This window comes from Phoca vitulina, unplaced genomic scaffold (genome assembly GCF_004348235.1).
Source record: "Phoca vitulina isolate PV1807 unplaced genomic scaffold, GSC_HSeal_1.0 scaffold16, whole genome shotgun sequence".
Lineage (NCBI taxonomy): Eukaryota > Metazoa > Chordata > Mammalia > Carnivora > Phocidae > Phoca > Phoca vitulina.
The window spans coordinates 34,667,277-34,735,830 of record NW_022589719.1 but is presented as its reverse complement, the minus strand read 5'-3'; the positions used below and the strand labels follow the sequence as shown (position 1 = coordinate 34,735,830).

Below are 68,554 nucleotides of genomic sequence, written 5' to 3'. Positions count from 1 at the left end.
TATAAATTTATGTTAAAGTACGTATAATGTGTCATATTTAACGTTTAGTGTTATAATTTATCATATTTATATATGAGTATATGCTCGATGTGTATATTAATGTGATGCATACTTTATGTAAGTATGAATTTACACGGATAAGCACGTACTTTATATGTAACTACACACGGATACATAGGACCAATCATGTGGACCCAAGTGGGAGTATGTAGCTCAAATGCTCACTGGTGGCCAGCCTCTCTGCCACTTCTGGTGGCGCCACCCCAGGGGGCTCCCACTGGTGCTTACGGCCACCCCTTTTCTCCCTAGCCTCAGTACTCTGCCGGAGACTGTGCTTTCGAGGAGGAGATCCGCCCCGACGGCTACAGTGTGTACCGGTCTAAGAAGCACCGTCTCCCCGTCTCCCTGAGCAGTGCCAAACAGAGGCAGCTGTACAAGGACAGAGGCTTTCTGCCCCTGTCCCACTTCCTGCCCATGCTGCCCGGGGGCCCCGCAGAGCCAGGGGACCTCCAGGACCACGTGGAGTCTGATGGGTCTTCTGCCCCCCTAGAAACAGACAGCATGGACCCTTTTGGGATCGCCACCAAAATGGGACTAGTGAAGAGTCCCAGCTTCCAAAAATAAGTGGGGCTGTGGCCTCCCCTCCGCCGCCCTTAGAGGCCAGGACCCCCGACCTGTGGTGCTTGCAAAGGGGGTTCTGGCTATGCTTCTACAGGTACAATCCTGGGCTCGTGCTCCGGGTAGCTTTAGGAAGAAACATCTAGAACTTGTACATATACAGAGTTGTACATTGGCTGTGCCAGTCCCTAGCGGATAGACATGTATGATCTTGAAATCGTAAGCCCTCCACCCCGCACCTTTGCCATTGCTGGACAACTTGCTGTGCTGCCCTGATTCCGCTTGAATACCTCCACTGACCGGGAACTCACTACCTTTGGGGAAGTTCTTAGGCCAAGCTGAAACGTTCTGCAGTTCTCTCTCCCGTCATTTCCAGTAGGGGCAGCCAGAAGAAAAGCGGTCATTTTAAACTCACGTACAGGGGATCAGCTTTGTGAAACCTTAGGTAAATTTGACTCTACCACATGAGAATTGATCGAGGTCTCCACTCCAAAGAGGATCGTTGGTTCTCCCCCAGCCCCTCCAGGACAGAACTGATCGGGCACAGGCATGGCCCACCAGGCTTTGGGAACAGGGAGAGCCCAGAGGCCTCCTCCAGCCTGGGTAAACCTTAAGAACTCCCCGCTACGGCTGCTTCTGGGACAGATGACCTTCACCGGACTACTTGGCAGTCTGCCCAGGGTCCATCGGGAATTCACTTGCCCCTCCCCTTGACCTCCAGCGCCCTGTACATAGCCAACACTTACCAGGGCTCACTGGTTCCCCTAAGTGAACGACCACCTGCTTGGGGGGGACTGGACGTGAGGACAGCCTCAGTAGCCCTCCTTCCCCGGGATCCCATCTGCTCTGGGCATGTGGGTTTCACACTTGAGGGCCCCTCTGGACAGAACCCCGCGGGCCCCCCCTTCCGGGTCTCCCGCACAGCGCTGCGGCCCTGGCGCGCTCCCTCCTTTCTCCAGCGCCGTGGGTACGGACCAGAGAGGAGCAGACATGCCTTCTGGGGCTGTTTCCATGTTCCCAGCCCTTTGCGGGGCAGCGGGACTTGGCAGCCTCTCGCCTTAGGTAGACCTGCTCATCGCGTTCAAAAGCCAGGAGAGGTTAGATTGGGAAGCCCCCGGTCTTGCCAGTAACTTGCAGAAGCAGCGGGGAGAGGAGCCCTTCCCAGCACTTAGTTGCCAACGTGGTATTTATGCGTAATTTATTTTGTTGGATATGTACATCTCTCTATTTTCTTACTTTATTTATACCCCCCCCAAGTTGTATTTATGATGTACGTGAGTTTTGTTTTCTACATTAAAGCACAATTTGTACCAAAAGTGGCGTTTCGTTACCCAGCTGGATGCCTGTGAGGGGGAGCGGGAAGGGAGGTAGACCCCGGCGCTGAGCGCAGAGGAGACGCTTCAGGTGTTTGCTGCATTTAAAATTGAACTTTCTACCGAAGCTCCTGGAAGCTCCTGGTCGTTGCAACCAGCCCCTAAGCTGAGGCTCAGATGGGTCGAATACTAGATGAGGTTAACCCAGTGGTGGAGGCTGCTTGGGCCTGGGTGCCGGCCTCCTCCTACCACCCCTGCTAGGAAGGAGTCTGTGTGGTGAGGGCAGCCACGGCGTGGGTGTGTGTCCGTGCAGGAAACAGACTCCAACTAGTAGTGTCCCCCTCTGCATATTGACATAGCTCTTTGCTGGGGGCAGGTGTTCCTGAGTGAGCTGGGATGATGAACAGCGACCCCGGCCTCTCCTCCGGCTAGATGCCGGTGGTAACCAGTCATTACGGCTACTAAAATTGAGAAAGAAGTTGCTGCATGTCTTAGGGCAAAATTCTCCAACCAGCTGTTCATTCTGGAGCAAATCATCCACTTCTCTGAGCCCCTGTGTCCTCACCTGTAAAACGGGGACAAGGATGGAGAGAGCAACAAGGAGTGGAGCCGCCATCCCATGCCTGGCACAGACTCCATCAGCGGGGAGTTACTGGGCACTCGTGTCGGCAGGTGGTCCACCGAAGATCAAAGTTAAAGTCTCCCGAGGCCATTTCTTGGGGCGCCTCCTGTGCCCCCTGCAAGTGCTCCCCGCTCCAAACTGGCATGCACCCCACACTGCGGACAAGCCCAGAGTTGACCCTCCACCGCTTGCTCATCATGACGCTGCCTCACTCGAATGCCTCCCCCCCACCGCCCCAGGTGGCAAAGCCGAGTGGGTGACACCTGCTGACCACATCCTCTACCCCTTGTTCTACAGGTGAGGGAGTACAGGACCACAGAGGGAAGGCACGAGCCCAAAGCTGCGTAGCCCGGAAGCAGCATGGCGGAAGGGCTGTGGGGTCAGGCCACGAATCCACCCCCCCACGCCTGTTAACTGTGTCACCTTGAGTGAGTCAAGTCACCCCATGATTCTGCGTCCTCGTGTGGACGGTGAGATGAACAAGGTGTGCATTGCAGGACTGTTGGGAGAATCGCATGGAATTCTGTCTGCGAGATGCCTGGTACAGAGCGGGCTGCCAGACAGCAGCCCTCACCGGGACTAGAACTCGTGGCCCAGAACAGTTATTTCCACTGGTTCTTAAATTCGGTTGCACGGTGGAATCACCTAGGGAAAAATCCAGTCGCTAGGCCACGTCCCCAGAGATCAGGTCTAATTGGAATGGGTATGGCCTGGACATTTAAGATTTTGTGAAGATCCCCGGTGATTCAAATGTGGAGCCCAGGTTGACAGCCACAGGAAAACCGTTTACATGTGATCTTCTGTGTCCTGGAGACAAACACTTCAGGGGAAAATGAAGTGGAGTGTCCTCCCCACAGCACAGCTGACAATAATGAGTAAATGCACATCTTTGTGAACTAATTCACACTAGAGTGTTGATGGTTAATACATTTTCACTCTGGGTCACGTTTTCACTTGACCTGGCAGCCAAAAAGCTGTGATGACCGTTTCTCTGGCTGACGTGGGCGCTCTGGCAGGAGAGGGGGAAGATTATTCTTCAAGGCTGCACCTTGCATTCACCCCCCTGACCTGCCTCTGCTCCTCATAGGAAGGTGGCCTTGCCCTCTTGTGGCACCTCCCTTCCCTGCCCTAGAGAGTTGTCAAGTCTAGCAAATAAAAACACGGCATGCCCAGTTAAATTTGAATTTCGGATAAGCAACACACTTTTTAGTAGAAGTCTGTCCCATGCAATATGAGACATACTTATGCTCAGAAATTATTCATTGTTCATCTGAAATTCAAACTTAACCAGGTGTCCTGTATTTTGTCTGGCAGCCCTACCTTTAGATCCACAGCACTGACGTGGGGTCAAATAACGAGAAAGTAAGTACCAGGGGCAGAAAGTGGCTCAATTGGATAAGCCAGTCCAGTGGTGAGATCCCAGAAGCAGAATGCAAAAGAATTCTTTCTTTGGGCTGTTTCTCCACCTGTGATGTGAGAATCCTTACCCTGCCTCAAGGCTGTTATCCTGGGGGGTGGTGCACCTTCCTGAAAGGCCGGGCGTGCCTGGCTTCGGGCATGCTGTGGGAATGGGGGTGGCTGGACAGCACCAGCGTCTCTCTGTCTCTTTGCATCTTCTCCCCTCGAAATGACAGGTGGTCCAGCAGCTGCAGCTTCTCTTCCATCCTCCTGCAGCCTCAGCAGGGGTGACAGACGGTCCTTTCCCACCAAAGGCTCCTACAAGGGTCCCAGAACCCTTCTCCTGTCCCATGTTAATTCCCCACGCGATTCCGGCAGCCGGGGGGGGGCCGGAATGCTCTGATTGGCCAGGCCTGGGTCACCCCCTCCATGCTGGGAGGGGTCAGCCTGGGACAGCTCAGGGATTGAGAGCGGGGTGCTTCCCCAGAGGAAAACCCCAGAGGGGACAGAATTCTCCCAAAATGCCTACATTTGTTGATTCACCATCCAGCGCGCTAAATTGGGTGAGCTTCCATCTTCTGGATCAGGAAACACCACCTAGAAATGATCCAAAAGACAGAGAAGTGTAAGGGTCGGTGGGCATAAGGCCTCCCTGGACCCAGAAATTGGTCATCCAGTTAGAGAGGGCAGGAGAACAGCAGCCCCTGCCTTGGGTTCAGGGCACTATCAAGGTCATGAGAAGGGAGTCTCAATTAGGGGATGGGGAGAGGAGAGAAGGGGTATCTTTTGCAACTAGGAGCAGAGGGAGAAAGACAGACAGACAGACAGACAAGAGATATATTAAGCACCCCATCACATATTGTTACAATTTTTGCCTCAACTGTCAAATATGATTTTAAAACGCTCAAGGATCATCTAAAGGTTTACTCCCGGTTTTCCCAGTCCGATGCTCTGTTCCTTCCTGAAGTTCCAAGCCCTTTTCTGTTACAATTTCTTTGTCTTCAGAGAACTTCCTTTTGCCACTCTTGAGAGGCAGGGTGGCTTTTGGCAACACGTTCTCCTCGCGCTCCCTCGGCCCGAGAATGGCTGTATTTCTCCATCCTTCCTGCTCGTCTGGTCTGCGGAGGGAGACAGAACTCAACCACTTTCTTCCTCCCCTTCCCTTCCTTCATCCCCCAGCGCCCCAGAACGTGACCGTCTTTGGAGATGGGGCCTTTAAAGGGGTGATTAAGGTAACATGAGGTCACCATGACGGGTGTCCTCATAAGAAGGGAGGAAGGACCAGGACGCACAGGGAGAAGACCCATCTTCTGCAAGCCAAGGAGGGAAGCCTCCCTCCGGAGCAGCCAAACAGCAGACTTCCAGCCTGCAGACCTAGGACGACAGATAAGTGTTGGGATTCTGGCACGGCGCGCTCAGCAAACTCCTGTCTGTCTCCGGATGGTCTGTTAGTGGCCAGACAGAGAAGGTGCACCTCATTCCGAGGGCCACGGGGGGCCACGGGGGTTACTCAGCCCTGGGCTGCAGGTCCCTGGGAAGCTCCACCTGCCGCAGGGTGTAGCACAGAATGGGGGAAAGGGGGAGCCTGGGAGGAGTCCTCGCCTGCCACAACTCTCACACCAGAGGCAGGACCCCTTGCCCTTTTGGGGGCCTCCACCTTCCAGCCTGTTGAATGGGGAGGGGGTCCTTGGATTCTGTGTGAGTTTCCTTTCAAAGGGGTGTGTATTTAATCACACTAATGCCAATGTGAGAGTATTCTCCTTGTGAAAAAGCCACAAGAGATGAAGTCCCTCCTAGTCTACCCTGTCCCCGTCCCCATCCCCATCGGCTGTGTGTGTGTTGCCACATACTTGAGAGCCTCTGTGGTTCCAGGCGCCGCATACGCCCCTCTGCACCCCTCTGCCCTTGCTGCCCTCACCCCTGCCTCCCTGTCTACCTTCCGGCTTCCGCTCCGCTCTCTGGCCTCTTCACGGCTTCTCCGCGCTGACCACTCACCGTGGGCTCTTTAGTCTCCGCAGCCTGGACCCATCCTGTCCGTCTCTTTGATCCAGTCTTTCCCAGCCACACCAGCTAAGCTAGCCCGCCTGGCCTGGCACAGGATCCCATGCGCAGAGGACAGCGCTCAGCACCTCGGCCCGTCCTGTCCGAGGTCCTGGGTTGCCGCTCTGTCGCCTCTTCCCAGCAGCACTCCCCAAACATCCTGTGTTCATTTCCTAGGGCTCCCATCACAAATTACAAAGAACCAGGAAGCTTAAAACAAGAAAAATTAATTCTCTCTGTCTGGAGTCCAGAAGTCCAAAATCAAGGTGTAGGTAGGGCCTCACTCCCTCTGGAGCCATTAGGGGAGGATCCTTCCTACCTCCTCCAACTTCTGGGGGGGGGGGGGCCCAGGCATCCCTGGGCTATGGCTGCACCCCTCCAGCATCTGCCTCTGTCTTCATGTGACCCCTCTGTGTGTCTGCTTTTCTGTGTTATAACATGACACCTGTCACTGGATGTAGGGCCCAGGCAGGTAATCCGGGATGATCTCGTCACAAAAGCCTTACTTCTGCAAAGCTACTTTTCCCAACTAAGGTCACATTCTCTAGTTCTAGGGGTTAAGACTTGGACACATCTTCTTGGGGCCATCATTCGACCCATGACAGATGGAAAGACATGAGTGGTGTTACTTTCTTGGAAAGGGTATGCACGTTACAAATCTTTCCAGAGGCTGCCGGATTACACAGTCAATTTATCCAGAGGCAACTTTAATGCACACTAAGGCACAGTCAGTCCTCACAACCACCTCAACTGAATTTACCCGTAGGGAAGACTGAGAGCTGATGGGGAGGGTGCCAGGTCAGGGGTTTCACCCTCCACTGACACCAGCCGGGGTCTGCTAGGGCCCTGGCAGCTGGGCTCGGGAGAGCCCCAAGGCTCCTTCCTTGTCAGCTGCCTTGCCCTGTGGTTCCTGGGCCCCAGGTGGAGTGCCTGCTGCCCAGGTAGTGGGGGGGAGCCCAGGCCCAGGTGAAGCCTGGATTCAACACCAGCCCTCGGGAGCTGGGCAGCGGGGCCCAGACCAAAGCAGGCTGATGGGGGAAAGCTCCAGAGCCTCTGTGCTCTTCCTGGGAGACCTGGGACGAAGTCTCCACGATCATGTTCCCCCATCAGAGCTGGGTAATGTCAGTTGGCCCGAGCGTGCATCCTCTATATGTGATCCGAGGGCTCAGAGCTGGACACGGGCGGTGGGCCAGGACCTGCTCTAATGGGGGCTGGGTAGGTAGAGGCTGGGGCAGGTGGTGATGGAGGGCCATGTGGTCTGCCCCTTAGAAGCCAAGTAGCGCCCCCCCCAACGCCCCCCACCCTGGCCCAGCCTCAGTGTCCACCACGAGTAACTCTGATAAAATCCCTCTTCAAGGCACGTTTTTAAGAATTAGAAATGATAACCTAAGAAAGGGTCTGACACACAGATAAGTGGGTCCTTACCATCGTTATTGCAGCCTGGCTGGGGCAATGGAAGTTCGGGATAAGAACGTTCCAGCCCGGTCGAAGGGCCGCGGGGAGGGATTTCCGAGCCCGGGCGGCAGGTGGCCAGAGCCGCGCTGGGAGGAGCGGCCGGAAGCGCAACGGCGCCCCCCAGTGGCGGGTGCCCTGGCACGGTCTCAGCCCTCCCGCGGGCTTGCGCGGTGGAGACGAACCTCGGACGCTGGACCCCAGGAGTGCTGCGAAGGGAGAGGAAGGCTCCTTCCCTTCTGCGCCCCAACATCAGATATACACCAGGAAGTTACCATGTTGCTAAGAGTCATTAATATATTTATTGCATCTCTTGCATGCCAGACACTCATTCTCTTATCAACCCTGCAAGAGGGTACTGCTGTATTCCTCCCATTTTACAGCTGAGCAAACTGAGGCCCGGGGGGGAGGTGAATTCCCCTAATGCCCAGCTGTGAGACTGCACTTCAGATCCCCAGAAAAGCTGGTTTCCTGGAATAGCACTACACACTGAGCAGAGGAGGAAGTGGAAAAAGGGGTTCCCATACTGGGTGTCTCCCCCCACCCCCCAAGGCTTACAGGGACCCCCAGCCTTGCCTTCCGATGTCACCGCCCTGTTGGGAGGGGGATAGTCAGGCCAGGAGAAGGAAGTGGCAAAGCTGGCCCCACAGCAATCCGGGCTGTGGACAGAGCCCAAGCAGGAATGCCTGTTCCACAGAGGCAGGAAAGGAGGGAGCTCTCCCAGGCGGGGGAGGGATGGGGGAAGCCAGGAGGGGCAGCAGGGAGGGAAAGCCCAGAGAGGGGTGCTGGGGCCAGAAGGGGTCACAGCCCTGGGAAGTCAGACACTGGAGGACCAGAGCTGAGGCCCTCTGAAGAAAGGAAGGGTGTCACAACGCAGAGACCCTCTACAGCCTCCGCTAGGGGTTTGTGAGCCCTCATGCCTCCTCTCCAGGAACAGCAGGTTGGGGCTGGGGAGCAGGGCTGGGTCCTGCCTTCACAGCCCCATGCAGCCTCAACAGGCCCCTCTCTGAGGGGCCGCGGTGGAAGGCCACCCTCTACGGGGATGACCCTGCACTCCATGGTCAAACATGCCAGGCAAACAGCCCTGCTGGCCTCTGGCCCCTCCTCCCTCCCCTGGCCCAGGGGGGCCTTCCCAGCCACCTGCCAGCTGAGTTCTTTCACTTACTCACTTAACACCATCTGCAGAGCATCCACTCTGTCAAAGACCCTTTGCAAAGGAAGCTTCGCAAGTTTGGCATCTGCTAATATTCAAACATTCATATGTTCTTTTAGAACTGTATTTACTTTGAAAATCACAGTTTTGGAGACACCTCCGCCCAGCCCATACTGGAGTCTGTGTAAGCAGGAATGAGCCCTTCCTGGCAGAAACCACGGAGACGTCAAGGTGTGTGTTTGGGACTGCGGCACAGCCAAGCCTAAGCAAACGCAAGGGTGCATGGGAGAAGTTGGCGCCCTCTCAGTGAAAGGGCCGAAAACAGATCTTTGTGCTACTCTCCCCCAAATAGTCTCTGCTTCTCCATAAGCATATGACTCCCCTGAGACCAACCGAGCACTACAGAACTCTGGTGGGGCCTACTTGCCCAGACTCACCTTTTCTCCTTCTTGCATTTGGAAGCACTGATTAGGTCCCTGTGGGTCCCAGGGCAGTCAGGACCATGGAGTGATTAGGAGCTTGGGGGCGCTGGGGTCACAGGCTCTGGCCCAAATCTCAGAGCTTGTCCTAGGGGTGGAGGTTGACCCCTGCTGGCTGGGGCCCTTATGTGGGTGTGAGTGCTCCAAGAAGCCTCGTGGTCACCGGTCACAGCACCAGACCCTCAGTCCCCCCACAGGTCTCCTACCGTTTGGCTGCAAGAGATTCCTGAGCAGGCGGGTAGAAAATGACCCTCCTAGGAAGGCACACTGGTCCAGCCACCGTGGACAACAGGATGGAGGTTCCTCCTCAAAAAGTTACAAATACAGCTACCTTGTTATCTAGTAATCCCACTACTGGGTGTTTACCCCCAAAATACAAAAACACCAATTCAAAGGGATACATGCACCCCGATGTTTATAGCAGCATTATCTACAATAGCCAAATTATGGAAGCAGCCCAAGTGTCCATTGATTGATGAATGGATAAAGAAGAGGTGGTATATATACACAATGGAATATTCCTCAGCCTTCGGAAAGAATGAAATCTTGCCATTTGCAGGGCGCCTGGGTGGCTCAGTTGGTTAAGTGTCTGCCTTCGGCTCAGGTCATGATCCCAGGGTCCTGATGGAGCCCCACATCGGGCTCCCTGCTCAGCAAGGGAGCCTGCTTCTCCCTCTCCTCCCGGCTTGTGCTCTCTCGCTATCTCTGTCACTATCTCTCTCTCTCAAATAAATAAATAAAATCTTAAAAAAAAAAGATTTTGAAATCACTTCTTTTTTTTTCTTCTGATTACAAAAGGCACTTTTGCTCCATGACTAAAAGAAAAATCAAACACAGAAACACCTACAGGAGAAGAGAAAGATTACTTATAATCTCATCAGTCCATTAGCCAGAAATGAGCACTCCAGCTCCGTAGCTAAGGACAGAATTAATCTGCAACAGGATAGGGCTCCTACCCTTGCAGATTATTTTTAAACATATATCAAAACTGGTTGAGAGACCCGCAGTTTTCTTCTTTAACCACCATGGGAACAAATGACACTTTTTTTTTTTTTTTTTTTAAGATTTTGTTTATTTATTTGACACAGAGAAATAGCGAGAGAGGAAACACAAGCAGGGGGAGCGGGAGAGGGAGAAGCAGGCTTCCCACTGAGCAGGGAGCCCGATGCGGGGCTTGATTCCAGGACCCTGGGATCATGACCTGAGCCAAAGGCAGACGCTTAATGACTGAGCCACCCAGGCGCCCCGACACATTTTGTTTTTAACTCACTAATACAATGGATGTGATTCCGGATTAGCAGTATAGATCTACATGTTCAGGTTTGGTTTGGTTAGTTTTGCAGGCTGCCGAGTATTTTGTGGCAGGTACATGTAGAATGTAAAAAAAGATCAATTCCAGTAAATGAATACTTTCCAATGAACTTTGAGGAATTTCATTTTTCACTTTAGTGATATCGATTTGGTTCTCTTTGAACTTGAACAAGAATATGTGAAACATTACAATTTTTCGAAGTGTATTCTATTTCATACGGTAGATTCCTAGGAGTTGATTATATCATCCCCTTTATACCTTTTGTTATAAATTAAGTATTTAATAATAGTGTATTGAAGTCATTAGAATAAATACAATCAAGGCAGCTTTCAGAGATCCTAAATATGGAAGCTCTATACCTTTGAAAACCTTTTTAGTTTTCGTTGTACCTATCCAAATTTATCATTTCTTTTTTTTTTTTTAAGATTTTATTTATTTATTTATTTTGACAGAAAGAGAGGGAACACAAGCAGGGGGAGTGGGAGACAGAGAAGCATGCTTCCCGCTGAGCAGAGCCCGACGTGGGGCTCCATCCCAGGACCTGGATCATGACTGAGCCGAAGGCAGACGCTTAACAACTGAGCCACCCAGGTGCCCCCAAATTTATCATTTCTTATTCCATTCAATTAAATGCAGAAATTTCAGTTCCTAAGATCTCTGCATAAGCAAATATCAGAATGTTTTCTCAAAAAACTAAGATAACAAGGAGAAATACTAATTCAGAGTTTTTCTACCTACTTTTTAATGAATTCAGTTGCTAAAAAGGACACTGAATTTGAAACTTATTTAAGGATTTTGAAATAAATTATATTTGTATGTTCAAATTCCCTTTCTCTACCCTGGAGGCTCTCTTTTTAAAGTCTGATTCCCTATTTGAAAATGAAGCAATTTGTGAACAAGTATTACAGATCCAAGGTAACACAACCAATCTTTTATCCTTTAATGTTAAAACAATCTGGGTTCAAGACAGTATTTTAGGAACATAACCATGGAACATATGGGGGAAAGATCTCTCCAAAGCTTTATTTTCAAAACAATAGTTTGAATGAATAGTGTTGATTTTTGTTACACATGTAATCTTTCAAAATTTTGCACAATTATTGAAAGTTTGAAATTAAAACTCATACTCTCTTATATACATCTTTATTTTTATTTTTTTTTAAAGATTTTATTTATTTATTTGAGACAGTGAGAGCACAAGTGGGAGGGAGGAGCAGACTCCCCGCTGAGCAGGGAGCCAGAGGACGATGCAGGGCTCATCCCAGGACCCGGGGATCATGACCTGAGCTGAAGGCAGACACTTAACTGACTGAGCCACCCAGACACCCCTGTATATGTCTTTATATCCATGGGTTTTATCCTATACTGGTCTGTTTCTCCACCACATACTCTTTTCCCATGCCGAAAGATGTAGCTTGTTTCATTTTCTTTCAGCTGATGAGGTTTATGTCTAAAAAATCTATTTTATATATGTAATAATGAGAGAACCATTCCCTTATTTGGGACATTTTTGTAATACAATGTTAACTTTCATTAACTCATTAATAGGCGGGGATAACGGTATAACATTGTACATATATTATTATTTTTATGTGAAAATTCAAAGGGAAAAATGTAACAAAATTAGCAAAAATTAATTGGTGGCAGGGCTCCTGGGTGGTGCAGTTGGTTAAGCATCAGGCTCTTCTTTGTTTCAGTTCATGTCATGGTCTTGGGGTCCTGGGATGGAGCCCCTCATCTGCTCTGTGCTGAGCACTAAGTGGGTTTGGGATTCTCTCTCCCTCTCCCTCTGCCCCACCCCTGCACGCATGTGCTCTCTCACACACACTCTCTCTCTAATAAATACATACATTTTTTAAAGAAATATACCTGATCTTTAAAAAAAAATTAGTTGGTGGCCAGAGTGGTGGGAAAGCAGATTTGTTTGCTTGTTTTGCTCTTTTTCCTACATCCCAAAAGTTTTGTGATTTTATCTGCTGATGAAAAAAAAACCCACCTAAAAATGAAAAGATATTTAATGAACAAAATATACAAAGTCTATTTAATTTCATCTTCTAAAAAAAAAAAGTTTTATGGGGCTTTTTTATGCTCCTAACTAAAGTTCATTGTGCAAACATGGACTACTACTACTCAGAAAAAAATATAAAAGAGGACATTTAAAAATTAATGTAATTCCAAAATCTAGATCTAGTCACTGTGGACATTTTGGTGTATTTTTATTCTTTTTACAAGCGTAATCGTTTAATGTAGTTGGGCTTGGAGGATGCGTAGACTTTTTTTCCTTGAACATCAGGAGCATTTTCCATGATCTTACTTTCGCCTCAAACATGATTTTTGGCGGCTGCTGGAGTCCTCGGGGTGCACGCGCAGCGAACATCAGAGTAAGTCCTGGAGGTGAAGTTCCAAGGTCACGGGCACAGACACCCCCTTCTCCACTCTGCCTGCCTGACCGGTGAATCCCGCACTCAAGCCTTTGGCCCATCTCTTCGCCCCTGTTAGGATGCACTCATTGCTTATCCTTTTTGGTAAGTTCTTTATAAACCAGACACATGATTCCCTTAGTTGTAGTATTTAGGACAAACACACCTCCAGATTGCTCCTTGGCTTTTAATGTTATCACCACTTTGGGCATGCGCGAGTTTGCATTTTCACGTAGTAAAATACATTGGTTTTCCCTTCGAGATTTCCTCCAGGCTCTTCTTGTGGAAAAACTGCATCCGCACGCTCACCTGGATGTCCCACGTAGCCTTTTAAGCCTTTTTTTGGCAAAGATTAAGTCTCGACTTCGCCGACCCCGCCCCCGGCGCGCATGCGTCCGGGCCCCCGCGGCGCCGGCTGGGCCCTCGCGCGCGCCGTCCTTACCCGGCCTGCCCCGCGCCGCCGCCCCCGGAAGTGGCCTCGCCTCCGCAGACGCGGTGAGTGAGCGCTCGAGCCTCGCGGGTGGCGGTGGCCGTGCGGGGCGGCGGAGCCCGAAGGGCGGGGCGAGCCGGGCCGGGCGGGGAGCCGCCATGGCCGGGAGTCAAGACATGTTCGACGCCATCGTGATGGCGGACGAGAGGTGGGTGGTGGGGCCGGGCCAGCGTCTTCCCTCGGCTGCGGAGGCAGCGCGGGCCTGGTGAGCCGCGGGCGCGGGCGCGGGCGTCGGGTGGGGGGCGTCCTGGGCCAGCGACGGCCGCGGACGCGTGTGGGGCCGAGGTGCTGTGGCCGCTGCTTTACTTCTCGGCGGCGCGCCACGTGCCCAGCTGCTCCCCCAGACCCGCCTCCCGGTCCGGGCGGCCCCGAGCATCTGCTGGGCCTGATGACTGTCTTCCTCTGGGGACGCCCGGTACTTGGGTGGGACGGACCTTTGCCATCTGGGCGCTGCCCCTTTTCCTTGTTCCTTAGTGGTGGGACATACGGCAGCATTCATGGGCATGCTGATAAATGTGTCAGACGTCGTCCCTCTCCCTCCGGAGCCCCTGGGGGGTGCCCAGCGCTGTGACGGTGGGGACCCACGAGTTGCTTTGTGGCCATCTTCCAGTGCCCGGCCCACTTGAGACATCAGTAGACGTCAGTCCTGAAAGAGAGCGAACATTTAACCGTCAGCCGCTGACATTTATTTAGAGCTTTGTGCGAACCCAACAGTGAGCTCAGTGTTGTCTCCCCGTTGACTATTTTAGCCTCTTTGTGGATTAGATCCTATTCTTCACCGTGTTTTACAGATGAGGAGGCAAGATCACTCCCCAGGGTCACATAGCCAATAAGTGGGAGCATACACTGCCTCACTGGGGACTCCCGCAAACTTCTGTTTTTGGTGATTGCGGGTTAAGATGGTCCCACTTCCACTGTTGAGCCCTCAAAGTCCCAGCCGTTCCTCTACGCTGGGCACGCTGCCTTCGTATATTTTGTGGTGATCTGATGGCATTTCTCCCTTCTGGTGTACTGAGTTGTGATGGAAAGCCCTGTGTATGCGGCAGAGAGTTTTGAAGCACTTGACGTAGCGTGTGGCTTAGACGCCCAGAACTTTGGCTCGCTAACCTGGCTGCACACTAGAGTCACCTAGGGGGTTTCAAAAACTAGATTCCTGGGCCTTCCTCCAGACTCACTGAGTAGTATCGGGGGCGAGGCCCTTGGATTTGTGTCTTTAAAACTTTCCTCTGTGTTTCTGGTATCTTACCAGGTTTGGGATTCACGAATTTGGCCAGAGGCAGATTGGGCTTCGTGAGGTGTGGTGACTTGCTGGCAGAGACTGAGGGGGTAGAGCTGGGATCGTGGCCTATGACTTAAATTCGATACTCTTTCTGCTATACTGTGTCTTGTCTTGCTGAGTCTGGGTAATATGGGAGAGAAAATTCCTGGAAAAATTTTCTTCCAGGAAATACACTCTTTTCTCCTATTTCTTTGATCAAGCTTGCTTCTCCATCGCAGGTTTCACGGGGAAGGATATCAGGAAGGCTATGAAGAAGGCAACAGTTTGGGTATAATCGAAGGAAGACAGTATGGCACGTTACATGGAGCCAAAATTGGATCTGAGGTGAGTGGGACCCCCCGCCCTTGTTTTTAGAAATGAATCCTTTTCACTCATAGTTTATAGTTTACTGTGATGATCAGTATGGTAGAGCCAGAACTGGAGGCCTATTTAAACGGCGGTGGACTAGAGAATGTGGATGGAGCAACATTCTTCATCCAGAAGGACAGAGCATGTTGGTGCGCGAGCACGCCTCGTCTCTGCGCTCCACAGATACTGTGATTTTTACAGATGGAAGGTCTGTGCACTCCCGTGCCAGGCAGGCCTGTCAGCACCATTTTTTCCAGCAGTATTTGCTCACTTCTTGTGTCTGTGTCACACTTCGGGAATTCTTGCATTTCAAACCTTTTCATTATTATATTCGCTTCGGTGATCAGTAATCACTGATTATGACTCGCTGAGAGTCTGATGAGGGTTAGTGTTTTTTAGCAATAAAGTATTTTTTACTGAAGGTGTGTACATTATTTTGTAGACGTATTGCTGTTGCACCCGTGGTAGAGTAGAGTGTGGTGTAAACATAACTTTCCTATGCGCTGGGAAACCAAGCAGTTCACTGTCGCGGTGGTCCGGAACCGAACCCGTGTCTCTCTGAGGTGTGCCTGCGTAAGGAGGAGGAAGTGGTACGGTCTGGGGAATGAGAAAGCCGGTCCTCGGCCACCTCAGTTTACACCAGCGTATCATGGTGCTTCCGCCACCTGAATCCTTACCCTGTGTCACCCTTTCCCATTGAAGTCCTCTGAAATCCATAGTCGTCTTCTCTTCTGCCCTTTGCCCTCGCTGGGCCCTCGCTGGGCCCTCGCTATGGAGGACCGGCTCTGAATGACCGCCTGTGGCAGTCAGGATCACCACAAACTGTGTGGGCCTCCGACAACACGCTGGGCTGGCTGGTTCTGGCTCCGGGCCGCACGGTGCTGGAGTCCTGCCTGCAGCCATGGGAAGGCTCGCCTGGGGCTGGGAGGGCCACTTCTGAGATGGCTTACTCACACAGCTGCTCTTGCTGCGTGGACCTCTCCATAGGGCTGCTGGAGTGGCCTCATGACGCTTGGGTCAGTGATGCAAGACAGGAAGGCAGGAGTGACGTCGTCTGCTATGCCTAAATTCAGAAGCCATGCACGGGGCCACCCCGCTGCAGTCAGGGGGGACCACACAGGACATGCAGACCCAGGGGCGGGGCCAGCGGCACCTTCTGGGAGGCTGCTGCCCCACTGAAGGCTCGGCCACCTGACTTCTGTGGTCTCGTGCCCAGCAGGTGCTTCCAGAACCGCAGCGTAAGAAGCACCACTGCCCTTCCTCCCCACCTTTAGTTTCGAGAGCTTGATAATTAGATACAGTGTAGCTTGTTGCTTATTAATTTCACGCTTAACTGTTTTGTGAATTCACAGATTGGGTGCTATCAAGGCTTTGCTTTTGCTTGGAGATGTCTCCTGCACAGTTGTACCACTGAGAAAGACAGGTAAAGTTTAAGACTTCTTTCTTTTTCATTGTGTGGAGCAGGAGTGTGGTTCCATAGCTTACTCTGACTTGGGGCAATTCGTGCCTCAGTTTTCCTCATCTGTCACGTGGAGAAAATAGACCAAACTTGAATGTTGTCACATATTCACAGGAAATCGTAACTAGCGCAGAGCTCATTTTCGGTGTCTGGTGAACACGCGTTATTACTTGTCGAGCCTTCTTGGAGTCCTCTGCCTTTTCCCTGCAAGCATCAGAGCACCAAGTGGATTTTAGATCCCCTGCCAGTAAAATAATGTTGAAGTGGATTCTGTCTTCTTGTTTATCTTTCCTCGGAACTTCTAATAAACGCAGTACGGTAACCTTGGTATGAGTAGGGTTGAAAATGGTGACTCTGTTGTCACTAGGTTTTTAGTGCAGCCAACGAGGTGTGCTAGTGAGATGAGGTGGTGTGTTTAACACGTGTTTGGTTCTTGGAGGCACTGAGTAAATGCTAGCTATTTTTCGGATCATTTGTAGTCTTTTTAAACTGTTATCGCCATGTGCTACCCGCTGAAGACCCCGGGACCCTGTTGCACATCTGTCTTCATTCTTAACCTGGGAACGAACCCTGAGGTGAAAGGCACGGGTGGCCTGGCTGTCCCGCTGCTCCTGGGAGCCCAGAGTCCGCTTCGGCTGGTGCCCTGCCTCCTGATGTCTGCTGCCTTCGCCTGGCCTGGGAGGGGCCCAAGGAGAGTGGATGACAGCAGGGAAGGTGGCAGTCCCCTGTCCGAGTGACTCGTCTTACTTGAAATATTTTGAATTTCTAAAATTTGGGCGCCTCTCTATTCGAATATGAGGACAAGGGTGCTCACAGCTGACTGTGGGTGATGCTGAGATGGCCTGCCCTACCCCGATGGAGTCCCTGGGCCGCTCTGGCGGCACGAGTTGCTGGCAGTGGACCAGATGTATACGGGAGCCGAGGCGCACCCGGGGTGGGGATGGTCCTCTGAGGACTGCGAGAGCGGTTGGGATGGCGCTTGGCGACTTGGGGCGCCACTGGGTGGCAGTCAAAGCTGAGCTTGGCTCTCTTCTCCGCTCCTCTCCGCTCCGCTCTGCGCTCCAGTCCGCCAGAGGACGAGCAAGGCCGTCCTTGGAGCTCTCCCTCAGCCTTCCCTTCTCCGTGACTCCGACATGTGCCGGCTCCTGGAGGAGTGCCGTACCCTGCGCGGAGGGTCGCACACCCAGGGGCTGCCGCCCCGGCCCCCCGAGCAGGGGCCCCCTAATTTCTTAAAGCCACGCACCCTGTCTGTCTCAGCTGGTCGGCTGGGGGCTGGCAGAAGCCGTCCAGCGCGCCTCGCTGCCGCCCCTTCCCCACCAGCGCAGCTCGAGGGCCTCCTTGAAACGCAACCTAGAAGCCTGTCTCCTAGGGCTGTGGATCACGGTTTTTTGCATTCTTATGTTAGTACAGTTTTTAAATAATGGTGGAAGGCTGATAGAGGATCTTCTGTTTCTTTACGTTCCAAGTAAGGGAAAAGCCCTATCTGCGTTATCATTCAGTAAAATAAGGGGCTTTTAACGCCAGAGAAACCACGGAAGGCGGTATCTCAGACTGAAGGATGGGGCTTTATATCAGACGACCGTGGCTTCCTGATGGACTCGGAGGTGCCCCCCGCCCAGCAGCCTGGTGGGGCCGTGTGCAGGCCAGCGTTTGGCCAGGGCTGAGCTCGAGCTCTGCCGTGTTGTTGGATCAGCCGGGAGCGGGCACACCCCCCTGACACGCACCGACTTTGACGGTGTGACGGGCTGGGTGTGTTTCGAGTAGCTTCACTGACCAGAGAAGAGTAAGTTGCTACTTGCCTAGTTAAAAGTGGCTGGCATTCTTATCACGCTGGAATACAGCCGTTTCCCACATGTTGGCATTGGCCTTCCATCGCCCTGGAAACCGAGTGCTTTGTTGCTTTAATTTACTTCCTTTTGACCTTTTACAGTTTGTATTAGGTAGCCATCTCGTTCTCATAAACCGACTTGCCATCGGCAGACTTCCTCGTGTACCTAAAAACAGCAGTTATGAGCAGGTACTTAGGAGATGTTGGTTGCTTTTGACTCATTCTGGGGAAGAGTTCTGTTGAATTCCCATTAATCAAATACCTAGCATCCTCTGACACTCAGATGACCCAGTGTGGTCTAGGGGAGGGTGCTTGTCAGGATCACTGTGCATTTCCCAGATGTGCACATCTGGGAATGGTCTCCCCCACCCCCAGGTGTGAGCCCTGGTATCCAGGGTCCCATGGAAGCCAGGAGACTTCACGCTTACTGAACACCTACCCTGTGCTAGGTTTTGGGCTTTACGGAGGTTACTTCTCTTGAAAGCTGTGAGGTGGCTGTTAAATGTGCATGTTACAGAGAAGTTAAATACCCGAGGGCCTGGGAGCCACCTCGCCTCCCAGCAGAGCTTTGCCTTCCTGGGAGAGGGAACTGGACCCAGATACCAGACACTGATTCTTGCCCTTTGGAGGGAGGGGCTTGCTGGTCTACCTGCCGCTGAACTCCCCAAGGCTGTGAGCGTGACATTTCTGGGCCCCAGAAAATCCCAGGCCTACAACAGGCTAGATTGTGTCCCAGCGCTCTTTTCTTGCCTGGTTTTGTCTGTTCCCACGTCTGTGACCTAGGGGAGGTCGGCGGGTTGCCTCAGTCGCTTGCTCCCTGGCTGGGATACAGGTATATCCATAAGCTTGATATGCACTTGATGTTGAGTGCAGGGTGTGGGCAAGGGCACGTTGCTAGGTAAATAAATATTGAGTGTAGTGAGAAAATTATTCCGGCTTCTGGACTCAGGCATGCTGAGCACGCCCATTGCTTTCAAGTAAGTGATCAGTGTCGTCGTCACAAAGCAGAGCCCACTGTGTACAAAGGACTAAAAGTTTTTATTTCTGTGCTTTACAGCAAAAAGATGAAGGCCTTAGAATCGTTGATTGGAATGATTGAGAAGTTCCCTTACGATGACCCTACTTATGATAAACTTCACGAGGACTTAGACAAAATTAGAGGGAAATTTAAACAGGTTTGTCCACTGCATGTCTCTCTTTGATAGGAGTGCCTTTCTCCGAGCCAGCCCTGTGCGGTCCCGGGTGCTCACGTCGCTCGTGGTCTCGGGGCTGCTTGTGCCCTGTGCGCGGTCCACAGAAGCACATCGTGTTTGTGTTTCTATATGAGAAAACTGAAGTCGGTCTAGAGAATGAACAGTCATTAGAACTTCAGGGGTTGTGTAGACACGAAAAGCTGCAGGTAGAGAGAAAGTTTTGTTCTAATTTGTGAGTAGAAATATATAAGATTTAAAAAAAATACATCTTTTTTCTTCTGTGTTTTCAGCTTTGTTCATTACTAAATGTTCAGCCGGACTTTAAAATTAGTGCGGAAGGTTCTGGACTTTCATTTTGAGGATGACAGATGAACAAAGACGAAACATCAAGGAACAGATGTCCGTATGTTAAGTGTTTAAAAATGTGATTCAAGGCAAAACAATGATGGAGTATTCATTGTTCTGTGGGGAGGGTTCCAGTTTGGCCGGTGAAAGGGCTTCCTTCTCCCTGGGGGCTGCCTGTGTCGCCTGGGTGCCCCCTGTGGCCCCTCCACACAGGCTCAGCCTTTGTTGGGCCCTGTCTGCTCTGCAGTCTGAGTGAGTCCCTGCCAGAGCCCTCGTGAGGCCGCTCGCTCCTGGTCCAGGGTTGCTGGCCTGTGGTCCCCTCCAGCTGGGCAGGCCTGGCCGGTTCTAGACCGGGGGTTGCTCTGGCTAGGATTACCCCCCGAGCTTGGACTTGGCACTCAGAAGAGCAGTTTTTTAGGAACTGAGAGCACCAGGGTTGATGTGACGTGAGTTGGAGGCAGTGTGCCAGGGCTGACATTCACTGACCCTGAGGATGTGCCAGTGCTGGGCGCTGGGCTTCCCTGTTCTGTGTAATCCCTTCAGTGTTCCCACTTTACAGATGAGGAAACCGAGGCCCGCGGGGACTGCCCAGTCCAAGGGATCAGCAGCAGAGCTCGGACTCCGATCCTGCGCCTGCCTGTCACCGCCATCTTGTGCTGCCTACCCTGGAACGCGCAGTCACGGCCACGGAGTGGGTCGCTGCTCTCAGGCCCAGGGTGCGCGGGTCCCCACTGTGCTCCGTGGAGCCACGGGGAGTCACTGTGGCCAGGTGACACGGCATCTGGCTGAGAGGGGCTTCAGAGGGAGCCTGGACATACTCTTTGCAGTGTTTCCAGATGGGGGTGGGGCTTTGCAGCATTAAAATGGTTAAGGCGGGAAATACTTTAGGCTAAAGACTGAATGTTGGGCTGCTGCCATCTCTGCAGAGTTTGGGAGCCGTGTGTTGAGGACACTGTGTATTTCCTGTAACATGACTTCTCTTCTGCCCGTACTTCGCAGGCATCTGTATCCACAGGGAGGTACTGGGGGCTGTAGGAGGTTCCGTCAGTGGTTCTTGAGCATCTCTCTGCCCGTCCCCTTGCGCACCCTCCAGGGGGGCGCCCCCAGCATCTCTGGCAGGTCCCGCCTGCTCCCGTCCGAGGCAGCGTGTCTGAAAGTCATGCGTGAGACGAATAAAGGGGTAACCGGGAATCTGTTCCAGTTTTTAACATCATCCTGGATCGTCTTAGCGGTTGTTGCCATGCTGCCCAAGCTAGTGGTCCTGAGAGCCCGCCGGGTGGTCCTGAGAGCCCACCGGGAGACTCAGGGCTGGGGGCCCCGCAGGAGTGGGTGCAGGTGTTTGCTTCCCTCTCGTCCGGTTCCCTGGGCCAGTGTGCTGAGGGAGAGACCGGGGCTTGACCCTGCCATGCCGCCGCTGGCGTGTGAGTCCCCGAGCACGGCCCTGGCCTCGGCCGCCCGAGCTCCCGGGAGCTGGCGTGCTCACGGCCGTAGCCAGCGCCTGCCCACGGCCCGATCCCGCGGCCACCGAGGCCAGCAGCCGACCTCCCTCGCCGGTGGGATGGGCCAGGGGGTGGGGAGGGGGCGACTGTGGTGGTTTTCCTTCGTGGATTGTTGTGTTTTCTAAGTTCTCTATTGTGGTAATTACTTTTACAAGTGGAGAGAAAAATAAATAGCCAGTTTTAAAGCAAAAGGCTGTCTGTGGGAGCATTTATAATGTGATATCCAGCAAATTCATTCCTTACTCCAGGGTATCTGGGATCCAGGTCCGAGGGCAGGCGTGCATTGAGTGGGCCAGACTGCTGCTTCCTGTTACGTTTCTGTCCACGCGTCTCATTAAAACATGTTGTAGACACAGTTCCTGCGAGAGAATGGTGCCCCGTGATGAACGGTAGAGGAGGGGTTCGTTTCTCCTCAAGGACCCTGGCTCAGCCACCTGTCAGCAGTTGTAACTGATCCCTCCTGCCCAGACTCCCTCTCTGTCCCCCACAGTCTCGGCCTCCCGTTCCGGGGTTTCGTGTGAGCCGCAGGCAGCCACGGGAGGTGGAGCTGCCTCCTGATCTCCTTCAGGTCTCTCCGGACACCAGGCTTGACCTGTTCCTTCCTGGATTCGGTTTCCAGGAACCTCTGGTCGCCCCGACAGACCCCGATTACGGCACAAACAGGGCACCTTAACGCTTCCTTTGCTCTGTCCCGGGTGATGCCATCTGCATTGAGGGGTCAGGTGTGAGCATGGCTCTTCCTGGCCGAAGAGATGGTAGTGGAAGTCTCCTGAGGGCCTCTGGGAAAGGTTAGGTCACTCTGGAGAGAGATCTTACCTATTTTGGAAGTTGTCCCATGGAATTACTTGTCCCATGGAGGTGACACCTGGGCTTACTATAGGCAGCTGAGCCCTGGCTCTGGATGAAGCCACACCTGGGCACGTGTAGCAGAGCACTGGAGAGAACCTGGCCCTGGTGACCTTGAGCAGCTGACAGCCAGCCCCTGAGCTGCTTTGCTTTTGGACTTCATGTTACACGAGCTGATGAATGTCTTACTCTAGTTCAAGGCTGTTTGGGGGGGTTTCTGTCGTTCGCAGGCAAGGTATCCTGCTTGCTCTCCCCTATCCCATCCGATCCTGTCCTGTGTACCTACTTCTCTTGGATGTTGACCTTTGTCCAGGTTGGCCTTGAGTTTGGGAGCTCTCTGGTGTGGGTTTTGTTCCTTTCTGATGGAACAAAAACATTGGTTTCCCAGAGCTTTGGCCTGCTCTCTCCTTCCTGCTGGAAACTCCCAGCATATTCTGTGCCACTGTTGGTCCACTCAGGCCACCATAACAGACACGACAGATGAGGCTCACTCAGCAGACAAGTACCCTCTCCTGGTCCTGGAGGCCAAAGCCCGAGGTCCAGGCGCGGGCGGGGCAGGGTCCTCCCGAGGCCTCTCTCCTCGTGTGTGGACGGCCATGCTCTCCCTGTGTCCTCACGGGATTGTCCCACCGTGTGGGTCTGTGTCCTGTAAGGACCCCAGTCACACTGGATCAGGGCCCACTCTGGTGACCTCATGTTACCTTGATCATCTCTTTAAAGACCCCCATCTCCAGATACGGTGACGTTATGAGGTGCTGGGGGTCAGGATTTCGACATTGGAATTTTGGGGACACAGCCCGTAGCCACCCTGAGCGGCTGCTGGGAAAGAATGTTGACCTAGGACTTAGGAGAGGAGAAAACATTTCACCTGGAGCTGCTTCATCGAATTCTGGAATGTGAGTCATCGGGACCAAGGGCAGTCTGTGTACAGGCCAAACTGTCCTAGGAGAGGGCCACGGTTTACTTTTTATTTCATATGCACCATGATTTTTCTCCAGCCAGGGTGAGAAAAGGATTTGGAGGCACTTGGGGAGCCTGTAAGTGGTGTGTTCAGAATGAGGGAAGGGGAAGGTGGGCAGGGAGGGCTTCCTAGAGGAGGTACCCTTCACCCCACTGCTTTGTGAGCTCTCATGTGACCTCAGCCCCACAGACCATTTCCCATCCTATCTGAGAACAGCAGTGTAATTTGGAGAGATCGAAAACTGTAATTACCCTGTGAGGTCCTCCTAATTCCTACAGTAATCCCAGTCCTGAATGAATGAAGTGGGGAGCTGGTCTTTGACTCAGGAAACTGAAGTCACCAAGCAGGGATGGTTGACCAGAGACAAGTGGGCACAGTGTCCCAATTCCTACAGGATCGGAGTCCTGTAGTTGAGGGCCCTGCCACGGAAGGCTGGATGGCTTGTCCAAGTCCACGTGATTAAGTGGCCCAGCTGGGGCTTTGCAGACTCCTTGTCCGAGAAGGAAAGTCACTCCTAACTCTTCGGGGACTTCTAACTCCTTTCTGATTAAAATCGTCCTTCCTTGGCATCAAGGTCCTTGCTGGTCTGTCCCTTGGGGGCCCTGCGGAGACAGCACTTTGGCCACGTCTCTCTAGGGCCCTGTAGCAGATCAGCTGGGCCTTGGGTGGCGGGGCTAGAGGTTCTGTCTTGGGTGGTACCCAAGCATGACCCTGTTTCCGCTGCTCGAGAGTGATGTGCTGGGGAGCGCAAGTGCCCTGGAAACGCTCGCTCACTGAAGCCTTAGTGATGGGTTGGTTCCATCTTTTATACAGGATTCACTGAGCACCTGCTGTTCCCTGTGGGGGAGTGCCCCTGGAATGGCGGGGTGCTCACTGAACCCCCTGAAATTTCACCTGTTTCAGGTTGAATTGTCCCCCCCCCCCCAAAAAAAAGCCATGTTGCAGAGCTAGCCCCTGGTACCTGTGAATGCGACCTCATTCAGAAGTAGGGTCTTTGCCGATGTGATTTAGGCGTAAGTTAAGATGGGTCGTACTTGCGTGGGGGAGCGTGACTGTCCTCGTAAGGAGAGGAGACACATACAGGGAGGGGCTGCCATGCGAAGGCAGAGGCGCAGGCAGGGCTGAGATGGGAGTGATGCAGCTCTAAGCCAGCAGCCCCTGGAGGCTGGGAGAGCGTGGCCCTGCCCACACCTTGATTTCAGACTTCCAGCCTCCAGAACTCAGCCCCATCATTTATATTGGGGATTATATCGTTAAATCTGGAAAAGGTAGAAAACACATGTACGTTGTTATAGTTAAGAATCTTTGAGCACCAAACAACAGGAAGCCCATATCAATGGACTTAAACAGGAGGACAGTAATTGTCTCCTGGAACAAAAGGGGGGATCTCCCTTCAGGAGAGGCTTGATCCAGCAGCTTGTCCAGAGAGCTGGTACCTTCTTTCTGCTCTGCTGCAGGACTGGCCTCAAGCTCAGAGTCCACCCTGTGGCCCACAGCAGCCCCGTCAGGGTGGTGGAAGAGCCACACCGGTCCCCGGAGTCCTGAGGAAGAGAGGGGAAGGCTCTCTTTTTTTCAGAAGCCTCAGAAAATGTCTCTCCCTGTCTCGTTGGCTCTGTTAGATTTCACATTCACCCTTGAGCCTGCCACCCTTGAACCCTGCCACCCGGGGTGGGGGGCGGATGTGCTGTTGGGTTTGAGCCTGTCAGCGCGTGTCCTGGAGCTGGGGATGGGGTCATTCCCACCCAAGCAAGCCACAGAGCAGAACGGTCAGCACCAGGCAGGGGATTGGGGCTGGCACGAAGAACAAGAACTGTCTGCTTCATGAGCCCAAAGAGGGAAGGAAGTATGGCCTTGCCCCTGCCACCCGGAGAGCCTCTTCTTCCACACCTGGATGACGCATGGGGTGATGCTGGCCTTTATTGAGGAGTGACTGTGTCGGGCGCCGTGCTAAGTAACGCACACACTCGGGCCGTGTAGCCCTCACCCCAAAAAGCGCTCACTGAACTGAGGTTACTGAGCCCCTGTTCTGGGCTGGGTCAGGTCAGAGAGTCCGAGCATCAGACAACGCCCTGCCCTCCTCCGAGCCTCCGTTCTCGTAGACACAATTATCCCCATTTTTCAGATGAGAAAATCGAGGCGCAGAGAGGTAAAGACACACAGCTGGAAGGTGGCGGGGCCGAGATCCAACCCCTGGGTCTTTTCCTCCAAAACACGTATGTGTGCTGCGTGCACGTATGTGTGTGTGAGCTTGCTTTCTACATGACAGTCGGTCACCTCACACATCCGCTGCCAGTGGGCCTGGCTGTCCTTCTCCAGGCCCACTGACCAAGACACTGGCCTGACTTCAGGGACTGCTGACTTGAAGCCTTGGACATTGGTGGACCTGACCTCGCCCCCTGGGCCTTCTGGCAAAGCTGGGCCCCAAGTGCATGCACTTGCCTTTGGGTGAAAAGAGCCACATGAAGGCTTCGTCCATTTTACTTATTTATTTATTTATTGAATTAAAAAAATGTTTTTTAAAAATTTTATTTATTTATTTGAAAGACAAAACAGAGCACGAGCCGGGGTGGGGGGAGGATGAGGGGCAGAGGGACAAGCAGCCATGCCGATGGATAGGAGGACAGGCTCCAGACACAAATCTGGCCCTGGGCCCGGCCCCAGCAGTTTCCTGGCTGTGTGATCCTGGCCCAGTTACTGTCCCCTCTCTGGGCCCTGGTTTCCTCATCTACCACAGGAGGCTGAAACTGCCACCCTCAGCCCCCCTGCGGCCTACTGCCCATTTGGGCACACAAGGCCCGACTGGCACGCGGCTGCGCTCATTCGTTTACTGTCATCCGGGGCTGCTTTTGCTCCAGGGCGCAGTTGAGCAGGACGGAGACCCTGTGGCCAGCAGAGCCTCGGTCCCCCGCTCTAACCCTTTCTGTAGAATCTGCCCGCCCTTGGCCTAGAAGGCGGAGATTGCAGCCATGAGAACCCAGGGCCCACTCACCAGGTGGTTTCAGGATTTAGGGGGAGACTGTGTGTTGGGCCCTGAGCACAATGCCCGGTCCACCGTTCGTGCTCGGTGAGCGGGGGCTGTGACTCTCCTGAGCTGGATGAGGACAAGAGCTCCAGGGGCCGGGGACTGGGACGCTCAGCTCAGAGGGAGGCCATGTGGAGACAGCCGCCTGTCTCCACCGCCTGTAGCCGAAAAGGAAAAGGATGGGTGGCCCCGGCCTTCTCTGAGAGGCTCAAGGCCGACTGAAGCGCCCTCAGGAGGGCTCCGTATTCCTCTCCCCCACCCTCCTTGCGTGCCCCTGTGAGTGGCCGTGACAATGCCCCGGATGTGGGCCCCAAGGCCCAGGCCGGAGCTGCCCGCCCACCGTCCGCTGGCTATTGTCTGCCTCGGGCCTCAGTGTGGCTCAGGGCTGGGGGCCGGCGGGCCAGGGGGCTGTGGGAACGGATTAGAAGCCCTGGGCTGCGGCCCCCTCTGCACAAACTCCTGATCAAAGGCATTCCTGGGATGACAGAGCCTTGTGTGCTGCGGAGGCCTGTCCAGCGCGCGGGCGCACACCCCACGCCGCCAGCCCGCTGGGCACATGTGTCCCTCTCGAGCCCATGCTGCGGTGCCCGCCGCTGGGAGTGGCCTGTGGGGTGACTGTCCCCAGCCAAACGCAGAGCCAAGGTGTGCGGGCAGCGAGGCTTCCAGGAGGCCCCGGGGGCCACAGGCTCAGATGAGTTCTGGGAGCCTGACATGGCGGCTGTGGCCGTGGCCCCTAGGAGCCCGGCAGTGCCCACCTCTGCCGATCTGACCCACCTTCAGCTCAGCACCGTGTCCTCATGACGCGGGGGTCTGCCCACCGCACCCTGGGTCAGGCAGGGCTGCCCCTCTGCAGCTCACAAAGCAAGCTGGGCCTGGCTCGTGGGCCCAGGGATGCTGCCCTTTCCATTCTGGTCCCGTTCGCACTTCTGAACACCTACCATTTGCCAGGCTGGGAACAGGGCCGCAGAGAAGGAACAGCAAGGCACCTGTCCTCCAGGGCTCGTAGCCCAGAGTGGGGAGCACCCAGCTATCGTGATTCCTGGACCTCCCAGAGCCACCTGCCAGGGCCAGGGGTGGGAACGCCTGCAGGGGGCCCCCGAGGGGAGGGGGGGCACTTCAGGCACAGAACTGGAGGCAGGAAGTAGTTTGGTGTGCCTGTACTCCCGTGGGTGCAGACTCGGGGCTGCAGAGCCTGAGGCTGGGGGAGCACGAGCGAGGGGGGAGAGGTGAGGGGAGGGGAGCGGTGGGGGGAAGATGGGTGGGGGTGGACAGGGCTGAAGGGGAGAGCTGGCTCAGGTGTCATGGATGACACTGGAAGAGTGGATGGAGCTGGAAGGAGCCAGAGGCCCCTGAGGGTTTGGGCACAGGTGGTTGGGAGGTAGGGCAGGCCCAGGGGAGGCGGTGGGGCCCAGCGAGGACAGGCTTTCGGGCTTGGGAGAGGGGCAGCAGGGGTGACTTCATCCCAGAAGTCCCTCAAAGGCCATTTGTTTTCTCTCTCAGATGCTTGGGGCAGCCAGACCTCCCACCAGGGGACAGGGTGGGTGCTTTGCCAGGTCAGGCCTACAGAGTCCTTTCCTGGGATCTTCCAGAAAGACCCGAGGCGGGGTTTGGGGGACTCCAGAGCCCTCCTCCCCACTGCCCTCTGCACTGCACGGGGGCTCCGGCTCTCCCCCCCAACCATGCCTCTCTGCCTTTCCACTGAACCCGCGGACCAGTTCTGCAGGCCTGGCTCCCCCACTTGCTCACCCCGATTTCTGCTTGAACCTGATGCAGTGAGATTGTTACCTCTGCTCCCCTGAAACCGCTCCTCAGGATACCCCTGGCTTGCCCCTGGGGCTGGGTGCCTCCCCTGGCTCTGACCGCCCCTCGGTCTGCTGTGTCAGAGGCCCCTTCGGTGTACCTGCCTGGCGTGGGGCTGCTGTGGGGAAAGAAGCAATCCCAGTCCCAGCGCACCCACGCTGCTCCCAGGCGCCCCAGTGCGTAGCCCATGTGGAGGCTTCCCGCTGGGAGGAGGGGCACCCTGTGGAGCAGGGCTGTATACAGCAGGGGCCTCATAAAGGCCCCAGCAAATTGACCTGACAAGGAGTGATATCCTTGGCATGTGACCCGGCTTCTCTTCTGGGCACTCACCACCCGACAGCCCGGGGAGTGGGGGGCGTTGAAGACACGCTGGGGACCCCAGACTCTGGGAAGAGGCCCAGGCCCCGTGGAGCTGGCCTTGAGGCCTGCTGCTGCCTTCCCTGTCCACTCCCCACCTTGGGCTGGAAACGAGGCCGGCCACGTGCATCTGAAGCCGAGGCGGACGTCACAGGTGTCCGCTAGGTCTCCCAGGTCACTGGGTCCGTGTGAAAGGCCACCGGACTGAAGCCCAAACATGCGCTCTGCTGTCCTCCCCAAGCTGGGGGTGCCTCGGGGACCGGGACCGTGATTCACCAAGAGCAAACAGCAAGTTTGCGCCAGAGGGTTAGGGAAAGCTGGCTTGTTTATTTTCCTATCTGCAAATAGCCTGGGGGGGGGGGCGGTGCTGGGGAGACGTGGGCTGGGAGCTGATCCTGATCTCACCACTCAGGTGGTAGGAGCCGCCTCTGCAAGGCGTCCTGACCTCTTCCCAGCCCTTCCCCCATTTCCTCGAAGCTGAGAGCATCACATACTCCCTCTGGATCCCAGGGGACCTCTGGCAATGTGAGGAGCCATTTTCAGTGACAGTGAAACAACCAGAGACCGTCCTGTCATCTGGTGAACGGAGGCCAGGGGTGCGGCTCAACGCCTCACAGCGCACAGGACAGCTCCCCGCGACGGAGAAGGACCTGGCCCCAAACGTCGGCAGTGCCAAGGCGGGCATCCCCGGCTGCCTGCCATCCCCCCAGCCCAGGACCCAGCAGCTCGGGCCCTGCTCCTCCGCCCCGCGCCCCAGGAAACAGGCAGGCACCGTACTGGGGTTTTACCAATTTTATTTCTAGACTTCTCACGTTTGTCTTGTTTTCTGCTGGAAACGTGCCAGTCACATGTCTGTGCCGCAGTGCGCGACCAACACACACAGACCAAAAGCGCCCACCCACCAGAGACCCTCGCAGACTTGCTGGTCACAGCACAGGCTCCGCTGTGCTCCCCAGACCTGCCACCGGCCTTTGGCCTTTGAGCACACACAATGTTCAGCCCCCCACCCCCCCCGAGGACAGACCGTCCCTCAAGGACCCCGTTTGGTTCAGACAGAGATGCCGCAGCCAGACGGATGAGGTAAGCAGAAGCAGTGTTCCTGCAGGGGCGGGGCGGGGCGGGGCCAGGGCCTGCCAATGGCCAGGGAGCACCCAGGCTGACCCAGCTGGGGGCAGGGGCCGCCCGTGGTGCAAATCCTTTTGGTTCGGCAGCGTGCTAGGCGACTCGGGTACACAGCACTGTTAGCTGGCTTCACTGAGATCTGGAGTCTTTTTTAAATTAGCATTATGCTGCAATGAAGAGAACAAACAGAACACTAGTACGTAACGACAGATGCAACACCCGGAACTTCCACCAAGTCCAGAAGTGATTCCGCTCATCCCGAGTGCCTGAGTCCTGCAGCACTGCCGCGGCACGTGACGACACACTTGTTACAATAATAATAATATAATAATGCAACTTTCATAGCTACACGTAAAGAACAATACGGCTGTAAGAACTAGGACGGTGGCACGTCCCAGTCGGGTGGACAGCCCAGGGTTACAGGCGCAGGGAGAAGGAAGCGGTCGCGGCCCCAGGGACGCCAGGCTGCGTGCTCGCTCGCGGCCCGGAGCCCACCCCACCAGGCCCATTTCGTGATCCCGGTCCGCGTGTCCTCGGGAGCAGGAGGCCGCGGGTCAGGAGCCTGACCGCCTGGTCTACACATGGCTAAGAGAAGCATGAGGTATCGTGAAACAGGAACCTTTTTGGAATAGAGCAGTAAATCACATTAAGTCAAAATTGATCACATAAAAAAAAAAAAATCTACAAAAAAAAAAAGGCATCCTTAATACATTTTTCTATGAGAAAATTAAAACTAGAACATGGCAGTATATGACATTGTAAAACAAAAACAAAAAAACTGATCTTCCAATAGCAGCAAAACAATGTGAAAGAGATACAGAAAAGCGATGTGAATCGGTTTCCAAACTGTGCTGGGAAGTCATCGGTAGCAGCGAATCGGGAAACTGAGCCGCAGCCTGCCCGCCACGTGGTCTCGCCGTCGGCCCTCCGCACGCCCGCACGCCCCTCTGCGTCCCCGCCAAGCACCAGCCCTGTGCTCTCGCCGCCTTCGACTCTCCCTACATAGTCATTACAAAAAGGTACATAGCCAAGATGTGCAAATTGTCTATTGGTTGCTAAAATTTTTTCAAAAGGAGGGGACAGGGGACAAGAATATGTTGGGGCTGAACTTGTTTTTGGGTACCCTAACTTTCTGTGGAACTCCGAGGCCTCTCAGATGGGGTTCCCATTTGGGAAACCGCCAAGACGGGCTGAATCAGCCAAATCCATGCTCTCTGTGTTGTTCCTCAGGATCTTTTTCTCTCTCCTATGAAAAAAGACCTAACTTTGACAAACTATGAAACCTGCAACATCAAAGGCAAAAAAGTGTGTGTGTGTGTGTGGGTGTGTGGGTGGGTGTAAATCAAGGGGAGATTGCATTACTTTATAAATCATACTGGCCTTATGAACATCCTCTGCAATCCTCTGCAATAAATATTCTTTTTAGCCTTAACTATAAATTATATATTTTAGTGTTTAAAAACCTTCCTAACCCTTAAACTACGTGTTCTCTAGGTCAACCTTTAAAGGCCCCCTATGCTTTCAAACACCAGTTGGCACCAAGGACTCCCGAACTTCCACTGCTCTACAGAGAAAGGAATGCATCATCCTGGCAATGTAAGAATGCACTTCTTGACCGGAAGCTCGCCTTCAAGAACGTCCCCTTCCGCTAACTCCTTAAGTGACATGCACTTGCCTCGTCATCCTGTCTGCACACAAAGACGGGAATATTCCCAAACCATTCCATTAAGAAACTGCCCCCCCACCCGCCCTCCACACACAACAGAAGCAAGAGAGATTCCCTATAACCACTGGATTGAAAGTGCTTTGAAATGGAATGGTTCTAGAATATTGAGAAGGAAAAAAGAAAAAAAAAGGAGCTGTGGATTTCACCTGGATGTGAGCAGGCTGCAGGTCTGTGGGGGTGAAAAACCAGCATCTCATCAACAGGCAACTACAAAAATAGGAAGATTATAAAAATAGAATATATTACGTCGCTATGGCGGGTTCTCTTTACCAGCAGCGCGGGCCGGGAGTCGGAGCTGGTTTTCCGTGTCCGCTGTGCCGCCAGCCGGGGCCCCGGCCACCTGCTCCGGGTCGGGCCGCGGGCGGAAAGAGGGCCAGCACGCGACCACGCTGAGCTCTACGCTACGCTAACTGAGGTTACATCAGCCACGGACAGGTGAAGAGGTTACACGCCTATCTACGGAATAAAATAAAACACGCGCGAAGGACTGATAAAGTGACTACATGCACGAGCAAGCGAGATGCAGGGTACCTAGGACCGCCTTAAAGCCGCGCTCCTCGGGGACGGCACGCGAGTGCGTTTGCTACCTAAAATCCTGTCTACTCCAAAAATGGTTGGTTGGCTTTTTTCTAGTTTTTAAAATGTTTTTATGCTTTTTTTTTCCGTTTTGTTTTAAACACATAAAGAATCAAATCTAATCCTCCCCTGCAGACTCGTTCCTTGTGTTAATGCCTATCCTTAACAACACAGAGACACAAACACATCCATATAAAATCTAGTTGATTATGGGGTATAAGATCCTCTATTTTTGTAGCAAACCTCCCCCCACCCCCCAGCTCAGGGTTATGCAAATACTATTTCTTTTTTCTCTCCTTTTTTTTTTTTTTTTTTTTTTAAAGACAGTTTTTCTTCTTTTGCTTAAGTCAGAGACGGAAGGGAGAAAAGAGCAAAGGAAACAAACCCACAGTAAAGGAGAAGGAAAGCTTTCCCTTCTGGTGGTGACCGGCCCTGGCGAGGAGCACGGTCCTGTCAGGGGAGCACCCGGGGCCGGCCCCTCCCGCGCACGCGCGCGAGCGCCCCCTCAAATGTTCACGTCTCGCACGTCGGTGGGTGTGCAGGCCAGGTCGGCCTCCTCCTCCTCCTCCTCCTCCTCCGCCGCCTTGGGGTCCAGGCTCTGCTGCTGGGCCTGGCGCAGGCTGGACTCCAGCAGGGCTTCGATCTGCTCCTGGCATGCCCGGAGACAGTCCTGGCCAGAGGGGAGACGGGGGTCCTCAGATGGAGCCTGCCGGCTGGGCCCTCCCCCAAACACCAGCACTTGGTCTGTTTTAGGGAAAGCGAGGCTCATCTAAAGCACTGCTTCCCCCAGATCGGGTGAAGGACAACATGGAGCCAATGCCCAAACCCCAGGACCGACCAGCATGGGCCCCCCGCTTGGCCACCTACTGCCCCCCCACCCCCCACCCCTGCCGGAGGAGCACACACACCTACTCAGGACCAAAGGCCCCATGCAGGCCATCTTCCGTGCACGAGGACGCCCTCAGCCTCCCGTCCGGTGTCTCCCTGGCCTGCCCTGAGGCCCCCGGGGCCTGAGTCCCCCACTAGAATTCCTCTGCCAGCCTCTGATCCCAGCTCGCTGTTCCCACCAGCCCCGCCGCTGCCCTCAGCGGATTCGGTGCCATTTGATCCAGGCCAGAGAGGCCCCCTGAGCCCTGCTTTTCGGACTTAACCTCTGCCGTGTCAGCCCTCGCGGTGAACCCAGCCTTCCGTGATGAATGGCCGTCAAAAGCGTTAGGCTGTGCATGACTGAGAATGAACGTTGGGTGGCCTGGGTGGGGGGGGCCCGGACCCTTTGTCCCCCTCTGTCCTCGCCCGATTGGCCTGCACCCTGGGAGAACGCACTGGCCTGGCCCGGCGCCCTCCCCGAGGTCTCAACGCCCAAGAGGAATCTTGGGAGTCCAGGGGCCTCTCCTGGTCTCACGGGAGCAAATCTCCCGGCAGCTCGGAGGTGCTGGTGTCAGGTGGCCCGTCCTAACTCCTGGGATGCCACACTGGGCTTCTATTCTAGAACCAGGTAGAGTCTCCAGGCCAGCCTGGAAAACAGACCTGCGCCTTTCCCATAGGAACAGGGAACCATGGACGCACCTGGGGAAGGTGCCGCTGAGCTCCCAACCAGGTGGGGCATGAAATGGGTGTTCACTGCCTAAAAGGAGTGGATTCAGGCCAGCAAGTCTTCCGAGTGAGTCCCTGGGGCTCGGCCATGTTTGCAGAGCTCTACGTTTTTACACGGAGGGCCTTCCTACCCCACCCCTTCCGTTATTTGTCATGGCAAGTAACCAAGGCAGGATAGGTGCAAACAGCCAGTTTTACAGATGAGGAAACTGAGGCCCAGAAGGCCTGGTGTGGAATGAAGGACTCCTGATAGCTCCCCCAACCCCCAGCACAGCCCCCCATCCCACCCCCGAGGCCCGGCGGCGCCCGCCCACCTGCCCACCTGCAGTGGCTCTCGGCAGGCAGCTCTTAGGGGGCGACGGTTTTCTTGCCCCTGGGGACTCGGGATGGGGGGCTGTGTGGCGGAGGGGTGCAGGAAGGGACTCCCCCCGGCCTCATGGCCCTAACTTCTTCCTTATGGCCACTGAGGCCTGCAGCCTTAGCCCGGGAAGAGCCACAGTGGTGACCAGGGCGGCTCTGGGGAAGGGCGGACGCAGCTTGCGGCCCGAGGACACGTAGGGCTCCGGGGCCCAGGCTTTTCTGTGTCTGGGCTCTGCTGCGTTGGTCGCCGGGTAACCAGACTAACGAATTTCAGTCTCAACTGATTTCTCCCCCGTCCCTCAGCTGCGATCTTGGTTCCGATCTACAGCTGTCTGTGCCCAGACCGTCTGTGGTGTGTCTCCCTCGCCGAGGTGAGCCGCAGGGTGATGCTGGCCAGGACACCCATCCCTCTAGGAGGCCCAGTAAGCACGGAGACTGAGAGGGGACCCCCCCCTCCAGGAACAGCCTGCTCCCAGCAGGGAGAGAAGCAAAAATGTGGTCCCCTCCAGGCAGCCGGCAGCGCTGGGCAGGGGACAGGCAGGGGACGGGCAGGCTTCTGCCCACAGCCCGGCTTTCCTTCCCTCCATGGTGCCGTGAGGCAGCAGCTCCTAGGGCCCACAGGGCCTCCGGGGGCCTCGAGGGCGGACCACCAGAAGGCAGCCCGAGCCCGAGCCCGAGCTGGACCGGGGTCAGGGCGGTCACTCGCTCCCACTCGGCACACCAGCGGAGGCCGAGGGCTGACCCGCCCACCTCGCTGGTCTAATCTGGTAAAGGCCACAAACCCCCGTAACTGTGATTTCCATTCTTCCTCTAAGACAAGAAAGGAATCGGGAATCCAACAATGGCGTTTTGAAGAAGGAAGACACAAGCGGCCCCGGCTCGGGGCCCCGAAGGCCGCAGCCTCTCAAAGGGGCCGTAAAACACGAGGTTGTCTCCACGGGCCATTGTCGTGTCTGCAGACCTCACAGAAGCCTTTTCAAGCCCCCATTTACGAGCCATCCGCATTGTGGCCCAGACAAAGCCCAACTGGGCCCCAACTCCACATGCCATTAGGGCACGGATCATTGACGGGCCTGCCTTGTGGCCCCTCTTCCTGGACGGCTCCCCGGGAGGGCTGTATGGCTCCCGCCTGCTCCTGGGAGCCCCGGGGGCGCCAGAGCCTGAGGACCCTCCTGGCCCACCCACAAGTTCTGGGAGATGCTTCTCCTTCCAGAGGAGCCCCAGGAGAGTGGGGTGAGGCTCCCACCCTATGAGCCTGGGCCCCGGTCCCATGCCTCTGAACACGGCACCTGTCCCGTCCCACACATGGTCCCCCCCATCATCTCTGGGGGCCTTGGCACGAGCCACGGCATTTCTCATCAGTGAATTTGCAGCTTTGGGCCCCCAGGTACTAGAAGCTTCTAGCAGAAGAGAAGGATAAAAGCCAAGCTAGCGCGGGGGCAGTGCCCTCGATCACTTACCGCATCACACTTAATCACTTTGGAGAGGAACCGAGTGAGGCGGTGGTAGGACAGGAAGCTGTTGGAACTCCCCAGGTGCAGGCCTTGCACGGCGGCCACCACACTGCCAGCTGCCACCATGGAGGGCGGGTTGGAAATGAACTTCACGTCTACAGCAGAGGAGAGAGGCAAGGGGGCCGTGAGCTGGGGACCCTCCACGGGACCCGTGGTCCCGGCAATCCCAAGCACCAGCTCCGCGTCAGGGCGCGTCCCCACCAACGGCTGGCCTGGGCTGTGGATTCTGAGGGCGGGTCAGGAGGAGCTCCGGCTCCCGGCACCACCCAGCGCTGGACAGCAGGAGCCAGGCCTGGGATTCACCCGACTCGAGCTCGTGACGTTCACTTGAAAACAAAAAAAGCAAACTGAGGAAACCGCCATTGGCAGAAACAAACCACAAAGGCCTCTGGGGAAGGGACAAGGGACATCACTGTACTTGAGCCTTGGGAGCGTGTTGCTTATTCACAAAATTTTAAAAAGGTGACAGACTACAAGGGACAAGACGTGCGGCCGGGCCCCAGGGACTGGGGGCGGCCCATCAGGTCTGCACTCTGGCAGGGGCACACGGGTCTCGCCGTCCCCCAGGGCGGCCCTCCGGGAGCGCGCACGGGACAGCACTCCCCGTGGTGGCATGGGATGCTTATCCCCACTGTATCTTCCTCCTGGGACCAGCGGGGGTAGCGTTTCCTCACCACCTCACTGCCAGGTACCAGCACGCCCTCCCCTCTGCCCTGAGGCACAGCTCAGATAGATGGGGGGACACCTGCCTTTGTTCCTAGGCTGAGCCCCAGCACCTCCCACACTTGTCATGAGAAGGTGGGGAAGCGGGAAGGATGTGTAAGTGGCCACATGGAGCCTGTGGGCTGCCATTCTGTGGCGCCCAGTGAGGAATTCTTGGTGGGGGAGGCCGCTGATTTCTGCGTCTCCATGGGGGGGGCACCGACGTGCCGTCTTTATCAGCCCTTTCGTCCTGTCCCCTTGTGTGCATGGAGTGCCAGGACCAGGCTGGGTGAGCTGAGCGGGAGGGGCCTCGTGGGCCCGGGGGTGCCCCCCCGGTAGCCCAGCTGAGGCTGCGTCCGGGGAGCAGACCGCAGGCCTGGCCCAAGGAGCGTGGCCAGGCAGGGGGCTGGGGAGAAGGGCAGCCACCCTGGGGAGCGACAGAGCTCGCTGCCGGGCACCGTGAAAGAGAAGTCCCTCAAGAGGCAGCCACCTCTTTCCCTCTTTAAATGAAAGAGCAGTGCCACCCAGTCTAAGCCGGGAGCCACGAATGACAAGCTTTTCGTTGAGGCACATCAGGGTTGCAGACAGAAATTGCTGCCGTCCCAAGTTTGGCTGGACCTTGAGACTGAGAGGGATGGTGTAGTGGGGGCAGGCTCGCTTCCGAAGCCCGCCTCCCCATGAAGGGTGTGCATGCACGTGTGTGTGCATGTGCGTGTGCAGGGCTTACACATGTAGATGAGTGTGCATGTGCGCGGTGCAGGGCTTACACGTGTAGATGAGTGCGTGTGTGCGTGTGCAGGGCTTACGCGTGTAGATGAGTGTGTGTGCGTGTGCAGGGCTTACGCATGTAGATGAGTGTGCATGTGCGCGGTGCAGGGCTTACACGTGTAGATGAGTGTGTGTGTGCGTGTGCGCGGTGCAGGGCTTACACGTGTAGATGAGTGTGTGCGTGCGGTGCACGGCTCACACGTGTAGATGAGTGTGCGTGCGCGTGCGGTGCAGGGCTCACACGTGTAGATGAGTGTGCGCGTGCGGTGCAGGGCTCACACGTGTAGATGAGTGTGTGTGTGCACGGTGCAGGGCTTACACGTGTAGATGAGTGTGTGCGCTTGCACGCGGTGCAGGGCTTACACGTGTAGATGAGGAGAAGCCCCACTGCATCCCCGAAGCTCCGACACTTGCTTCCACTCTGCCTAGTGCAGAGAGCCCGGGGCCGCGGCCGGAGCCCACACTGGGGGCGTCGCTGACCCTTGCTGAGACCTACTCACGAGCTTCGATGATTCGTCAGCTTCCCCCCAGCCCTGGTCATTTGCTTACCTAACCCACTGCAGCACCCCGAAAGGCTCCAGTGTACACGGACGTACATACACGTTCACAGAAGAGCGTGGGGGATGCGTGCACATGTGTGGGAGACCCAGAGCAAGAACAGAGCCCCCCCCCCACAGCATCATCAAGTGGGACCCTTGTTACGTGGAGGACAAAAATATCTTCTGGGGTTTTTGCTCACGCCTCCGCCTCACTACCGTCTCTGCCAACCTGTTTCTGAGCTGCCATCACGTCACTCAAAAGTGAGAGGCCCCCTTGTGACCAAGGGCCCTGCTGCGTCTTAGGTACGTTCGAACCGTGCAGGCAAGGATCAGGACCCAGAGAATCTTTCTGAGGGCCCTGGGGGGGCGGGTGACCCTCTCCTCCTCCTGGCCTCCTCCTGTTCCCTGTGGGGCCCCACCAGCCATCCCCCCACCTTCCCTCCAGGGAGGCCCAGGCCTTTGGGCGCAGGCTGCAGCCTGCAGGCCGGGGGGTGCTTGCCGGGCCCAGTCTCAGACAGAGGCCCGGCGCTCACGCACACCGACCCATGGCAGCTGGGAAGTCAGCGCCGAAGCCCATTTAGGGCCTCTGCGCCAGGCCTGCTCCCCGCACTGCCAGGCACTGCACGCCGGCTACACACCCCGCTTCCCTGGGGTTCTGGGGGAGGGGGAGTTCCCGGCCGCCCCCGCCATCCTGGGGGGGAGGGTGTGCAAGAACCGTTCCTTGCATTATCTCCAGGAAACTCTGCCGTTTCTCTGAACCACTTTTAGCTCCATAAAAGGCTGCCTGGAAGTCTCCAGAGGCCTCTCTCTTCCGAGGCGCCCCAGCCAGAGAACGCCTCCCTGCCTGCTTGCGGGGCTGGCCCCTGGAGGCCGAGGGGATGGCCAGTGGGAGGCTCCCTGCCCCTGCCCCGGGGCCGGAGCTGCCACCCCTCAGATCCATCCGGGCCCACGGTGTCCCCCTACTCCTCTCACTTGGAAGGGCTTGGAGGAGAGGGTCACGCCTTGAGCAGGAGGCAGAAGATGGGGGGGCCGGCAGAATCTTCCCGACTCTCGCCCGACCCAGAAATAGCAGCCATCGGAGCATCCTGACATCAGGAGGGTGCCAGGAGATGCCAGACTAGGGGTTCTACCGCTTGTGGGGAGGGAGTGATAGACGCCAACTTCGCCCTTGGATGCTGTGTGGCCCCTCCGATTGCCCACGGTGAGCCCCAAACACACGTGACAGCTGAGGCCTGACCAGGGGCAGAGGTGGCCCACTGCAGAGCTGGCTGGGATGGGGGCATGGGTCCCCAAGCAGGGTTCTCCACATCTCCTGGGCCCCGCCCGTGCGATCGGAGGGAGAGACAAAGAGGTCACAGGGTGTCAGAGTTAGGGCTGGGGGAAATGGGGGGTGACGCGGGGCCTGTGTATGTGGGTGTCTGCGACGAGGGCTGAAACGCTGGCTGCCTAGGGGCTGGGGCCAGGGCGGTGTCAGGGAGGGGCCTCCAGGGACCATCAGAGCCCTGCCAGGGGGAGGGAGGGCTGGCCCCCTGCTGCCAACGGCAGCAGCCCAACCCCAGGCTGCTCTGAAGCCCCTCCCAGGACTCAGCTGAGCTGCGCCGGCCTGAGACACCCCTTGGCGGGGCCTCAGGCGGCCAAGCTCCTCTGCTGGCCGCCCCCGCACCAGGGCTGCTGCTGGCCGCCCAGAGCACGTGGTGCAGGCACTGCGGGCCGTCGCTCCCCACCCCTGTAGGCGCCCCTGGCAGGTGGCCCAGCCCGGGAGAGGCCAGAAGGGGGCCCCTTGAGGACATGGGGAAGGACTGGTGATGGGGGGGCGGGGGGGAGGACGGGAGTGGGGGAGGCAGGCTGGGCAGCCAAGGTAAACCCCTTTCAGCACAGAGTGGCCACAGCCTGGCGGACCACCCACCCCCATCCCCAAGGCACTGCATGGTGGCCGTGGCCAGCCTCAGCTGCCTGACCCAGAAAGGGACCCCACCCCCCTCCACCCAGCCCCAGCACTCGGTCCAAGGGAAGAGGAGCACCTCTGAGAGCAGTAGGGGCCTGGGGCCCAGCTCTTCAGATGGGGAAACCGAGGCAAAGGGCAAGCTGCTCCTCCACCAGGGGCAAGGGGCACCCATGGAGGCCGGGACGGGGGACCAGCAGGACCCAGCCGCCCTACCTGTGGCACAGAGGGCGACGAAGGTCTGTGCGTGCTTGCGGATGATCTGTCTGTTCTCCTCGGCCACTGGCATCTTGGAGAGGAAGTGTTCGATGAAATCATGCGGGGTCATTGCGGCCAGGTTCCACTTGAGTTTGTTCACCAGGAGCAGCTCCATTTGCTGTGGAAGTGGGGTGAACCAGCATAAAGTGAGGTGCAGGGGGGGACCTCCGGCCCAGAAGAGAAGGGATAGGGCATGTTGGGGGTCCAGGAAATGGAGGACAGCATGCCACCCCAAAAGAGATCCAAAAAGAGAGGGTGCCGTGGAAGAGGCCAACGGTTCCCAAGCGGGGACAAAAAAGACCCGCACCTGGAAAGCAAGTCCTTGTAAGCAGCGCGGGCTGCCCCGACGCTGTCGCTAGAGGGCGCGCGCCGCCCACTTTTCGGCCTCGCTAGGGGAGCAGACGAGGTGGGAGTCCGAGCGACAGTGTGTGGTGGGGAGCGCTGGGGATGGGGGGCGGCGGGGGTCCCGCCCGCTCCTCGAAAGGGGCCCCGCCGGTGTGGCCGCCGGTCCTCGGGGCGTAGGGTGTGCCAGCGGCCTGCGGGGGGCCGCCCGTCCTCTGCACCTCCCCCACCCCCGGGGTCCTGGGGCTCAAAGGGCGTCGGTGGGCGGTGGGGGTCCCAGGTTACCAGCAGCTCGTCAGGCCGGATGGAGTTGTCAGTGTAGATGCACAGCTTCTCGGCCGTCAGGGGGATGGTCTCCTTCATCTTCGAGGCCACGAACATGCAGGTGGCCCCCAGCAGCTGCAGGCGGCTCTTTTTCACGGGCTCCAGCGACAGGAAGCGGTCCAGGTAGTTCATGGCCAGCGGGAAGACCTCCTCCTCGCACTTCTGCTCCTCGCAGACCTGCCGGGGCACGGGGCCGTGACCGCCGCCGCCGGGCCCCTCCGCGGAGACCCCGCGCCCCCCACCCCCGCTCGCGCCCGGGCGGCGGGTCCCGAGCGCGCGGCGGGGTCGGGCGTGGGGAGCAGCAGAAGCACCCGCTGCCGCGCCCCCTCCCCCGCATGTCCCCAATGCCCACCCACCCCGAAACTGAAAGGGAAAGTCCCCGGGAGGCTGGCACGGTGGGGGCGGGAGTGGGCACGGCTGGCAGCGTGCGCCGCGCGCGGGCTGCCCGCCCCGGGGACCCCGGCCCGCATGGGTGCTCCGGGGCCCGCCGGGCCGGGGCTCGCCCCAAATGGGGTGCGGGGCCGCGGGGCGGGCCGCGGGGCTGGGCGCCGCGCTCACAGCGCCTGCGAGACACAAAGGTGGCGTCCCAGGCCGCCGCGCCGCATTTCCCCAGACGTCATCTTTTCAAAAAATATTTAAAAATATAAAAAAAATAACTGGGTACATAAAAAACCCCTGAAAATGACCCTCGGGCGGCCCTTTACCCAGGTCGGGGGTCGAGAGCTCGTTGCAAGCTCCGGGGAGAGCCCCAGGAATTCAAACTCGGGGCACCCCCCTTCCCCCTGGGCGCGGGCGCCGTTTCCCTCTCGCAAGGGCACCACGCCGTACTTTCAAAAATTATTTTAAAATATCTGCGGGCTCCCCGGGCGCCCGCTGAAGGCCTGAACGTGTGCCCCGGGCCGCCGGCTCGCTCCAGAAAGGTCCCCCAAGCTGAGACCCCTGCAGACCAGGGTCAATCCCCAGTGTCTTGGGGGCCACGCGACCTTGCAGCTCGGCGTGCTCTCCGGCCCAGGCTGGCCGTGCGGGGCGCCCCGGGACTTGCAGCTTGAACAAAGGGGCCCCTCTTCCCGAGCGGGGTCCCCCCCAAGCTGCCCGCGCTCCGTCCCGGCGCCCCTCCCTTCGGTTCCCGGCGGCCGCGCGGCCCCTCGCGGCGGCCCCAGCGCCTCGCCGGCCGCTCCCCGCCCCCACCCTGCCCCCAATTATTAATAAACACTTTTGCTTTGCAATAAAAGAACAAAGATGGCGCATAATACTGGCACGAGCGGCCCTTGCATACGTGTCCATGGATATTAATTTAAAAATCAAATCTATGCCCCCTCCCCCTGGAGCAGCGGCTCGCAGCAGTGCAGCCGGAGAGGAGGCGCAGCGGGGTTCGGGCGCAGGAGGGGGCCACAAAGGGCGCCCAGGCCGCCGGCCCGCACCCTCGAGCCAACTGGGGTGCCCCTGGCAACTGGCTTTCCCCGAAGGGTCCCCTCCCCGACCGCTCCCCCCCCCACTAGGATAGGGAATTTCAAACGACCCCACCCCCACCCCTTTTTCGTTGAAAAAATACCCACAATATCTATATATTTTGAAAATGCGATTCCTAGCAACACCCCGGCAAACTTCAAAGTTGGGGTGGGACAGATGGGAGGGAGACGAGCGGCAAAGAAATGTGGGTTTGGGCAACAAGTTGCAGGAAAAGTCCTAAGAGAGCCGCCCGAAGCCCCGCACCTCCAGCATCCAGGTGGCCACGATCTTCCGCATGGACGGCAGGATCTCCTTCTGCACACACTTGAAGTAGGACACGGAGGGTGCGCAGGTCTCCTCCGCCTTGAGCATGGCCCGCAGCACCCGGTCGTTGAGGAGGTTGGCATCGGGGTACGCCCGGCGGATGGTCTCCACCTCGCAGCATAAGAGTTGGTGTGCCATGGCTGGGGCTCTACTGGGCGGCCTGGGGACGGCGGTGGGTCCCGGGTCGGTGCGCGCTCGGCTCTAGCTCCCGCTACCCCGCGCTCCCTCGAGCTCGTCTGCCCCTCGCCGGAGCGCGCGGACGCTGCTGCTCGCTGCTACTGCGCCGACAGCCCTCTGGAGGCTCCAGGACTTTGCAACTTCCAACAAAACTCCCCTGTAGTCCGTGTGACGTTACTGTTGTTAAGCAGAGATCAAAGCCGGGCAGAGAATGGGAGCGGGCGGGGGGGGGGGGGGCCGCGGGGGGGCGCGGGGGGGGGGGGCGCGGGCTCCGAGCGCCGGGGAGCGGAGAGGGGCAGAGCCCAAAAGCCATCCCGGAGGCGCCGCGCCTGCCCCGCGGCGGAGTTGCCCCCGAAGCCTGGTTTTCATAGAAATGCAAATCGCCCGAGGCTGCCTTTCTCCCCGCCGGGAAAGAGGGGTGCAGGGGTGACTGCCCTCCCCGAGTGGGTCCCCCGGGATTTGGGGGGTGGGTGGAGGTGGCTCTGCAGGGGGGACAGCTGGGGTGGGGGGGCGGCCAGGCCACACGCAGCCGGGGGTGACCGCATGGGGGGGGACTCTGGGGCTCGGCGACACCCTATATCCGAGCCGGGAGAATGGGCGCATTTCCGAAAACGCCACGAGGGCACCCACGGGCGGAGAGGCGGCCAAGGGACTTCAGCGTCTACATCTTCTTTCATTTTCATTAACACGTGTAAATTTCAGGAACCACTTAGCACTCAGGGACGCGGAGCAGAGTCCGCGACCCTGGTGGAGACTTCGTTCCCGCGCCAGGGGGGTCGTTGCAAATGCCCGAGGGGGTATTCCTAAGCCATAAAGGGATTTCAGCCTAGCATGTGCTCGCTCAAAAAATAAAATAAATAAAATAAATGCCCGAAAATTCCAGCAGCAGCCCAAGATGGTGGCCAGCATTTCCTTCATCCTGTCCTCCTCGCCTGGGGGCTCTGCGGGTTGTCTTCCTACCTTGGCCAATACGTCCTTTAAGGGATCCCCAATCCCCCCCCAACCCCCCACGCCCATCCCGGCAATTTAAGAACTAGGAAAACGCCCTGAATGGAAGGCTACAAAATAGTGGTCTCTGTCCTGACTTATTTTTTAATTAAAAAAAAAATTAAATCGCTGGAAATATTAGTCGCTTCTCTTGCCTGTGACAAGACCACCGGAAGCTTCCTAATTGGTTTTGTTGGGGGTATGGACATCTCTGCACCTTTACAATTAGCCCGGGGCTGCATTCGTGAGCCTGTGGGGGGGATGGCAGGGGCTGGCAAAAATTAGAACAATTGTTAAGTTAAAGAAATGGGTGTATTGATCTGGTTTTAAACAAAATCTAGATATATTAGTGGTTATACGAGAGGGAACGCAATGTTATCGCTACCTCAAGAGCCATATAAAAGAATATAGAAAAGTGGGTTTTTAAAAATTTTTTGTTCAGATTTAGTCTCTTTGGTGACTTTTTTTAAAAAATAAAAGGACATTTTGCCAAATCTTAAGTTTTTTTTTTGAGAAGTTTTCACACTACTTGCCCCCAATTAAGAAAACTGTTCATTTACTTCTCTCTGAATATAGTTTAGTGTCATCAAACCGCCGTATCCCCTAACATTAAAGGCTCAAAGAAAACGGATGGAAAAGCCCCCTCCCCTTCGCAAGGGTGCACGCAGTCAGACAAGACACCCCCCTCTCAGGGCTGAATCTTCGCGTCCCCCTCCCCCGCCGGGAATTAGGGTTACTAATATTCCGGGTCCAGGAGGGTAATTACCCCCGGCTCACGCCTCGGAAGCGGTGGGTGGCCCGCGCAGGGAGCGCCCACCGCCGTGTCCCCCTCCCCGGGCACCCACGCTCGCGTTGGCCCCGAGCACCCCAGTGCCTCGCAGTAGCGGCAGCCCGCGCACGAGGGCGGCCCGGCTGCTTTTTCATTCATAAAATCCCGACCGGGCGGCTGCCCCGATGATTTATGGGGCTGCGCGCTATCACCGGGCGGCTGCTGCCCCGCCGGGCGAGGGGCCCGAGCCCCGCGGGCGCCCCGGCCCGGCCCGAGGAGGCCGGCGACGGCGAGGGGCAGCGGGTCATAAAGAGGCTCGCCCACTACGGCAAAACGGGCTCCGGGTCCGGGAGGGAGCTTCCCCCTAACCCAGGAGAAAGACAGAGGAAACTGGAATTAGCATGAGCCAATGGGGGCGCGGCGCTGTTACTAGGCGGACCGGGCAGATCTCAACTAGGAACTTCGTTGATTTCCCCGCTCAGGGACGGGCGCAAAAGTGCAAGCCCAGCCGGCGAGCGTGAAGAGCCGTCCAGGAACCCGCGGGGGAGGCGCAGGAATTTGGGGCCTGGCGGGGAGCGCCAGTGGCCCAGCCCCCATCCCGGGGCGCCCAGATACGCGTCCCTGGAGCTGTAGAGGGGTCCGCCAGCCGTGGGCCCTTGAGGGCGGCTGCTTCTAGGAGGGCCGAGGACGCGTTTTTATTTTAATTTTTTTTTTCCCAAAGAGAATAGCAACTCTTAAAAACTTTTCTGTTGCAGTTTTAATCTTGCACTGCCTTTTAAAAACCCACCACGAGGCAGGAACTGCGAATTCTGGGCCCATTTAAAGTGCTCTGCGCTTATATCTCGGTTACTATTCGGAGACAAAGGACCAGCGACCCGATCGGGAAGGCACTACGTTGGTTGGAAAGAAAATCCAAAAGTAACTTAAATCACCTTCCCGCTTTCCTTGCCGCCCACCCGTCCGCAGGGGAGACCGCGGCGGGCCGGAGCGGATCTCCGGCCCCGAGAGGGCGAATTCCGCGGCAGGCGCGTTTGCCACCGTCCCTGGCTGTGGGAACCTTCATTCAGGCGGGGGAAGGGAGCGCGTTCATTCAGGAACCGGCCCGCCGCGGCGCCGACCCCTGCACGCACTGCGGCCGCGCGCCGCCCAGAGGGGGGCTTTGGGGAGGGGGCGCAGGGCCCCGTGGAGATCTCCTTCTGGCGTCGACCTCCCGCAGCCGCCCACCCTACACGGGACCGGAGGGGGCGCACCCAGTTGGGGTCACCTGCAGCGGCATACCTGGCGGCGACTTGAAAGGACTAAGCCCTTAAGTCGCTCAGGAAAATGCTTCCGAATGCGGGCCGCGGGGTCCCGGGGCAGTGGGGTCCCCCCTTCCCCCACCCTGGTCGCCTCCGAAGCTCCTAGAGGTGCCCGCGCTGCAGCAGCTCCGCCAGGGCTACACGGTGCGGACTCTTGGCGCTCCAAAGCTGCGGGGAGCGCCGGGACGAACTCTGGATCCGGCACCCACCTGGGACAGCCACACGCTGGGAACAGGGGCAGCCGCACCTCCCACCGTCCCAAGCCACGGACTTGTTTCCACCGCTGATCAATTAATTTTAGCCACACACAGACCAACCCCCTCCCCGAGCCCCAGTCGTCGGTCTGGCAGGATGCGGGGACGGGACACTCCTCCCCCAGGTCTGAAGGCCGTGAGCAAGGTGTGCCCGGAATTAAAAAGCAAACCCCAACAGGTGGTGCGGGTGGGGGGGCGGCGGCTCACAACGCCTCCGGTTTCCCTAGGGAGAAGGTGCACTCTTAGGGGTGAAAGCATCTAACTCCTTGAACTTCGTCCCTCAAAAAGCATCGCCTGGTGCCCTGAGCAATATGAAACCCCCAAATTCGCCAGGAATTCCCTGGCCTCTTGACTCAGGCCCCTGGCCCGTCTCTAGCCAAGTGACGCGGAGTGGGCACCCAGACTGAGCAGGTAACCCCCTCCAACCGAAGCAAAGAAATCGGTTGGGGGTCGGGGGTAATGACCTAGGAGGCCAAGTCCCACCCGCTTCTCCCTCCGCCAAGCTGGGCTGCGGCCTACCCGAGGCGGAGCAGACCCCGCCCCTGGCGAGCGCGCGGAGCACCCCTGCGGAGACTCGCGGGGGGGGGGCAGGGGGAGGGGCTCGGTACCCAGCCGGCCTGCTCGCTGGAGCCGGACCTTCCCGGAGGAGGACCCGTGCTAAGACCTGTGGGCTCCCGCAATGTTCTCCGCCCCCCTCCCGGTAAGGGCTCGACGCCTCCTCATTCGCCTGGAGGATTGGTCACTCGCTCCCCATCCCTGCGCTTTCCCAGAGACTGTGTTCGGGATGTGACCACATCCTCGTGCCTCCTTCTTTGTGCCCTTGGAATGCCCGAGAGCGAAAGCGTTTCCACCCTTCGCTTTGGCCTTGGGGGTGGGTGGAGGAATGGCCGAGGTCTTTATTATGGAGAACCTCCGAGTTCTGGGGCTCCAGACACTTGCCAAGAGGGAAAAAGGAAAGGAAATTCTTTTCCAGGTGCAGGGAGAGGGGTTGCATACCCAACGCCCTACACCCCTGCTCTTGGGTCCCCTGGCCTCGTGCGGTCGGGGCTGCTGGCGGCGGTCACGGGATTGGACCCTTTGGGGAGTTCTGGGCGTGCGGAGTCCGAGGAGCCCGATGGGCCGCGCTCTGTCCCCAAACGCCGCCAGGGTGCTTGCGCGGGGCTCGACCTGCTCCTGCGAGTCCCGGGCGATCGGCGGGGGGTGGGGGGGGGTCCGATTGAGGAGAGATGGGAGGCGAGGGCGCGCGCCGCGGGAACCTGGGCCTTGGCTCGGGAGCCGCGCGGGGCCGCGCAGCGCATTCCGCACATTCCCGCCCGGCCTCGGTTCCGCCGCCACGTGGTTGCTCTGCGCGCCGCGCTTACCGTAAGGCTTGGAGAAGGCGCGCACCCGCCGCTCGGGAGCGCGTGCGGACCTCCCAGGGTGCGGGACGCGGAGGCATGGATAGATTGTTTTTTTGTTTTTTGTTTTTTTAAACGCAATAAGGAGAGTTGTCTTGCTGGAGTAATGACATTGATTTGTAAAGGCAGACAGGAAGAGTCTCAGGCCCTGTTGGTTATTTGTAATTGGGTGACCATCCATTTGAGGAACAGGAGTGACCATTAATGCATTCCCAGCGGTGACAGAGCTCAGAAAAGGAGCTGCAGCTTCTGATCGTTTCCTTCTACTTTTCCTTATTATTCAAAAGCAGTGGGCAGCACAGCCCAATGCCCTGCACAGTTGGGAAGCCCAATCTGGGAAGTGCTTAGCCCATAGGAAAAGACCCAATAAACTGGCTACAGCTATTTTTTGGTAAAGTCCTCAAGGGTCTTTTTCTGAAGATTAGTTCAAGATAAAGAGTTGAGCACATCCCGGGATCCTGAGCAGCTGACCTTAACCAACAGGATGCTTGCCTCTACCTCTGGGTCCCAGTGGCGCCCACAGGACCCCAGCTAGGCCGAGGTCCCCCAGGCTGGGAGGGGTGCGAGGAATTCCAAAAGCTGTCCAGATATTGCCACCTCTCCCAAACCTCGAGTGGACAGAGGGCTCACCCCGCAATCTCCGAAGCAAGGATGGGTGGGGAGGGGGGAGGAAAAGGCTACTGGAAACACGTCAGTACCAGCAGCCCTCCCCCCTCCCCCTTGAGACATGCCCATTTGCTCAGAATCTGGGCTACTGCAGGGTTGGAGAGCAAGCCTCCACTCATGGACCCATCCTCATTCCTCACTTCTCCTGCAAGGTACCCCACCCCCAGCCTCATCGCTGTCATGCATTTAATCTTCAAAACAAACCCCAAGAACACACTTGGTGGGTGGGGAAACTGAGGCACCTTATCCAGGCTCACACTGCTGGCAACGTGATGTCCTGCCGTCTAAGCCCTTAGGCTGTACCTCCCTCGGTGTTCATGGACACCGTCAGAACCATTTCAGGGCCCTTTGATGCCGATAAGGATAATAATCTACTTTTTCAAGAATTCCTGCAAAACCAAGCCATTTTTTCAAGATGTGAGGGAGTTTGCAGCCATATTTCTGAAACTGCCAAGAGTATCACCTACAGACCTGCCTCTGCCAGGAGCTGTGCGGTCTCGGGTGAATCTTTGTCTTCATCTGTAAAATGGGGTATGACTTCACTCTTCCCAAGGCCACGGAGCAGAGTAATTAAGGTAATATGTGTGAAGCAGTTAGCAGGAAGGCCTCGTGTATGTCAAGGCCGGTTCAGTGTATTCATTCATGTATTTGTTCTTGTGCAGAATGAAGGCCATGTGATGCACGGTGTATGTGGACTTGATTAAGCATTTCAGTTTCTATCCAGAAAGGGGATTTTTAAAAAATGGCTTTCTAGTCTATAAACTTGCTTTTATTTGCTGACTTCTCCTGAGCTGTCTGTGGACGTGAGATTTAAATCCTAGAATGCATTTTTAAATTAAAAAAAAAAAAAGTTGAACCACATTAAGCTTCCCTTCTTCCTTCTTACCCTGGAAAAGGAATAAAAAGGTTTATTTATAAAGTAAGTACACTGGGGCACCTGCGTGGCTCAGTCGGTTGAGCATCAGAGTCTTGATTTTGCCTCAGGTCATGATCTCAGGGTCGTAAGATCCAGGAGCCCATCAGGCTCCATGCTGAGCATGGAGTCTGCTTGAGATTTTTCTCTCTCCCTCTCCCGCTGCCCCTCCCCCATCCCCGTGCATGAGCCTTCCCTCTCCAAAAAAAAAAAAAAAAAGGTAAGCACATTAATTAAGGGCACAAGTGTCAATGCAAGGAGGGGGGACAGATATAAAAGTGGGGGGTTTCTTCTGGGTCCAAGAGGGCCGCTACCCTACGGCGCTGCTCAGGTCTCTTGGATGAACAGAGCTTGTGCCTGTCTTCCCGCCACATATAAGGAGCCACTCTTTACTCAAGGGGAAGGGGGGAAGGCAGTCCCAGGTGAAACTGGCCAAAGGTGTGGGTCAATGACATGGCTGCAAGAGAGGCACAGGTCTCAGGAAGCCATGAACCTGACTGTGGGAGCCCGTGGCCGAGGCACAGCCTGGCCTCCAGGTCTTGCTGCAGTGAGAGGAGGATGGGGAGGGTGGGGAAGGCTGGCTTAAATGTTTAGCTGCGGTTGGAGCCTCGTGGGGAGAGAGGGCTCTGGGACCCGCCAGCCTGGAGGTGGAGTCTCTACCCCCGGGGTACTGATGGGGCAGGGGGGCCGACTCATGGGGGCGCCTGGGCCTCCACATGACTTGGGAGCCCATAGGGAGACCTGGAGAGGCTGAGAGGCTGAAGGACAGGCTCGTAAGCCCTTGGGGGGTAGGCATTGCGTTTAGGACCCCGAGCTGAGTCCTAAGTAAAGAACTCGGTATTATATCCAGCCCCGATGGCCACAGAAGATTTACCAATACCAGAGAGAAGGGGTGAAGCGGAGTGGGCCAGCCGAGTGCTCACCCTCCACCTGGAGCCTTAACCCCTCCTCGGGCCTGACGAGACCCTGTGACAAAGGATCACACATGGGGGGGGGGGTTAAGTGACAGATATTTGTTCTGTCACAGTCTGTAGGTCAGAGTCCAAAATCGAGATGCAGGACTGTGCTCCCTCCGGAGGCGCTAGGGGGAGGATCCTCCCTGGCACCTCCATCTGCTGGGGGCTCCGGGCTTCCCTGGGCTGGTGGGCGCACCCCTCCGACCTCTGCCTCTGTCTTCATGTGGCAGCTCCTCTCTGTGTTATGTCTTCTTCTGACTCTTATAAGGACACTTGCTATTGGGTTTAGGGCCCACATGGATAACCCAAGATGATTTCATCTCTAGATCCTTCACTTGATTACATCTGCAAGGACCTTTTTTTCCAAATAAGGTCAAATTCACAGGCTCTCGTGGTTAGGAGGTGGACACAGCTTTTTGGAGGACACTGTTCAGCCCACTAGGGCTAGGGAGAGGGAGAAACTTGGGATATGCTTTGTAGCAGCTTAGAATAGGCAATCAAATTCCTGTGTTTGGTCTGAGTCAGGCCTTATTAGCCGTTTAGGGGCAAGGAGACAGGCCCCAAACATGACTGAGTTACGGTCTCTGTCCTCCAGGGCTTCCCATGGACACCTGAGAAATAATGCATGGAAAGCTGCTTTTACACGGGAATTCATGGCCAAATTGTCAGGTGCCTTCTGCAAGCTACTCTCCTCCTTGTCTTGCTCCCTCCTCTCCGGAGGTAGACAGGTGGAAGTCCCGAGCAGCCTGATTGCCATTAGCTTTCTGACTGGGGTGAAGAGAAAGGCTTCACCTAAGAATGAGGAAGGGTAGAGAATGAACAGGCAAAGAGGGAGGAGAGAATGTTCTAGATGTTTGGACAGCACAAGAGAAAACCCTGAAGGGAGACAGTGCAGGGTCTATACTTCCCTCAGTAGTGAAGAGTCTGAACTCTCCCAGGGTTTCGCTAGCTTGAAAGCAAAGTGGCTTTGCTTCACTAGCCCTTCCTAGTCCCAGCTCCTCCATGGCCCATGCACGTGACCTCCCCCTCTCTGAGCTTCCGTTCCCTCACCTGTAAAACGCACATGATGACAGTGCAGACCTCGCAGGGTCTCCACACAGATTAAACAAATCGGGGGAGCTAAATCTGGTGAGTGCCGCCGTCATTAGCAAAGACCCACCCTGAATCCTGCACCCCGAGGACTTGAGTGGGGGTGAAGCACACCGCCTTCATTAGGTGCCAACCAACTCGCCTTCCCATTTATTTTAAAAATCAAAGGCTTCCATAGCAGGGTTGATATTCTTCCAGCCAAAGGGGAAAATATACGTGAGGTTTTCCTTTCATTGCCCTGTCCTGGGTGAGGATCTTTTTCCTCTGTTTCTCTTTGCTTTTGGAGTGGTCGGAAAGCAACAGGTCTCGAATGCCCTTGTGGTTTCCCAGGTGACAATCACAGCTGCACGGGGGAAGCCCTCCAGGGTGGGCTTCACAGTCACTCTGGGGACAGTCCCTTTATCCCCATTTTACAGATGGGGAAGTCGAGGCCAGCAGGGGTCCTGTGGCCACGGTGGAGCTGGGATGCCTGCTGGCTCTGACTCTAAAATTGGGGGGTGGGGGGGTGCGTGGGGGGAAGAGGTAAATGACAAAGCACCTACAGATTGCAAGTTTCACTTTGTGAAAAACAGCTTTATTGAGATATAGTTTACATAGCACGTAGTTTCCCCATCTAGAGACAAGCCGGTGGTTTTCAGTATATTCGCAGAGCTGTGCAGCCATCACCAAGATCTAACTGTAGACCATTTCCATCACCGCCGAGCGAAGCCCCGTGCCCACTGGCAGTCAGGCGATCCTCCTCCCATTCCTCGGAATCACGCTGCTGTGAGCGCTGGTGAGCGCTGGTGAGCGAGGTTTCGTGTGGACGCGTTCCCACGTCCCCTGCGTAGCCGGGCCCATCCTGAGCGAGCCTCCAGCGGCGGGGGAGACGTCGGGCCTTTAGCTTTCGGGGACCCAGGAGACGCTTTCAGAGAGGATCTCTCAGCCGTTTCGCGCCTCCTGACTCGCCCTTGTTTGTCCTTCCGTCTTTCCTCCTATTCCTTCGGCAGGGAGCTCATCAAGCCTGGAACCACAGGCATTTATAAGGAATGTTTTTTTGCTGTGACACCAGAACCGCCGTCCTAAGGAGCCGTGCGAAGGTCAATGCTCTGTGAAGACAGAGGAGAGGGTGGGCATTACCAGCGGCCCTTGCACGGGCGCCTGCGGGGCCTCGGCTCTGCCTCCTGCCGACTCAACCCACACCTTTAGCACCCCAGACGTAACCCAGGGTGCCAGGCTGTAAAGGGAGAGAATAATCTTAGCCGTGCTTCCAGACTCTGTCCCCTTCTCTGTCCCCGCAGGAACGCGGGGCAGCTGACTCGCCCTGGGACAGAGCCCTTAGGGCCGCACCTCTGTCGTTAGGGAGTTGGGGGTGTGTTGGTCCTGTCGGCCCCCTGATGTGTGTCCTCCACCCCAGCCATGGGCTGGGCTGCCCCAGAGCAGGCAATAAGAGCTGGTACCATGACATCGGAAAGCTAGGGATGTTCTTACACCTCAGTGGGGATAGGAGCCCAATCCCCTCCCTTCCCCCTAGCATCCCTTACCCACTCGGGGACCTGAGTCTCCTCTTTTGCCAAGGGGGGCAGCTGGAGAAGGTGGTCCCTTGCAGGGCCAGTAGAGGATTAGAGCGAACCTGCCATGTGCCTGTGTCCCCGTTCCTGGGGCTTCTGCTCAGAACAGACACCATCCCTGCTCCCAAGGAGCCTGCCTTCCAGCAGGACAGGTGGACATGCCCCCCGGCCCCTGGGCGCTGAGCTATAACAGGGCAATGGCCGATGGCTGGGAGCAGGACCCCCGCCCCCAGGAACCCCCTGCAGGCTGTTGACGGGTGTATTATCCACCGCTCCATAACAAAGGAATGCGACTGTCAGCGTGTCCCTCATGCAGTGTTTGCTTGATGGTAGTAACTTTGTCCGAAGTCAAGGGAATGTGCAAGTGTGGGTCTGTTTCTGTCCCGTCCCACTGGGCTAGGGTTAGGGTTTAGGGTTTTCAGTCTGAGGTCACAGGGTCTGGTGACGGGGTCTGGGCCATGGCAGTCATGCTGCAGAGTCTGGTGGGAGCGGCCCAGGGGCCTCCTGAGGCAGGATGCGGGGCGTGGTGTGGTTGTGTTTCAGGCTGTCTTATCTCCCTTATTCTTGCCTGTTCTCTCTGTCTAGGTTTTCTTTTCTACTTAAATCCACCAATGCTGGGTCGTGGCCTTAAAACGCACGGGCATGTGGCAGAGTTGTGGGCTGTGAGGTTGACCTACAAAGGCCAGTTGCTTTTCTATATCCCAGCAGTGAACAAGTGGAATTTGAGATTAAAAACACAATCCCACTTACATTAGTGCCCCCAAAAGTGAAATACTTAGGGGTAAGTCTAATAAGACATGTACGTAAGATCTACACGGCGAAAAGTCCCAAACTCTGATGCGTGAAATGAGAGAACTAAATAAATGAACAGAGATTCACGTCCATGCATGGGCAGACGCCACAGCATCTAGACGTTGGCTCTCCCCGGCGTGGTCTGCAGATCTGGTGCAGTGACAATCCAAGTCCCAGCAAGTTATTTTGTGGATGCTGACAAACGGATTCTGTAATTTGGAGGCAAAAGACCCAGAATAGCCAACACAATACTGAAGGAGAACCAAGCTGGAAGACTGACATCACTCAACGTCAAGATTACTCTAAAGCCACATCCTAGAGCCGAGCCCCCGGTTACGCTAATGGTCACCGGGCTCTGGGTGTGACTGCTCCCTTCCCCCACCCGCCTTGCCTGACACACTTGAGGACTCTCCCTCGTGATGCCACTCCATGCTCAGGTGCCCTCCAAGGCTCTTCAAGCCCTCCTGAAGACAACCTACAATCACCAGCCTGGCATTCCCAGACCATGTGCCTGAGTCAGCTTCTCCCTTGCCTCCCACTCATCCCTGTAAAACGTACACTCCTGTCGTTACACGCCCACCACTCCCCTATTTCTGCCCTTGACCTTCAGCTGCCCTGTGCAGTGGTGTCCCCTGTCCCCAAGTGCATCGCACCTTGGCCTTCAAAGCAAGATGCAACTGCCGTGCAGACTCTTCCAAAAGCCTGCTCTGTGCTCAGCTACACCTATCAGCTCCCACTGTGGGCGCCTCTCACTCTGCTGGTTGCTTTGGGTAGGACTAATGTCCTACAGAGTGACCACCCTGTCGCCTCCCACCACCGTCCCAGCCTTCCCAGGAGCTCGTGGACGGGAGAGACCCCATGTGCTGGCCTCCCAGGGAAGACCTCTCTTGGGAGTCTTTGGAGTTTGGAAAACCAGCTCTGAGCTCTGACACAATGGTGGGCTGCAGGGCGGGGCCGGGGCCGGGGCTGGGGGGGTCTGTCTGCGAAGGCAGCTCTTGGAAGTCAGGAAAGCACAGAGGCTCCTCTTGCCAAGGGGCCCCACACTGGAGCACCGGGGCCACCGGAGAGCCCACTCGCAGTGCCCGCCGGCTGCCGGGGGCAGGGGCAGCCAGCCTCTGGCCAGCGCTGTCAGCACGGGTATTTGTTGTAGACTCGGGCTTTCAATGCACAAAACCTCCTCAAAAGAATAAGGAGAGGAAAATTACAGGGAGACTGCCCAGGAACTTTGCAAAATTGGGAAAATGAGCATGCTCCCCATAGCAGAGCGCGTTGGCCCATCCCCTCGACCCTGATTAAGGGGAACTGGTGTTTGTGGGGGCGTTCAGCAAGAGGCCTCTGATGGGGAGACAATTTTGTGGCTTCGGCCTGTAATTTGGATTCGAGGGCTCAGGCACCGTTAATGTGATAAACTTGCAAACCTCCGCCTGCGACCTGACGTGGAGCGCAGCCCGCACAGACAGCCATCCATCCCGGCCGGCCGGGCAAACGCTCTGCTCCTGAGTCCACGCATGGCCAGGGAGGACTTTGAAAATCTGGAAATACAAGTCACTGGTCTTGTGTATCACCTAATTCTAAATGCACACTGCTGTCAACTTTCATTTTTGTTAGACATTGGTGTTTGAGATTATCTGCGTCCTAGGCAGGACGGGAACCCTCCCTACCTTACCCTGGGGTCCTGCACACTGTAGGGGCTTTGCACAGGTATGTTGGACCAAAGAATGAAGGAATCAGCAGAGCCGAGGGTGAAAAAGACCCGTTTGGGGGCTTGAAGAGAGAGTGATGGCTAGAGGCCAGTCCAGGTTGGGCATTTGCCCCAAGAGATCTCCCTGACTGTCAGGGTCATTTGAATGTCACTGGGAACACATGGGCTCTTTCTGGCTAGTGACCACTTCAGGATGTTTCTCTTGCTTCCTAAATCACCAAGGTCAGGCTGCTGAGTGTGTGTGTGTGTGAGAGAGAGAGAGAGAGAAAGAGAGAGAGAGAAATGTTGCAGGGGGAATTGGGAGGAGGGAGGAAATGGTTGGGGAGGGAGAGGGACGAGGGTGGGGTGGAGAAATCAATATCCAGCCGTGGGTCCCCACCATCGCTCTGTCCCTGCAGGGTCCCCTGGGCCTGCACTCACCCCCGTTGCCCTCGAGAACGTCCGTCATCCGTTGGCATCTGTGTAGTCTCTGATGCTCTGGTTTTTATACCTGTGAGTCTCTGGTTCAGTCCCCCCTGCCTTGCGATGGGACCAATGTGGGGTGAATTCCCTGCTGCCCTCCTTGGGCTGGGAGGAGGTCAAAAATTTTTAAGCAGGAATGCTTCCTGGGAAACAGAAAGCAAACAAGCCAACAGCACAGGAGACTGCAAAAGACATGAATGAGTTTATTTGGTGCAAATTTCTGGTCCTGACTCACAGTCAGATCTAATCAGGGGTTGGTCGGTTAGCTGAGCTAACACCATCGATGGGGAACTAGGCTCCTCTTCTTCCCCTTCCTAAAGGTTAACAAAGATACGTGGAAATCTAATGCTAAGTATACTTTCCGGTTTGACTTCGGCGGGGCATGTGATTTTTTATAAGATCTCTGGTTTTCCCAATTAAACAGGGACCCTGCGCAATGGCAATGGGGAAACAGGGCTCCGGTGAATGACCACAGCTCCATCTCCTCCTGTTCAACTCTGCAGAACGACTTCAAGAAGAAGTGGAAAAAGCCTGCTTAGCTACCTGGCCAATGAGAGAGGACTTAGGCTCAAAGGATTCTTACTAAATACAGCTGAATTGGGTAAGCCTTCCTACGCTGGGGTAAATTCAGGTGGTTTCAAAGTTTTGCTCTTATAAATAACATCTTTATACAAAATACTTTTCTTATTCTCAGTCTGATTCCCAGCAGCCTTGTGCTCCGTGAGATGTCAATAGTTATCATAAAAGGATTCTGAGGCCAAATCCACTGGGTAAAGGCTACCTGCTCTTGGAGATTCTCAGGGCACGTTGCACGTAAAGGCACTGAGAAGTCCTGCAGTAAAAGCCATGCTTGCCTGTGACCAGAGCGCTCTTTTTATGTCACATCTACTGACATCCCGGGGCAGGGTTCCAAAAAGTTTACTTGGGAAACACTACCTCCGATCATATTTTTGAAAGTCATATAAAAGAGTATAAATAGCTTGTCTTTTCTCCTCAGTAGGACGAAAAGTGCAGTCAGAGGACTTGCCAGATAGAAGCAGATTATGGCAGGCACCACCAGCATGTGGAGGGGCACGGTTTTCCCGCCACTCCCCCCACACAGGGTCCCACCACTTGGTTTCTTTTTGGCTGAATTAAGAGCCCAAATAATGAGGCTTCCATATTTGGTGTTTTATTTCTTTAATTGTTTGGTGTTTTATTTCTTTAATTGCTAGCGAAGAAGCTTTGCATTTTCCCGTGTGCCAATTTGTTTTCTGAATTTTCTGGTGTAGACATTGTATTTTCTTCTTCTTTGATCGCTTGTTAAGTTGAAGCTGGATATTGATCTCGTATATTTTATAGTGATCGTTCCTTCATAGACCCGGAGAGTTAGCCATCTTTATTTATGTTTATTACTTACTTTCCACATGCCTGTTGCCCTTTTTGCATTTTATCACCCACATGATTATGTAAGAAGTTTAATTTTTTTTTTTTTTTTTTTTTTTTTTTTTACATATTCAAGCCTCTCCATCTTGTCTCCAATGAGATGCTCCCTGCCCCTTTGCTTTGGTCAGAACTCATCTCCTTTGCATGGATGGGAAAATGCTATTCTGTTTTCCTCTTGCTTGTTAAAGCAAATCTGAAAAAATAAAACGTGTGTTTACCCAACATACAAGTAATACATGTTTCTAATGGAAAATAAAAATAAGAAAAAATAAGGTACAAAAAAACCCACCTGCAATCTCACCACCCAGATCCATTGGTAATATTTTTGTAGCTCTTTCCAGACTTTTCTCGTGTTTATATACACGTTTACAAATCGTTCGAACTTTAATTTCTTCAAGCAAGCACACCCGTGTGTGTGCACACACCCTTCTCCCTCTGCAGTCCTTTCTTCTGACTGCTTCAAGAGGAATTTCAGAATTTCTAGGGCAATTTTGGAATTTCACCGTGAATTTATCATACTCCTAAAAGTACCAGTAAAAACAGCTCTGGGCTTTACTCAGTCTGATGGTGTTCAGGGAAACCGGCTTTTAGGGAAGAGAAGCCCCGATCTGTGGCTTTTGCTGATCTCTGTGGTGTAGATACCCCCACTGGGCTGAGCTCAAGCTCTGCATGATGTCACCAATGGCTTGTGAATTTCCTGGATTTTTAGCCATCAGCTCCCACCTGTTGGCAGGGACCCCCTCGTCACCGTTACTATGCTTCTGCTTCTCATCAGGAGCACCGTAAAGTTCTGCTTTTTGTTTTCCTGTTTTCCTCTTATTAGGGTCTTATCATGGCCTTTGAATAAGCGTTTTGTGTTCCCCAAGTAAATGGATACTCAATTATTTGATTTTTAATTGCTCTTGAAATCTCTTTTATGTTACATGTCTATTCTAGTTGTGTGATATTTATGTGAGACACGGTTGATACCCATTTTTTTATGTACCATATCTTCCAGAATTAATTTATTAGCCCTTCTGATGGCTTCCCTAGGTTTATACTCATGACTCCAACAAGACTGACATTATTATGCCTTCTATTCCTATATTTAAATGTTCCTTCTTTTTCTTATTAGCTCTCATCAACATTTCTGGCTTTACATTAAAATAGGATCCGTCCCTGGATGGGGCACACTGTAGGATGATTTTGATTTTCAGGGCTAATGAATTATTAATTCAGGAATACTGGCTTTTGGTTTTGAAATTCACAATTGTCATCATGTTCAGAATAAAACCTGTCACAGGGATTTTGAAATGATGAATTTTTTTTCAAATGCCCCCTGACATCTATTGAGATAATTAAATGACCTTTTACTGCTTCTCATGCTAATATGATAGATGGTGTTCCTGCTTTATGGACACTCAGTCTTGAGATAAACCCTGCTTGCTTGCTGGGGACACTTCTCTTTTTTTTTAAGTGCTGAGATTTCTGCTTGTGTTTGGAATTTTTTTAAATAAATTTTTTGGGGTGGGGGATGGGCAAAATAGGGGAAGGGGGACTAAGAGGTACAAACTTCCAGTTAAAAAACAAGTAAGTCACAAGGCTGTAAAATATAACATAGGGAATACAGTTATGATATTGTAGATAACGGCGTATGGTCACCAGATGGTGACCACGCTTACCGTGGCGAGCTGGTAATGCATGTAAGTGTCCAATCACTCTGTTGTGCACCTGAAAGTAAATACTATTGTATGTCAGATTCAGTTTAGAAATAAAATAAAATAAAATAGGAGAGCCCGGGTGGCTCAGTCGGTTAAGCGTCTATCTTGGGCTCAGGTCATGATCTCAGGGTCCTGGGATCGAGTCCCAGTCGGGCCCCCTGCTCCGCAGGGAGTCTGCTTCTCCCTCTCCCTCTGTGCTGGCTCGCTCTCTATCTCTCTTTCTCTCTCAAATAAATAAATAGATAGGTAAAATTAAAAAACAAAAATAAAATAAAATGAGTGTTTTGTTTAGGAATGACTTTTGATGGCGCAGGCTTTCCGTCCACCCCTCACGCAGGCTCCCCTCTTGTTAACGTCTTATGCGACCGCGGCGCGCTCAGCGGAGGTGAGACCTGGCATCAATACGCTGTTGTTTACTAAACCCCAGGCTGCGTGGGCTCTGGCTGGTTTTCCTACTTGTGTTTGGATTTCTGAGTCTCTGTTTTGTGAATGAGGCTAGTCTACACATTTTCATTGTTCTTTACACTTGATCCGAAACTGTTGTGTGGTCCCACTACAGCATGCCCCATTTTCATGTGTTTTTATAATCGTTTATGGAATGTAAGAATTACTTATTCCTGGAAGGATATGATCTTCCCTGATTCGGGCAGGTGGGTAAACGTAGGTGGAAGGTTAAGGTGTTGTGATAATAATCTGCGTTCTTGCTCTTCTAGAAGAGTCTAGGAATGAGAGCCATCTTTCCCTTCCCTGTCTCTCCTTCCAGAGGGCTTGTGAGTCCTGGAGGCAGGGAGACCAGGGCTCCTCTGCCCCCCAAGTCTGGGGCTCGTTTACTCTGGTTTTAGGAAAGGGTTGAAATGGCTCAAGAGCAGGTGAGGCTCAGGTTTGCGTCCGGCGGCTGGACCTGGTCAGCAAGACGGGGGATTTATTTAAAGGGGGGCATTCTGGGTGCCTGGGTGGCTCAGTTGGTTAAGCGACTGCCTTCGGCTCAGGTCATGATCCTGGAGTCCCTGGATCGAGTCCCGCATCGGGCTCCCTGCTCGGCAAGGAGTCTGCTTCTCCCTCTGACCCTCCTGACCCTCCCTTCTCTCATGCTCTCTCTCTCTCTCAGTCTCTCTCTCTCAAATAAATAAATAAAATCTTAAAAAAATAAAAAATAAAAAAAAATAAAGGGGGGCATTCTGAGAGTGGAGACGACCCTTGCCCTGTCCCCCTGCCCACCCAGGAAAGTGGCAGGCCTCTGACAGGATGGCACCTGAAGGCCAGGGTCGGGGAAGGACAAGGGGGTTTGGGGTGAGACTCAGTGGTCCACACCTGGTGCGGCAGGATGGAGCTCCCTCTCAAACGGCCAGTGAGGGCAGCTCGCAGGTGACCCAGATGGCCCAAAGACCAGCGGCCCCTCCCCCATCCCAGAATCATGTAATTCGACCACCGCAGGTGGACCTGTCCAGCTGGGACTTGGCCCTGGACCCCCACGTTCATGGACGGCGCAGCCATTGGGTATCTGCCCTGGTCCCCTAGTCTGAGTTACAGACCTAACATTTCCGAGATGTCTCCAGCGTGTCCAGGCTCCTGACACCTCCTCACCGGCAGCCTCCCCATCCGGGCCGGTCCTGATTCTATCCCTCCAGTTGAAGCAAAAACCTTGCGGTTAACCTAGACCCGTGCTTCCACTCACACCCACGTCCAGCCCGTCAGCAAGGCCTTTCAGCTCTGCCGTCCAAATAGGTCTCGACACTGGCGACCCCTCCCACCTCCCCTGCTATTTTCCTGCCTGAGCCGCTGTGGTCTTTGGCATGGATCTTGGCGATGTGCTCCTGCACGGCCCCTCCATCCCTGGGTCAGGCTGCGTCCTGCTGTGGGAACAAAATCTCCAGCCTCAGTGTCAGAGATAACACAGGCTTCTTGTTTGTTCATCGAGCAGGTCAACAAGGGGCTCGGCCCAAGGCAATCCCAGGGGCCCAGGCACCACCGTCCCAGGCCAGGCTGGTCACGAGGGAGCATGAGGGTGGGGATAAGGGGGCACCTCCCTGGCAAAGCATGCTCTGGATTTAAAACTGTCTGCTCAGCAGGGTTGCTGGCATTCCACTGGCCTTCAGGTGGGGAGACGGTGCCGTCCTATCATGTGCCTGGAAGGAGACGGAGCTGGAACATTTGTGGCTGGTTCCAATCCCCCTGCAGCCTCTCCAGACAATTCCCCGTGTCACTCAGAGAAAAGCCAGAGTCCCTCCAATGCTCCCAGGTCCTGCCCCACTTCACCTTTCCCACTCGCTCTGTCCTTCCCCGCTATGACTTCCTGTGGCCCTGTTGGCCTCCTGGCTGGTCCCCCAACACACTAGACATGCTCTTGCCTCAGGGCCTTTGCACTGGTTGCTTCCCCGAGCTATCAGCTGGCTCTCCTACGGGCTTGAACTCTTCAGATGCGATGCTCTCAGTGCAGCCTGCCCTGCCCACTCAGTGCATCCCCTCTGCCCAGCATGAGCCCCCCCACCCCGGCCCTTTGCTTTTTTCTAGTATGTATTGCCTTTTTTTAAAAAAAGATTTTATTGGGGCACCTGGGTGGCTCAGTTTGTTAAGCGACTGCCTTCGGCTCAGGTCATGATCCTGGAGTCCTAGGATCGAGTCCCGCATCAGGCTCCCTGCTCAGCAGGGAGTCTGCTTCTCCCTCTGACCCTCCCCCCTCTCATGCTCTCTCTATCTCATTCTCTCTCTCAAATAAATAAATAAAATCTTTAAAAAAAAAAAAAAAAGATTTTATTTATTTATTTGATAGAGAGAGAGAAAGAGCACAAGCAGGGGTAGCAGCAGAGGGAGAGGGAGAAGCAGGCTCCCTGGGAGCATGACGTGGGGCTTGATCCCAGGACCCCGAGATCATGACCTGAGCCGAAGGCAGATGCTTAACCGACTGAGCCACCCAGGCGCCCCTATGTATTGCCTTTTGACCTGCTCTGCAATTCACTTATTTATGGTATTCGCTTGGATGTGAGTTCTGCGGGGCAGGACCTGGGTTTTTTCAGGACTCACCTTGGGCCGCCGCTGCATCCCAGAGCAGTGCCTGGCTCGGGGGACCGCTCTCTGCCTGCTTGTTGGGTGGACAGATGGGCTGAGCACTGATGCATCAGGCATTTCACTGTTATATTTTACATGTGTCTTCAAGAAGGACCCCTGCCTGGAATATTAGTCTCGAGACCGAATATCTTGCCTCTGCAGGTTCAAAGTTAGACCTAATTCGATTTGGAAAGAACACGTGGCCCAGGAAGGATGGCTGGGGAGCAGCTGGGCAGTTCCAAGGACCCGGAGTCGGGAGAGGAGGGGAAGCCGGGAGGGGCCCACAGAGAGCCCTGGGCTGGGCTTTAATGAGCCTGCTGGTCATCAGGTCGGGGGAGACGGTAAAGTTCGAGAGTCCACAGGCCGGCCGCCTTCTTGCTGTGCGCTCACATGTGTTGGGGGACCAGCCAGGAGGCCAGCAGGGCCACAGGAAGTCATAGCGGGGAAGGACAGAGCGAGTGGGAAAGGTGAAGTGGGGCAGGACCTGGGAGCATTGGAGGGACTCTGGCTTTTCTCTGAGTGACATGGGCCTCTCACAAGGGCGCGCAGCCCGGCGTGGGGCCCACCCTCATGACTTCATCGGACCCTGAGCACCTCCCCAAAAGCCGGCTCCAGATACTGCACCTGGGTGGGGGTGGGTTTCAACACAGGGGTTTTGGGGGGACACGAACATTCATTCCACAGCAACCTACCTGGGCTCACATGGCTCAGTGGTCCCCACAGGCTCCTCCTCACCCTCTCGCCTCCGTGCCGGGTCGGGGATGGGGAGAGGTGCGGACGGACCGCCGAGCCATCAGAGCGAACACGAGGGCCGTACACAGCCTTAGGTCTCCCACCAACGCCTCCTGGGCCCCTCGGGGATTCGATTATCATCCAGTGGCTTCTGCAGATGGGCATCAAGGCATCTTAGAATCTCCGAGCCGCCCTCTGGGAAACCGGCCTCCGCATCTGTGCTTCGGGAGGTGGAGCCTCCCCGGGCGCAGGGCAAAATCATGGTTCAGGAACCGAAAATAATGTGGTTAACAGTAATTTAGAAGGCTTTTCATGGAGCAAGATTTAAAACAAGGTGGAGGAATGAAAAAAAAAAAAACAGCTTGTAAAAATCTGTTTTAAAAAACTTCAATGGAAGTCATTGCTCTAAAACGCTACCATTGTTTCTAACTAAATTCAGTAAAAAATTTTATTAACTTAATTATCAGCCCCCCCCCACCGTCCTGTTTTTGCACTCAATAAAAATATCTAAACAACTTTTTCAAATGGTCCCGAATCAAGCTTTTTATCTTCACAGGGCAAATTCCACCTGCCAATTTGCAAATGGGCTTGTTTTGGTCAATAGACCACAGTGTTTCCCTCGGCAAAGTTTCCACTGGTGGCTGGTCCAGGCCGCTGCAAGAGGTGCGGCCACAAATTCAAGTAGGACTTTTTTTTTTAATTGACTGAGGGTAAGCGTGGTGGGGGAGCAGAGTACAGACGCACCAAGCTTCTTTTTGTCCTGTTTTATGGCTTTCATAGCTTTGGGGGTTTTGAGGGAGGGAGGGCTTGCCTGAGAATGGCAGGTCCATCCTTGGGGACCCCCTACTGCTGGGCCCCAGACCTCAGAGGGGCCAGTGTGTGTCGGTTGCCCCCTGGCTGCCCTTTCTCGCCTTGCTCAGGGGGCCCTTCAGATGCCCCCTGCCCCTCCCGCCATCTCTGTGCCAGTCTGCCAACAACCTGGGGGCAAGTACTCACCTAAGTGCTACTCAGCATCTTCCTGCATCCTGTGCTGGGCGGGGTGGGGTATCCTTTCCCCTGCCTGGCGCTTCCAGCCGGGTGGGCACCAGCATCTCTACAAACCATCACTAAACAACAGGCAATGATCGAGAGGTGGGGGGGTGCACAGTGGAGAGGGCAGGCTGGATTTGGGGTATGGGCACGTTGTCCGTTGTCGTGTGAGTGCATTTGGAAGCTATAGGGGGGCAAGAGTCCCTGGGGGTAGGGGGAGGGTGGAGAGGGCAAGGAGGGTGGAGGAGTTGGAGGAGGAGGCGTGACTTGCAGGAGTGGGCTGGGCCAGAGCAGAGAAAGTGGGGCCCCAGGTCAGGGAGCCTGGGATTTATTTCAGGGACGCTGAGGGGATGCCCAGGGTTCTTGAGTAGGGCGAACTTCTTATGGGGTGGATGGGGCTGAAGACAGGAAATCCTGTTGGGGGCAGGGAGGGATTCTGACCCAGCAGGAGAAGGCCAGGCTCCCAGCCCAGGTTGGCTGCCTCTCTGGATCCTCATGGGAGGATCACACTCCTTAAACAGTAAAATGAGAACCTTCTTAAGAAGAGAAGCATCTCGGGGGGCCTGGGCGGCTCAGCAGTTAAGTGTCTGCCTTCGGCTCAGGTCATCAGGTCCTGGGATCAAGTCCCGCATCAGACTCCCCACTCGGCAGGGAGTCTGCTTCTGCCTCTCCCTCTGCCGCTCCCCCTCCTCGTGCTCTCTCGCTCTCTATCTCTCTGTCAAATAAATAAAATGTTTCTTGTTTTTTTTTTTAAAGAAGGGGAGCGTCTCATTCATTTTGTGTCCTTCCTAGGAGCAAATGTCCTCTGTGTGTCAGGCTGGCCTCTGTTAGCCGCTGTCGATTACAGGGATCCCAAGTTCCAACACATAGTGCCATTCTCATGACGCTAAACCAGACTAGAGCTCTGTCCTGTGCAGGCACCTTTCCACCTCGGGCCGTCTTCCCAGCTGGCGGAGTTCATCCTGAGTCCCAAGGCACGAGATGAGGGTCCTTTCGGCACCACTACCTGCTGACTCAGGAGCAGCCAGACACTTGTCTCCCAGCTCCTGAAGAACAGCACAGCCCTTCTGTGCCAGGAGTCCCTCACCTGGGGTCCGTGAACTTGGAGGGGACAAGCTCTGACTGCAGTGGGGCATTTTGAAGGTGGGCAGCAGACCACAGGGGAAATGGTAGAATGAGGGGCTTTCTGCTGATAGAAATCACGGATGTTTTCGGGGGCACCTGGATGGCGCAGTCCGTTGAGCGTCCGACTCTTGGTTTCAGCTCAGGTCATGATCTCGGGGTCGTGAGATCGAGCCCCATGGTGGGCTCCACGCTCAGCAGGGAGTCCGCTTGAGATTCTCCCTCCCCCCCGTCCCTCCGCCTCTGAGCTCTCTCTCTCTCAAAAAAAAAATCACAGATGTTTTTAAATCACATCACGGCTGTTGCATATGTCTTGAGACATATGTTTGTTTTTTTTTTTTTTTGCTCAGCATCCTTCAAAATTGTGGAAATTTCTAGACCTGCTGTTGGGTTTATTTTATGTACAGTGAAACAGAGCCATTTCTATATCACAAATTAATTTAAAAAAGTATTCGGTTAACCAATTTCGGCGCTGTTTGTTTTTTTTTGTAACCCTACGCATGTCATGTTTTGCATTTACAAGTGTTATTCTGAGATTCCCGCAGCATTTACACCCTACTGAAAATCCCATGTTGCCGAAAAGGCTCAGAGCCCCTGCCCTAGGTATCTCTTCATTCCCAAGCAGCGAGAAGTGCAAACCTGAGCCCTGAAATCAGAAGCATTCCCGATGGTTCTGTGCGGGTGTCGTGTGGACACGGTCACTAGAATGAGCACAACGTTGAAAACCCTCACGGAGAAATCGTGGATAGTCACGTCTCCAGCATACGTCTGACGGGACAGGCTCACCCGGGGTCCTCAGCACTACCCCACCCTCGCCCGCCGATCCAAATGTCGCATATCCTTCAGAGCCCTGCTGGGCCTCACCTCCTCCAGGAAGGCTGCCTGGACCCATGGAGGCCATGGGAACCCACCTCGCTGCCGAGGGCCCTGATCTCTTAGGCAGGGCTCTCCGGACTCCACTTCTGGTTCTGCCGGAGCCTCGAGGCCTGTTCTGGCCAGCGAACCCTGGAGAGGGGGATCCTGCTCGGGGTCCCAGTGCTTACCCCTCCGCTGGAAGCCTGCAGGACCACCCGAGTGACAGGTTGGGGGAAAGCTGGCCCATGCTCAGGAGCACCTGAGGAGTCAGGACAGACGGGAAACAGCCCAGTCTTCAGGCACTGAGAAGTAAAAGTGCTTGCTTCCCAGGCTGCACCACCAGCGACCCCCTCTTTGGGGGTGTTGCCTGCCCCCCACCCACTGGCCTTGCTCACCGTTCCTGAGCCGGTCCCGTTAGGGTTTCAGTCTGAGTGTGAAGTGCCTTGTGGCTATGAGCTAGCATGGGATGTCCCACTGGGAACAGAATCTGGGGCACAAGCTCTGAACCCCCAGACCTCCCTGGGGCTCCCCAAACCCTCTGAGGGGTCCCAGACCCCCTGAGGCCTCCAGACTTCTGTGGTCCCCCAGGCCCCTCAAGGACCCCAAGCACCCATGGCCCCCCGAGTCCCCCAAGGATCCCCCAGGCCCCCTGCCTGGGCAGGTTGTTAGGAGCAGCCTGGCTGAGGACCCTTGTCCATTCATGAGCCCTTCAGCCAGGGGGTTCCCTCTGCCTTCAGCCATGACCTCTGGCGGTCAGCATTTTTTGCTGGGCCAGCGTGGAGCAGAAACGAGGCAGGGGATTTGGGGTCCCAAGAGCTGGCTTTGAGCTTGAGCCCTGTCCCTTCCACATGGTGCCACCTCTCTGAGCCCCACTTCTTCACCAATGGAAGTGGCCAAAGGCCAGTGACCCCCCAGTGTGTGAGCCTTAAGGGTTGGACTTAGGACAGGCGCGTCATGTTTATGATGTGAGCCCCTCTCTCTGGGAGGGCTCCCCAGCCAGGCTGGTGGCCTGTGCACACCAGGAACCTGCCTCTGGGAAAGGCCAAGGGCACTGGCATCAGGAAGGAGAGCTGACAGAGCCGAACAGAGCTATTTTGCTCCCAGAGCAGGAGGATGCAGCCAACTCCCCTCTTTCCGTTCCCTTCTAGGACAGCGGGCAGAGAATTCGCAACTTCCCTCCTGCCCTAGATGTCTAAATATGTTTCTTATCAAAACGCTCATGTTTAGCAAATTGTACCATCAAAGAGGAAAATCCCAAAGAATGAAGGAAAAGGAGGAGGAAGAGGAGAAAGAGGGAGAAGGAGAAGGAGGAGGAGGGGAGGGAGGAGGGAGAGGGAGGAGGAGAGAGAGAAGGAGGTGGAGCTGTATTTACACTCTAGAAAACAACCCCCTGCCGAAAGCAACCTTCCCAGCCACAGAGGCTTCTGATGCGCTCATGTGTGATTTCAGACTCGTGAATCCACTGATTTAATGGGCACCTTCCCTTAAACCACCTGGAGCCTCACTGACCCTACCCAAATCATTCTTCAGGTACTTGGGGCCTGTGTCAGCTGGTGGTCCTGGATTCTCAGAACAAAATTTTGGGGTGTGGTCTAGTGGGCAGAGCAAGTGGTTTGGAATCGGGGAGACTCCAGTGTGCATTTCAGAACTTCTAATGGATTCTCGTCTATCCTTAGATCTTCCGTGTTCTTATAATACGGGCAGCATTTTGTCTGACGATGTCAATTCCTCGTCCTCACTTACACAAAAAACCCAGGTGCACAGTGTTTTGGCAGGCTGGCTGGGTCAAGGTCGATATCATGGCAGGGTGAGCGGGGTCCTCTGGGATGCAGGACGAGAGGGAGCTGGGGAATGCTGCACCCCCCAACTCCCCTGAACCCTCCACCCCAGCAGAAGCGACCTCCTTACTACCCTCGACAGAGGGGAGATGTCCCTTTGCCAAGAGATCCCCTAAAGCCTCACTCACCATGCTTGACGCTTTTCCTGGCCATCACCCCTCCAGACATCGAGGCTGATAAGGCTGACATCTAGGATGGGTCCTCAGCAGGGTCCCAGGGGAGAGAGACGTTTCCTGCTCTGGGAGGAAGGAGCCTATGCAGGGGGAGCACAGGAGCTGCTGAAGAGATGCTCATGGGAATCAAGAAAATATTCAGGACAGAGGTTCTAGCTCAGGTCACAGACCCAGACCCCATTGATTCATTAGCTAACTGATTAAAAGGGAAGTTGGGTCCCTTGAGGAAGGACACTGTAATGTCAGTGCTGGTTTATTCAGCAATCCTTTCCCTGACCCTTCCCCAAAGTGACATGTGGCTGTTTGGTGGGGTGCCTGTGCACAGAGGAAAGGGCACTGCCAGGACTTTCTGGGACTGTTGGATGTAGGGTCTGAAACCAGGAGGCCTGAAGCTCCATCACTTACAGTGGGGGGGCTTGTGGAGGTCAGGTGAGAGATGGGGTTCCTGCCCAGGGCCATCTCACGGTGGATCTGAGGACTCAGCCTGTGGGCATTTCCGTGGCCCCTTATTGTGTCATTGGACTAGCTAGACCTCTGCGTCGGAGGGTCCTGACTTGGATTCCCCCGCTTGTGGAAAAAGAGCCTCTTGGTGGGAAAAGTCAAATGGAATTTGCCCCCTCCTGGTGAAGATGGTAAATCGGAAGGAATACCACAACCAGGAGGAATTCTAAAGATTTCGTTCACCACAAAGAACTTAAGGAGGCAGGGTGCTGCCTCATCACTGGCCCCTGCAAACACCAGGTAGATCATGGCGCGTGGGGCTATCGTAAGCTTCACCCCCATAGCGGCTGCTGAGCCAGATGTGGGGTTTCCGCTCTCTGACGCTGGCATGTGGCTGTTTCCCCCCCTGACTTACCAGGTCAGACACTCCTCATTCCTTCTGACTGGTGCAACTTCAGCCTGAAGAACATTCTGGTAGCAAAGATCTGCTGGTAATAAATTTTCTCAGGCGTTCTTGACCTGGAAATGCCTTATTTCAATTCTCTTATTTAAAAAAAAAATTGTCGCTGGATATAACATTCTGAATTGACAAGTCTTTTCTTTCAACACTTGAAGTATCTTTTATCTTTTCCGCTGTCCTCTGATCTCTACTGTTTCTGATGAGACACCAACCATCATTTGTTCTGTGTGTGTAATGTGCTTTTTTATCGGTGGCTGCTTTTAAGATTTTCTCTTAATCTTTGGCTTTCAGTGATTTTCCTGTAATGCACCTAGGTGTGGTTTGTGTGTTTTTTGGTTTTGTTTTGTAATTATCTTGTTTGGGATAAAAGTGAGTTTCTTGGATCTGTAAGTAGCTTTTTCCTCCCTATTATATGGAAATCATCAATTTTGGGACATTTTTTACTTGATTTCTTCAAACATTTTTCTCTGCCTCATGTCCAGCTTTTTCTTTCTGGGACTGTAATTACACATAGGCCAGGCCATTTGGTTTTGTTGCATAGGTATTTGAGACTCTGCTAATTTTCTTTTAATTTTTTTGTTCTGTTTTTTAGATTGGATGGTAGTTTCTATTAATCTGTCTTTAGATCATTCCTTGTCATTTCTAATCTTCTTTTAAGTAAATCCATTTACTTTTTCATTTATTATTGTGCTTTTGAGTTCAAGAATTTCCTTTAGTTGTCTTTTCAAGTTCTGATTTCTCTGCTGAGATTTCCTAGCCATTCATTCATTAGGACCATACTTTCCTTTAAGTCCTTGAACATGTTTATAATAATTGCTTTAAAGTCTGTATCTCCTAATTCTAACACCTGGGACATCTCAGGATCACTTTCAATTGACTGCTTTTGCCCTTGAGTCTGAGTCACATTTTCTTGTTATTTGGCATATCTAGAATTTTTTTCTGTTATATG

At 55.1% G+C, this 68,554-nt stretch overlaps 3 protein-coding genes across 9 annotated transcripts in view; 2 read left to right on the top strand and 1 right to left on the bottom strand.

Annotated features, from left to right (window-relative positions):
* FGF19 (fibroblast growth factor 19) overlaps positions 1-1,457 on the top strand; it is a 4,485-nt gene extending 3,028 nt beyond the window's left edge. The window contains exon 3 of the mRNA XM_032414829.1: positions 310-1,457. Coding sequence (XP_032270720.1) covers positions 310-624 — 315 coding nt within the window. The 3' untranslated portion in view covers positions 625-1,457. The remainder of the gene's footprint in view (positions 1-309) is intronic.
* An 11,822-nt stretch (positions 1,458-13,279) lies between these two features.
* Positions 13,280-57,667, top strand: LTO1 (LTO1 maturation factor of ABCE1). 7 transcript variants are annotated; one of them, XM_032414551.1, is made up of 6 exons: positions 13,280-13,445; positions 14,795-14,900; positions 16,277-16,347; positions 19,269-19,386; positions 19,695-19,807; positions 20,309-23,977. In XM_032414551.1, exons 1-5 carry the CDS (start codon positions 13,396-13,398, stop codon positions 19,761-19,763), a joined length of 414 nt encoding a protein of 137 aa, XP_032270442.1. In that variant the 5' UTR covers positions 13,280-13,395; the 3' UTR covers positions 19,764-19,807; positions 20,309-23,977. The 7 variants fall into 7 exon arrangements, 6 of the variants coding, with proteins under 6 accessions (XP_032270442.1, XP_032270440.1, XP_032270441.1 ...); XM_032414549.1 differs by having other exon boundaries at positions 13,280-13,502; XR_004300702.1 differs by lacking the exons at positions 19,269-19,386; positions 19,695-19,807; positions 20,309-23,977 and adding exons at positions 55,210-55,386; positions 56,287-57,667 and having other exon boundaries at positions 13,280-13,502.
* On the bottom strand, positions 31,957-42,142 carry CCND1 (cyclin D1). The gene is made up of 5 exons (XM_032414547.1): positions 41,714-42,142; positions 39,962-40,177; positions 39,293-39,452; positions 35,072-35,220; positions 31,957-32,328 (listed from the first exon to the last, which is right to left on the bottom strand). Exons 1-5 carry the CDS (start codon positions 41,909-41,911, stop codon positions 32,164-32,166), a joined length of 888 nt encoding a protein of 295 aa, XP_032270438.1. The 5' UTR covers positions 41,912-42,142; the 3' UTR covers positions 31,957-32,163.
* Positions 57,668-68,554: the final 10,887 nt, after the last annotated feature.

Coding starts and splice junctions, on each gene's coding strand:
- LTO1 (XM_032414549.1), top strand. CDS start 13,396: ATGGCCGGGAGTCAAGACATGTTCGACGCCATCGTGATGGCGGACGAG. Junction 14,901..16,276: donor GAGCCAAAATTGGATCTGAG/GTGAGTGGGACC, acceptor GTGAATTCACAG/ATTGGGTGCTATCAAGGCTT. Junction 16,348..19,268: donor TGTACCACTGAGAAAGACAG/GTAAAGTTTAAG, acceptor TGTGCTTTACAG/CAAAAAGATGAAGGCCTTAG.
- CCND1 (XM_032414547.1), bottom strand. CDS start 41,911: ATGGCACACCAACTCTTATGCTGCGAGGTGGAGACCATCCGCCGGGCG. Junction 40,178..41,713: donor TGGCCACCTGGATGCTGGAG/GTGCGGGGCTTC, acceptor GTGCCCCGGCAG/GTCTGCGAGGAGCAGAAGTG. Junction 35,221..39,292: donor CGTCGCCCTCTGTGCCACAG/GTAGGGCGGCTG, acceptor CCTCTGCTGTAG/ACGTGAAGTTCATTTCCAAC.